We start from the raw sequence: 70,917 nt of genomic DNA, 5'->3' as shown, positions 1-70,917 counted from the left end.
TGGTTTTGAAATTGAAGCGGCATAAAATTACCAAGTTGACCCCACTTAATCTAACTTATTTGTTTTTGTAAAAACAATAAGTAGAAAATAATTGCTTATTATTTGTAGGATTTTTTTCTTCTTCTCTATAATCTCAACATCAAATGTGTATAGATACCCATGCTCTTACATTTGTCATGAAAAACTATTTAGATTCTTAGATATATATTTTTCCATCACTTTAGGACCTGGCAAATGGGATGGCAGTGTAAGATATGCAAATCTTTTTCAACAAACAAACAAACAACAAAAAACAAAACGACAACAACAAAAACTTGATAACATGTACATCTCCCAAGTATTTGTTATTTGCAACATTTGGTGTGTTGAAGTGTGCTTTTTGTTTTATAGTTTTATATCTCAACTATTGTATAAATGAAAAGTAATAACTAATTTTATTTAATTGAAGGGAAATTTAACTCTGCCCATTTACATTTTATTCTAGGTTGAACAAGATGGAGGCAAAGCTTCGTGTAATTATTGATGACCAAATCGAGAAGTTGGTTCTTCCACCAACATTGGAGGAGCTGCAGAGTGTTGTGAAGGATACTTTTGGGATTTCAAATGACTTCAGTCTTCAGTATTTTGACCCAGAATTCCAGGACTACTTCACTCTTCACAGAGCTGACCAGATAAAAGACAAAGACACTGTGAAGGTTGTTGGCATCACCCCAGTCATGCTAAGCTTGACTCCGGTTGATGACAGTTTTGGCGGCCCCTCTGGCCAACTGTCTGACTATGACTCCTCATATGCTGAGTCAGTTGTATCCAATGCAGACTCTGCTGCAACTACTTCTTCTCAGGACACCATTATTCTCAAAAGGCAGAAGACCACAGAACGTTGTGAGCCCTGGCCGAAACAGTTTCCCTTTCCACAGTTTGCATATGAAACTGAGATGTACCTGGAAAGAGCCACTGAGGAGTATAAAAAGAATGGAAATCTTCTGCCCACCTCCAAAGTAAAGACTGATATTCTTGAGAAGTTGGCTGAAACTATATTTACATTTACGGCCTATCCTTCAAGTGCACAGGTTAGTTATGTTGCTGAGGCACTTGTGACAAAATACCCTTGTCTCAAGGAACCTGGCTCTTTCTCAGGTTATTATGGTTGGCAACAAAGCATCAAATACAAGATGGCCAATTATCGTACAAAACTTAGAGGGTTTGGTGTTCCTGAGTTGACATGCAATGCCATGAAACACAAGAGTCCAGGTGACCAGAAGTCTGCAAATAAAGTGAAAAAGCCTCGGAAAGCAGAGGTAAATTACCTTCCGCCATATCCAGCAGGTGAAGATGAGGACAGTCAAGAAGAAGAGAGAATTCAGTTGCTTACTGAAGTCAAGAAAAGAGACAACAACAAAGTGATAAAAGAAAAAATGGCTAAAACATTTGCACATAGACGACATGAAATTGTCAACCTGTCCCCCAGCATTGAAGACATCAAAGCCAGATGGCCAGCTTTGTTTGAGGCATCTCATGTGAGTTCCAAATTCATTTTGGGTAGGCTTTTGGGTTTTTTTAATGTAATCTTTCAAACTTCAAATAATTTGAGGCCGCATCATGTTTTTTTTTGTCATTCAGCTGCAGGATGAGTTCTACAGGATCACCCTGGTACACCTTGAACCCAAATTCATGTCCATGCTGGATGAGTACACTCCCAAACTGTTGGCCCTTTTCCATTCCAAGGGGGGAGCCATGGGATTGAAGTTGCAGGCTATCATAGCCAAGGTATTTTCCACAGACATTTCAGCTTGGAATTTTATTTAAAGAATTTTTTTGTCAAATTTCATTTGCATGGTGCACAGCTCCACTAATTTGTTTGCATGTTTTTGTCAGTGCAAGAGGACGCCAGGACGTCACTGATATAATTAACAACACAATTATGGGTTTCATGTTTTAATTGTATTTTAAATACATGTCTATTCTTAGTAAAAACAAACAAACAAAAAACAAACAAAAAAACACAAGTACAGGTATCGCTGGGTTTTTGTTTTGTCCCAAGAAGGAAAAACCCTTTCTGACGAACATAAACTAAATTAGATAAAAAACTAAAAGAATAAATTAATGTAATTTACTAAAACGACACATTTAAAGATTGAAGCTTACAAGCATGTTGACAATACCTTTGTGTTGACTGTCAGCACCCAGGCATGTGCATTAACATCAGCTAATTATCGCACATAATGTTCCATGTGATGATAATTTGATATTTAACAGTTTTTTTTAATACTGCCAATTCTCACAGTTTTGTCTTAATAAATGGTCACTTATCTGATGGTAATTTTTGGAATTCTTGCTCATTTTCAGTCACCAAGCAATCCTAGCAATAACATAACCAGAAATCTGGTTATTCAGTGCTTGATGGTGTACCTTGGGGAGTCCATTGATCAACTGATCAAAGAGTACAGTGTAAGTGTTGAAGTAGAAACATTATTCTGTTTTTGTTATTCATATGTGTTTGTCAAGTTTCAAATAATTTGAGGCATTATCATGTTCTATTTGTCATTCAGCTACAGGATGTGTCCAGGAAATATTTCATGTGTGCAACTACAGTCAGAAAACTCATGTGTTTGTTGTTTCAGGATGCTGATGAGGATGGTGTGTCACAAGATCTTTCTGAACAGAGGATGAAAATCTACAAAATCAAGGCTGTTGGATCTGGATGACATTGGCATTGTGCTGGAGGGTGTGAGAGTTATGCCTGCTCTGGGCAATTTTCCTTTTTTTTTTTTTGCCTGTCCCGTTTGGCTCTTTTGCCATCAGAATTGTTGTCTAAAGGCAAAGAAAGATGCCCAACGGATTTACTTTACCAAACTGACCATCCCAGCCTTGCCGTAATGGTCCATTTGATTCACCTTTTATTGTTTATTTTATTTTCACTTACTGAATACGGGACAGACTTGACTGGGGGAAAGAAGGGGAGAAAGAAAGAGGGAAAGAGAAACAGCTGAGAAGAGGGACGGGGGAGAAGGGCAAAAGACAAAAACCAACCGAACGGGCAGAGAAAAAAAAATGCATATATCAATCACCTGGATCACCTGCTGAGAAAGAAAAAAGAAAGCAAGCAGAAGAGAACAAGAGTAATAGAATAAACAACATCACAATGATATATGGGAATATGACAGTAAATACTAAATGTTAAACATTATTGTGCAGCACATAAGATCAACAGAACACAGTGTGCTTTGAGGTAGGAGCCAAAAAGGGTGTAGTTTGTGGGTGTGATCACCCGTGTGTACACCTGTGAGCATGGACGCGCTTGTTTTTTGTTTTTTTTAAAAGGTTCCTTCATGTAATAATCTGCTAGAGGGTGTGGGGGGGCCACAGCCCCGTCCTCCAGGGCATGAAGCAGGTGTGGAGGAGATCAAAACTCCAGACATCCAGAGGCCCCCAGAACACAAGAGACCAAGGAAGACCAACAGAGGGGCAGCTGCGCCACTGTCCCGGAAAGAGCTGAGGAGAGTCCCAGATGAGGGCTCACTCAGCAGCCGCGGAGCAGAAGCCAGGGGGAGTTGCAGTGACGCGCCCGTGAGCTCCGCCGGCAGCCAGCTGCGCCTGAGTGACCGAGCCCCAGGCCGAGAGGCCGGGGGCACCCCACCTCCGAAGTGGCCCGAGCGAGCCCCAGGCTCCAGGCCCCGATAAGCGGCCGCCAAGGAGTGAGCCGGTGTGTGGACGCCCATCCCCGGACACAAAGAACCACCAACGCACCGATGTCTGAGGGGGTCCACCACTGGCAGGGGAAGTGGTGGTAGGGGGAGATAGGCCTCCAAACCTTGGAGGGCCTGAGATGTCCCCAGAGAGGTGGCGCCTGACACCCAATCTGACATATAGACACAGACATACAGGCACACACAGATACAAACATCCATTCCCACCCTCATGCTCTCATATGCACTTACTCCACACTCAACCAACGTGGAGACAGACATAAAGAGACGTTGTACACACGATCACACTCCCCAAGCGTACTCTACAAACCGGGTCTAGGTGCCCTCGCCCCTGGAGGGGGGAACTGCACCCAGACCCAGGTGGTGTTTCCCTTTTCCCTGCGGTGGGGGGAGGCAGACCGCCCCGACTCCGCAGCAGCAGGAAGGCTCCACACTCCAGACCGCAGTCGGACGGCCAACTCCTCCTCCTAGCCCCCCCGCTCCAGCAGGTCGCAGAGAACGGGGGTGAGAGAAGACTCCAAACCTCCCTCCACCCGCTCATTGAAATGTTGATGCATGTGTGTTCTAAGGTGCATTTAAAACCCAGGAGGGCTTGGAGCTACCTGCCAGAGAGCAGCAGGTAAGCGCATGGTCCCTCCTGCTAGCCCTCAATGTCTACGTGTATTTAAAATTGAGAGGTGGGCAACGATGCCAGGGGTGGGGTGTACACCCTGATGGTACTTTGGACTCCGTGTATCGTGCCCACCCCCAAGATCCTATATGTATGTGTAATGAGAGTGTGAGTAATGTGAATGTCTAAGTTGTGGGATAAAATTGAGGCAGAGGCAGCCAGAAGGGGACAGGGGGGGGGGGGGGGGGGGGGGGGTTGTGGTGGAGCGGGAAGAGGGAAAAAGCAATTTTCCAAGAGCATGCACAATGCTGGTTGAATTGACATATGCAGTCAATCTTGCCTATCCCAAAGAGCTAAAATACACCTTGGAAGTATTCCAGAAAACTTTCCTTGAACTGGATTGTGCTAAGCTCTCACCAAAAGTGAACAGCCTCAAGAACAAGTTATTGGCTTAAGTGAGGACTCTGAAAGAATGAAAGGGAAATAAGCTCACTGAAAACCTTTGGTTTGTCTTTGTTAGATGCAGCTATCTTTTCAGTTTTCAAAATAATTTCAACTTATTCATGTCTTTCCCAAATGACCTGCAATGTGTCAGGCTGTATTTGTGCTCTTCATTTTAATGTTTGTTTTTTATTACCTACAAGTTTCTTAGGAATATTCTGTTTGAAAGGCAACAAATTGGAGGAATCACTAGTGAAGCTTTTCTTTGTTTATAGTGTATGTTACTATAAAACATTAGTTTAAAACAACTTTAAAATTTAACAGAAGTGCAGTCCTGTAGCTGTAGAAATGTTACTTCCTCTTACATGTGTCTTAGATTTTCTCAGGTTAAACATCCAAATTGGGATAAAAGGTTGATTTACATTATTGATATTCCATGTACATGAGTTAAAAAACCTTTGTTCTACAGTTATATTGAGTGATTCAATTTAACAAAAGATTGACTAACTAAAGTTTTTGTTAGTCAATCATAAATAAGTAACAGAGATAAAGGAAACGGTAAAGGATATTCAAATTTCAGGTTCATGTTGATATTACAGTCTAATCTAAAGATTAATTTCTTTTTTACAAAACTGGTTTACATTCATGCAGTTTATGTTGCTGTTGCTCTGTACACAAAGCTGTGTGATAAACTGTTTATGACACTAAAACAAATTTACAGCAGAGGAATGTATTTAGGAGATCAGGAGATTGTTGATGAGAATTCAGTGTATACGAGCAGAAAAATGTTATATTATAAATTACTGTGTTTTATTTTCCACAATAAAACAAATTACTGTGTTGATGTTTTCTTTGTGAAATTGATTCATTTTACTCAGAAAATAAGTTAAATTCATTTCATTTTCTCTTATTATTCAGTCATTATTTTTAAGGTTTATTTGGAAAATTATTGAATCCAATTTGAGTTTTACTGAAAAAACAAGAAGATTTCATTTCTTTGTAATGGATATTTTAGGAAGTTTTTACTAAACATTTGCCAGATAGTAAATTCAAAGTAATTTTTCTCAGAGACTTATTTCATATCAATTATTTTTTTTGGTAAAGTTGGGCAATTTCAACCTTCAGTTTGAGATTTTGACCCTAAATCCAACACATATTTACAGTTTAATTCTATTAATATCTACTTTTGTTTTCTATTTGAATTTAATTAACATTTTCTCTACATTTTACATAAATCTTTTGAAATTAAAATCTACTTAATTATTTCAAGTGTCACTTTGTTGCCATAACTTTTTTAAGTAACCTCTAGTCACAGTTTTTACAGTGTATAAGCTTATTTAATCCACCGCTTTTCCCCACCTAGTAATCAATAGTCTACAATGTGTCTTCCTGTTTATGCCGTCCATCAGAAATACCTCATTACAATTACATTACATGTTACCTATATTTTACATACATACACATATACACTTATATTTGATAACCCCAGTAACATGTCAAGGATACACAACCTACAGATATATATACCCATACAAACATGCCCGTGCACCTGCACACACATAAACACACATCACCATTATGAAAATATTAGACGAGAACACCCAGTCAGAGCCCCACCTCCTCCCTGTACCTTTGTACCGCTTTTTAAACTGACTCATTGCTTAATTTCTTTACTTAGTCTATTCGACAGCTTCACTCCACAAAGAGATGCAAAAACATTTTAGTGTTGTACAGATACAGGGATGTTTTAAATTTAATTCCCCCCTCAAATTGTATCCCTGTTCCCTTTTAGAGAACAATTTAAGAATATTGTCAGGAAGTGGGTTGTTTTTTGCTTTATACATAAGTATTTTTCTAAGATTGTGTCCAATAATCATCACAAACCTCGTATTTTATTTGGCATTATAAATATAATCACAGCATCGGTGAAGTATTCCAGTCTGGTTTTAAAACACATCATAGCACTGAAACTGCTCTTTTAAAAGTTTCCAGTGACCTTTTAACTTTTACTGACTCGGGAGATTCCGCCATTTTAATATTACTAGATCTCAGTGTTGGTTTTGATACAGTGGATCATAGCATTCTTATCTCACAGCTGGAACAATATGCTGATATTAAAGAGACTGCACTGGATTTGTTGGTTTAAATCTTACCTATCTAATCGATCCCCAAGGACCTCGCTCTTTGGTGGGGTTCCACAGGGATCTATTCTTGGCCCGGTTCTCTTCTCAATTTACATGCTTCCTATGGGCCCTATTTTTAAAAAATATGGTGTCTCCTTTCACTCTTATGCAGATGATTCACAGATCTATCTCCCACTGAAATGCAAATCTATGAACCCTCTGAAGCAACTGTTCGATTGTCTTGGCTTTAAGTTTTCTCAATCTAAATAAACAGAAAACTGAGATCATTGTCTTCGGCCCTAGTGACCATTACGACCTTGGCGCCTTAGAAAATTATAAAAAATCATTTGCGAGAAATTTAGGTGTGATTTTTTATAGTAATTTAACATTCGATAAACAGAAAAATAATGTGATCAAGACCAGCTTCTTTCACCTCCGCCTACTTGCAAAGGTGAAGCCATTTCTCTGTTTCAGAGACTTTGAGAAAGCAATCTATGACATTATTGCATCTCGCCTCGACTTCTGCAACAGCCTCTACTCTGGTGTAACTTCGTCATCAATTGGTCGACTACAGCTGGTTCAAAATGCTGCAGGAAGGCTTGTGACTTGCATGCGCAAGTGAGAGCACATATCCCCTATACTTGCCTCGCTACACCGGCTGCCAGTTGGTTTTCAAATTGATTTTAAAATCTTGACACTTGTTTTTAAAAAATTGCATGGACTAGCTCCTATATATCTCTCTGATCTTCTAAATCAGTATACTCCGGCGAAATCTTTGAGGTCTGCAGACCAAATGCTTCTAGTTGTCCCTAAGTCTAGATTAAAACACAGAGGAGATGTGGCTTTTGCTGTGGCTGCTCTGAAACTGTGGAATAAACTGCCTTTATATATCAGGACCTCTCCAACACTGGATACTTTTAAAACTCATCTAAAGACCCATTTTTACTCCTTGGCTTTTAAGTCGGTATGAGTCTGTCATTATTTTTATTCTTATTATTTTCTTATCCTTGATTTTACTTTCCTTTTAAATTTTATCTGATTATTCTATTGTACAGCACTTTAGTCAACAGTTGTTGTCTTTAAAAGTGCTATCCAAATAAAATTGATTTGATTTGATAATTTGTGCAGTGAGAAAATGAACCTGTGAATTTTAGTATTTTTGATTTAAAGAATAGTGGATCTGTATGATCTCTGTAACCAGTTTTATGGATTATCCTTATGGCCCTTTTTTTTTTCAATATGTGTCATGATTCGGCTGCGTAACAGAGGCAGGTGAGGACCCAAATGCAAACTCACGGAGACACGAGGAATAAACTCAAAAGCACTGCTTTATTGCAGAAGTACAGGGAAAACAGAGAACTAAACTAAACTGAGAAATGATTAACTGAAACACGAGGAAACACCGCCATGAGGGAGGACGCGACACGGAATGGAGGGAGACGCGGACATAAATACACAGAAGGATAACGAGGGACTTGGGAACACACAGCTGACACAGATAATCCTAACGAGACAGGGCAGGAGCAAACACAGCATGATGCATACTGATGGGAGACTGTCAAAGTAAAACAGGAAGTACACAGAGGCGCAGACATAACAGGCTGGGGAAAACATGGAATAAAACACAAGGAGGAGAAACGAGGCATGGGGACTCACAGATACGTGGAGGGGGACACGGGGTAAAATCGCGAGGGGAAATCTTATAAACTAAACTGAACAACCTAGGAACCATGGAATAAATAAAGAACAAAATACAAAAACACGAGAAAACTAAGAACGCTGGGTCAAAATGACCCAGGACCATGACAATATGAAGCCCCAATTTGTGGTCCAGAATGTGTCTTACTTTACTCGAAATTGAAATACTTCTTGAAATTTTGTTATGTATATGATTTATATGAGACTCCCAGTGTATTTTATCATCTATTATCACACCAAATAACTTGTGTTCAAGAACTCTTTCAATTTCCACAACATCTATATGAATATGCACTTGTGCGTTTCTTTGGGAATTCCCAAATAAGACGATTTTAGTTTTACTTAGATTTAGTGATAGTGTGTTCCTGTCAAACCATTTTTTAATTTTGCACATTTCTGATGTAATTTTATCAAGCAGCTCCTTTAGATTACCCCCAGAACAAAAAATATTTGTGTCGTCTGCAAATACTAATTTTAACATATCAGCCTTACAAATATCATTTAAATAAATAATAAATAATTCTGGACCCGGTACAGAGCCTTGTGGAGCAACATGTGCAATGTCTAAGTATGATGAGAAAAAGTCACCCAGGTTTGCAAATTGTTTCCTGTCACTTAAATAATTCCCCCCCCCCCCCCCCCCCCCCCCAGTGCAATACAACCCTACGGAGCCCCGCAAGGGACACGTGAAAAGAAGAAAATAAGATGAACTTTTGCGAGATTTCGCAAAAGTTTTGCGAGCGCTCGCAAAAGACCCCGCTACTTTTTGATAGTGGTTCTGTTGAAGGGTGCGGTCCGGTACAGAGCAGACATGGAGGAGGATTTAGAACATTTCCTGCGGTCAAGAGAGGTCCCACAAGAGGACATCATACACATGCAACAAGACAAAGTACGTATAAAATTCAGTAAATGAAAGAACAAGATAGCATAAAACACCGGGGTTGAGAAGGTGAGCGACTTGTTGAAAAACAGAAGTTGTATATGCAAGCCTTTAATGTTAACTCTTATAAATATGTTCAGGTTAACTAAACATAACTCGTGAAGGGCACGTATGTTTTAAAATTTCATATTGTTATCTGGCTGTGCCGTTACCATGGTAACATGGACGCCATGGCACAAATTACTTGGTGGAACTTATCTTACTTATACCTTACTTCACGAAATAGTTTTTAGTAACGTGGTATATAAATATCTACTACTACTACTATACTAATACTACTACAGCAACAGTAAATTAATAAGAAAGAAACTGACAAAGTAGCTTTTGACAGTGATCATGAACAGTGATTAAGAACTCTCTTTCTAATACATTTGCAAACTGTTTAATTACCAATTGTTGGCTAGGCTTAAATAATACTAAATCTATAACCAAAATAACTAAAGATACTTTGAATCTACCAACACAACACTGACCGAACCCTATCTTTTGCTGAAGCATTAGCATGAATTCCTTCCTGCTGCAGAGTACAAATAAATAATATATTTATAAATGTGCGGTAGTGTGGCTTCCTAGAATAAAACTAGAAACTCGATTTCATTAATAGCATTTCTCTAATGTTTTATGTCTGCAGGTGGATAAGGCAGTGCTGTCCATCTGTGAGGCGTAGGAGGAACTTCATCAGGCCAAAATGGTAATGTTATATATAAATTGTCAGTGCAACCATGGTTTGGGAACAGAGAGACAACTAAAATTAGACAATAAATTTCAAACATATTCAGAACATTGATATTTTGGAATCTATAATTCATTTACATTTCTTATGGAATATGCGTGTTTGGTCTTGTCTTGTTTGCCTTTAGAGTCAAGCAACCAACTTTCCCCATCAAATTCAGGAAATCCACAGAACCCCCGACATGTGTGAATTTGCAGGATGAAGGTTGTTGATGATCTTTTGGCTGTATTTATGGACAGTAACATAATGAAGGTGACTTTAAAGATGAACTTTGTAAATGAAAATCCTGTTGATGATGCTGGGGTGTCAAGGGAGGTTTACACTGCATTTTGGGAGCAATTTTTGGAAGGTGTGAAGGTGAAAATGAACTGAGGCCAGACTTTTGTGAGGCAGGATGGCAAGCATGGATGGGGTCCCACTTCCTACCACCGACGAACAACATGCAGCCTGCCATTGAAACAATGGTTCATAAGGCCATTCTCCAAGAGCCAAAGTATATAATGGATTGCTTCTCCACACCCATGGCACGTCTGCAGCTGAAACTGTCTGGCAAGGAAAATTTGTTGTCTCTGTTTGAGACAAAGAAGGCCACAGGCAAAAGAGTAGTGCAGCTATTTAAAACAGCAAAATTGATGCTGTCTCAGGCAGAACAGACAACCTTTAACCATCTTCAGCGTTATGTCAAAAACGCTGATGAAACAAAAGCTGAAAAAATCCTGCGCTTCTGCACTGGATCTTCTGTCATCTGTGTTGACAAAATTTTGGTGTGCTTTAATGCTGAAACTGGGCTCAACAGAAGGCCTGTTGCTCATACCTGTGGAGCCACCCTTGAAGCTCCATGCACTTACAGTTCTTATCCTGAATTTCTTTACTTTTTTTTCCGCCCTCACCCAACATGGAGACAGACATAAATAGACACTGTACCCACAATCACACTCCCCAAGCGTACTCTATACCCCAGGTCTAGGTACCCTTGCTCCTGGAGGGGGAAACTGCACCCAGACCCAGGCAGTGTTACCCTCTTCCCTGGGGTGGAGAGAAGCAGACCGTCCCGAGGAGGCCCCACATTCCAGACCCCAGTCGGACGGCCAACTCCTCTGTTTAAACTTGTTATCGGATTTAATATTTCTTGAACAATCAAGATTGTAGCCCAGGATTTCACACTGGATTAAATAATATATGTAGTTAATTAGAAAATATTGCTACATTTTTTGTTACAGATTATGCATTTCTACTGTCTATGCTTCTCTGTAATTAAAGTGCTTGGGAACACAGGCAGTCTATACACAGATATTGTCACTATGCTTTTCTGTCAGTTCCAGTTTTGTTGTCTGTGCTACATAGTCAGAAAAAAAAATAAATTGAAAACATTTCACAGTTTGTCTTGTACTTCAAAAACGCATATCATTCTTACAGAAGTGGTGAGTGTTGCCAAAACAGCATTTGAATGAACTTGCTCTTCATCAACAGGACAGGTGGGTACAGAGAATTTAACATCCAGCTGATAAAATCAGCTTCAGGTAGATTAATTATCTGAAATAATAATATTTTTAGACTGAGAAACTTGAGTTTACAAAAATGTCAAAGTGGCCCGGGCCCCCCTCAGGTTCTGATGCCCCTTAGTACAATTTTGTGTAGCCTGCCAGTGTGACAGTTCACGTTATAGTATATATAAAGCAACAAAGCAAAACAGAACTTCTCTTCAATTTTAACCTATATTCTAGCCAACATAGATAACTAAATATTTCAGTCATTAACAGCTGGTGTCAATAAATGCTAACTCAGTTTAAAAATATTGATTATTACAAAATACTCAACATAAACCACCTTTATCTGAGTAAATACTGTACATTAAAACTCCTAATACATTAAATAAAATAACAATAATAAAAATTTCGACATCAGTTTTTCCTCTTAAAAATATAAGGCAGAAACTGGCCTTCTCTTTCAGCCAGTTACTTAGACAAACTAGCCTGTTCACATTTTCAGAGCTCAAGGCAGCTCTCTTTTTTGTTACTATGTGACATGTGATGTCTGCAGGACAGACAACTGTGGGTGGGTCCCTGCTCGATTGGACCACCACTGCAGCGGACAGTCTTTCTCGCTGTTGGTGGATTCTGTTCTGTACAAACTCAGGGCCCTGTTACACAGGGCTTCCTCGTCTGAATCAGAGTCTGAAGACAATGAAGAGAGGAGGAGGCTCTTTGTCTTTGCTGGCTCCTTTGTGGTGGCATCTTTACACTGTTCCTGCAGCAGGGCCTCAAAGCTGGTCCAAAACTCTTCTTGCTCTCCCCTTAAAAGACACTTTATATCCTTAAAGCGTGGGTCAAGCACAGTATCTATCTTGAAACACTGATGGTTGAGTGTACATTGGGATAGGTCCTTTGTGAAGACAGTCTTAAATTTCACCATGTAGTTTGAGTCATCACCTCCATGGTGTCATGCAGGTGGCAGAAAGCAGGTAAAACCACTGAACATGAGACGTATGTCTCACCTCCAAGAAGCTCAGTCACAAACCTGTAGTAGACAGTTCAAGAAAGGAATTATTAATCTATACAATAACTATCAACTGTAGAGCTTTTTGAAGAAACAGGAACAATAAGTTAAAAAATTGTTTTATGTACCTGCATGGCTGAAGGACGATCGCCACCTTTTGGAGTTTTATCAGCTCTGATGGAGTTAAAATGACTAGCTTGTGCCTTTGTTTGTCTAAAGCAGCAAAAACTTCTTCAGTAGAAAAGAAACCATATGCAGCGTTGAATTCCAAGGTGTGGAAACATCCTGTATGAGTAGCTCTGTTGGCCCAGTCTTGTTTGCTCCTGGTGTAGTTCCTCCATATTAGCAGGGCTGTGTTTAAACTGACCCACTATCTTGTGACATTTTGCTAATCCATCACTAAACACTATCAGCAACAGTGACAGTGATGGTTCTTTACAAGATGTGAGAAACACAAGGCATGTGTTGAAATGGGAGGTGTCTTACTGCAGCCACCATGGTTCGTGCACTGTCTGTTCCAATTGTGGTGACCTTATGTTGAATTCTCCATTCCACTGCCACAGAGAGAAACTGGTCAGAGCAGTTTTCGCCATAGTTTCTGGTGTTTGTCTTCTGCACAGTCAGGACTGTAGATTCCATGTCCCATCAGTGACATCAACAATATGTGCAGTGACTCCCATGTAATTAGAATTACTAATTGAGTCCAATGATTGCCAGTAAGAGCCACAAAGTCTGCTTTCTGTAATGCATCTAATTTTGCTTTCTTTTCGGTGTCATAAAGCTGTTGAATATTGCTTGAAATAGTCTTTTGGCACAGTAGTTGGAAAGTTGGATCACCTGACGCTAACTGTAGTACATTTTCTAACCCCCATCTTCTACCACTGATAGTGGTCTACAGTCCAGAGCAATCCATTTGGCCAGAGAATTTGTGAGTTTGCCCGATGTTGATTTACTAATTTTGGTCCTAAAGTCAGTCGTGCCATCAAGATTGGGCTGCTGACACCTTTTTTTGATACTCAAACTGTGACTGCTAGCACTAACAGCTCCCACAGTTTCTGTGCTCGCTGCAACATGTTTTGCATTTACATGGTACCCTAACGCTGAAGTGCTTCGGTGGTATGCAAACTCCTTTTTGTACAGTTTGCACAAAACCACGCTTTTATCAAGGCTTCTGTCAGGTAGTCTTTTGAAATGAAATTTGCCTCCAATCAAACCTAGCATCGTGCTTTCTTCTGATTCTTCCATTTTTGTAACACTGATGTGTGCATCAGTGTGATCGCTGTATTGACAAAAGTTCCCCTTTGCTTGGAATGCAAAGAGTGATTAAATGTGTTATTATTATTTTTTGCGTTATTTTTTTCAGATTACTGAATCGCAATTAATCCGTGGGAGTGTCATACATATGAACAGTATTAACAGAGAAAAATATATAAAATGTACAAATATACAAACCAGTGTAAAAAAGTTAATATGTAATAAATAGTGTTATGTATGTACAGTTGGGTTGTTGCACATAGAATTTGGTATTGCACAGTGGTGGTTCATAGAGAAAATGGGAAAAACTGGGTGGGGGGTCTGTGTTATCGGTGCATGTGTGAGTTCAGGGTGGTTATGGCCTTTGGGAAGAAACTGTTTTTGGGTCTGTGGGGTTTTGTGCTGATGCACCTGTAGCGCTTCCCTGAGGGAAGCAGGCTGAACATGTTGAAACCAGGGTGGGAACTGTTATTGATGATGTTTGCTGCTCTGCTGAGGCAGCGGGAGGAATAAATGTCCATCGGGGGGGAGAGGGCAGCCGATGATCTTTTACGACCGCTGAGATGTTCTCTGTCCAGGAGATGTCAGCAGAGATGAGGACACCAAGGAACCAGAATGAGAGAAACCATCTGTCCCACTTTAGATGGAACAGCTGTCATAGAAATCTGGCCAAATTCATTAAAGCACCCAAAATGTGACTATCCAGAGTTGAGATCAGGAGGCAGAGTTGCTGCCTTACACACCTATCTGCATCTTCTCTCCTCTCTCCATCACCCCAAAACCTCACCCGCCTAGTGATGGTGTCTGCTCCCAGAGCATCAAAAAACAAGCTAAAATGAGGCTTCCACTTTGGTGGTTTCATCTCAGCTTTTTGCAGATGATGTGATTCTGTTGGCTTCATCAGGTGGTGGCCTCCAGCTCACACTGGAGTAGTGAACAGCTGAATGTGAAGCAGCACCTATGAGAATTACCACTGAAGCTAAGCTTATATATATATATATATATATATATATATATATATATATATATATATATATATATATATATATATCTTCCCGTCTTTCAATGGCTGCTTCAATTTCAGCTTGAACCTCCAAACCGCAAGTAAGTAATCATTTTTTGTCATCTTTTCTTGCTGTCCCACTGGACTGGACATTAGTTTAGTTTTTTTAGCTACATCTGGTGAAGTTGTGGTAAAATGCTGGTATTAGCCTATTCGTCGTAGCAAGCTAGCCTGAAGCTAATATTTTCTAGATTTAGGGACACCCGCGTCTCTTCAGGAGTTGGAGGCCGGTGTTCTAGGAGCGGATCTCAGGATCTCAACAGGCAGTGTTGGGCAGTAGCATAATACATGCACTGGCGTTACGTATTTAAAATACAAAATATGAGTAAATGTATCCGTTACAGTTACTGTTCAATAGGTGATATTGAGAATACAGTTAGTTTGTTGAAATAAATGGATTACATGGCGGTATTTTCCTATTTCATATGTTAGGCTATGGTCTCTCTATTTTTGGTAATTCCACGCCGGTGGAAACCCAAACAAAACACGCAATAAGAGCCTCTAAAAATTATTATACAAAAATTATTTAATATGAAGGCAATAGCAGAGTGTTACAGGCATCGCCCTAAACAATGTAGCCTCATGGGCAGTGTAGTCTGTGCTGCAGGGAGAATGGACTGCCATACCCGTTATGTGTCTGTGAGCGAGGGAGGGAGAAAAAGGAAAAGTACGAGCTGTCACGGAGCAGAAACGGGAGCTGGAAGCATGTAAATATAATAATAACCACTAAAGCCAAAAAGAGTGCCTGACGAGCCCAGCTGTAAGTAAGCTGTTAAGACTCGACTGTACATCGTGTTCGTGTTTTCCTCCGAAACATTAAGCAGCCTTTCAACGCCTCTCTCTGTCTCTCGCTAGCAAACTTTTTTCTTTTCAATATATACATGTCGACATACACATTTGAACTTGAAACTTGCCAGTTACCTCTTCACCTTAACATATTATAGTTTATTTCACCACAAAATCACGAAACCTCTCAGGTATCTTTTTAGCCCTCTGTGATCTACTTGATCTCTCTGGCCTCTAGGAGCCCTCTTGTGGTATTGGAGTGAAGGTGTCAGTCTTTGTGGGTGTTTCACCTTCCTCCCTTTCAGGTATTGTATTTTGTTCGTAGTGTCCTTCTCTGGTCTCATTTGTCTCGTATTTCTTCACGTGTTGTATTCCGGTGATAGCGAGCTCCTGTTGGTGATTCAATAATGACTTGGTTTCCAGTTCTGCTTGCAACTTTGTGTGGTGTTGCGTTGAATGGTGTTGTAAACTTGTCTACTTTGTCTTGTTGAACCAGCACTGTGTCTCCCGTGTCAACTTTCGAATACTCAGCTCCCCTTCGTTCATCAGCAGAAATCTTTGATTTTCCTTTCTGTTCAGCGTCTCTGTCACGCACATCCAACTCCATTGTTTTTGCCTCACTGATGTTCGGTAACTTTCCTCTCATTTTGCGGTTGAACAGGAGTTCTGCTGGACTTTTGCCCATGGTTGGATGCTCAATGCTGCGATACACTGTTACATATTTTCTTAGCTCTCGCTTCCAGTCAAGTCCTTCGGCTTGTGCAAGCCTGATTCTTTTCATCAATGATGCATTTTGACGTTCCGCTTCTCCATTTGCTTGAGCCCATTTTGGTGTAGTTCTTATATGTTTGATTCCATTAGTTTCACAATATTCTCTGAACAGCTCAGATTTGAACTGTGGGCCGTTATCAGATTTGATGGTAACTGGTAGCCCATGTCTGCTAAATATACAGTCAATAGAGTCAATGACTTTTTCAGCAGTTGTAGATAACATTACATCATACTCATAGTACCGACTGTAGTAATCTATCAGTACAAGTATTGAGTAATTCGAAGGTAGTGGTCCCAGTAAGTCTACCGCCACATCTCGCCATGGTCCATCCGGTAAAAGTGTGTTTCTCAGTGGTTCAGGTGGATCTGGTCTGGCTACTATTTGACATCCGTGACAAGCTTTATAAAAATTTTCTGCAGCTTTGTCCATCCCTGGTCACCAAACTTTTGTTCTGAGATGCTGTTTGGTTCCAACAATTCCTAAATGTCCTTCATGAGCTAGGGAAAGTGCTTGAGCTCTGAGTCTGTGAAGGTTCTCAGTCATCCAGGTCATCGTAGTCAAAGGAGCTTGCAAAGAAAAGCGTCTGGACTTCTTTAAGTTACTTGAAGACGTTTCACCTCTCATCCGAGAAGCTTCTTCAGTTCTAAGGTCAAATGGTGGAGAGTCCCAGATATAAACCTAGTGGGAGTATCCCTCCACAGAGGGGCAAAAGGACCGCCTGATGATCCTCTAATCGCCTGAGCCAAGGTGTGAAACTGGGTGTGGGTCCCAATCAGCCAGAGTTTCGGGTGAGTTCATTGTGAAACCTGGCCCCACCTTATCATGCGAATTCCTGGGATCAGATGGCCCAGGATGTGAGTGGGCGTTAAGGCGTCTGGGAAGGGATCTCAAAACTGGATTATAGATGGCAGAGAGTTGGTGTCGTAAACCACCGCCTCTGTTCAAAGATGGTCGCTCACAGTGGACATAGATGGCTTCTTTCACTCCTCTTTCAAACCATCTGTCCTCTCTGTCCAAAATGTGAACATTGGCATCCTCGAAAGAGTGTCCTTTATCCTTAAGATGCAGATGGACTGCTGAGTCTTGTCCTGTGGAGGTGGCTCTTCTGTGTTGTGCCATGCGCTTGTGAAGTGGCTGTTTGGTCTCTCCAATGTAGAGGTCTGGGCATTCCTCGCTGCACTGTACAGCATACACCACATTGTTAAGTTTGTGTTTTGGCGTTTTGTCTTTCGGGTGAACCAGTTTTTGTCTGAGCGTGTTGCTGGGTCTGAAATACACTGGGATGTCGTGCTTGGAGAAAACTCTCCTGAGTTTTTCTGATACACCGGCTACATAGGGGATGACAATGTTGTTGCGTCTGTCTTTCTTATCCTCCCTCACTGGTGTCTGATCTTCTTTTCTGTGCCTCTTTGCTGACTTTAAGAACGCCCATTTAGGATAGCCGCACGTTTTGAGTGCTTCCTTTACATGTGTGTGTTCCTTCTTTTTTCCTTCAGGCTTAGAGGGAACATGTTCTGCCCGGTGGTGTAGGGTCCTGATTACTCCAAGTTTGTGTTCCAGAGGGTGATGGGAGTCGAACAGGAGGTACTGGTCCGTGTGTGTGGGCTTCCGGTAAACTTCGATGTTGAGGTTGCCATTCTCTTCAATGTGCACAGCGCAGTCCAGGAAAGGCAAACAGTTATCCTTTGTGTTTTCCCTGGTGAACTTGATGTTTTTATCCACAGAGTTAATGTGCGCAGTGAAGGATTCCACTTTTTGTGTCTTGATTTTGACCCAGGTGTCGTCTACAAATCTGTACCAGTGGCTCGGTACTCTTACTTTGAAAGAGCCAAGAGCCTCCCATTCCACTTCCTCCATGTAAAGGTTGGCTACAATAGGTGACACGGGGAGACCCCGTGTCCGGCGACGCTTATCACCACCATCTGCTCCTCCACGTGTTCACAATGTGAAGCCACCTCCAACGTGCGAGTTAGGGTTAAGCCTGGACCCTCCTCAAGCAGCTTTCTCCGTACGTATTCAGAAGTGCATTTACTCAGGATAGCGTCCCGTATCTGGTTATCATTGTCACCTTGAAAGTCACAGTCTTTTGCAGCTCGCCTTAAACGTGTACAAAATTGTTGCACAGTCTCACCTGGTGTTTGGGACAATTTGTGGAAAAGTTTGGCGTGCGTATGCTGCATTCACTTGAGGAACAAAATAAGTGTTGAGAGCAGTCACCGCAGCGGTGTAATCCTTCGCCTCTCCCATCTGTGGTAGAGTGGAGAAGACGTCCTGCACGTCCTGTCCGGCCAAGTGCAGTAGAAGAGCGCGTTTCCGCTGTCTGATCGCGTCTGTAGCATTATCCGTCAAAATAAGACCTTTCCCATCAGCAAACAACTCGAAGGATGTTAACCACCGTGTCTCGGTCCAAGCGTAGCTGGATCAGTGTAGCAGGCGAACGGTTGAATACCCGACTTTTCCATGTTAGCCCACAAGTTTTCGCTAACACCGTGCCGCCGCTGGGTCTACTTCTCACAAAAACAAATCCAGGTCCATGTCATCCTCGTCGCCATTGTTGTGTGCCCACCTTATTACTAAATTAGGCTGAGCACTCTGAATTAAATCAGGACATAAAGCATGGTCTTTATCTTGCTTTATTGAATACTGTTGATCTGACAACTAGCCACTTAACGGGGCCTCCTTCGGACAACCACAATCCGGTTCAAAAGTCATCCCATTAAGACATAGCCATATCTCAGTACATGACAGCATCAAATAATGCAAAGCGCAGCGGTGGAATGACATCAGTCTTAGATGTAGCACAGCAGAATGGATTCAGTCTAAAAATGGCAATCAAAGAAACGGGCAGCAGTATTGACCGTAAGGAGGTTTACGATCTACTTTGTCAGCAGTATCCGCGTCTGAAACGATGGATGGAGAGTAGATTCCCTAAAAATTCTTTTCAGGAAGCACTGAAATACAGGAAGGAGACCTTTGGAAAGAGCCGACAGTCTTTTACTGAAATTCGCAGTGTTATGTTGCTGCTTGAACTGAGCGAGTCAGTTTGTCTCATAACTGGTTCCTTCATAAAGCAAGGCACAGGCTTTGTGCTATTTGACAACTTTGTCTTGACCAACGCCCACTTATTCGACTACTGGGTTAAATCAAACACACCTAACTGGCGTGAATTTGTAAACCTTAATAATTCTTGTATTTTTGAGAAGTTATCATGTTTCTGGTAAGTTACAATATTTCTGCTAAGTTCTGCTATGCTATTGTATTTCTGCCAAGTATTGTGTTTCCTCTAAGATATTGCAGTTCTGCTAAGTTATTACATTTTAGCAAAGTTCCTTTGCTTCTGCAAAGTTTGTACAATTTCTGCAACTTTTCAGCTTTTTCGGCTAGTTTTAGCAGACAGCTTCCGCTTTAGAGCATCCACACAGCATTTTCGCAGGAAATGCAAATTTTTCTAGTTGCATTTCTGCTAAGTTATTAAATTTTTGTTAACTTGATATGGTTCTGCAAAGTTATTAAAATTTCAACACCTTTTCAAATACAGACTTTGATTTCTTCAGCTTCTTTAGCTATTTTCAGCTGTTTTCAGCAGACAGCTTCAGTGTGTTACAGCATTCACACAGCATTTTCGCAGGTAATGCAGATTTTTCCAGTTATTATTTTTCTTCCACCTGAAATTATGAACCGAAGCTTTCCGACAACCCTCACATATGTTACACCATTTCGTGCAGCTCAATCGGGAATGGTGTGCTATGACTTTTGGTAGGGATTCGTCGCTCGGCTTACCCAAAATTCCCCAAAAAAGACCCCATTTTTCCCCATTCATTTCGATGGGAAAGGCCCGAAAAAAGGCGCCAACTCAGGCCACTTTGAATGCCTACCGCTCGGCCATACTTTGTCGCAGAAATATCATTTAAACTTTATACTGGTCACAAGACTTTGGACTTTTATTGACCGAATCCATGTTGCGATATATTTTATGGTTGTTTCACAAGAACAGTTTAAGTTTTAGGAAAATTGAGATTTTTCACAGAATGTTCGCGCCACTGTCAACTGCCATAAAACCAGATTGTGGAGAATAATTAGAAAAATTTGTCTTTCCCTTCCTGTCCCACCCAAACCGTTTGCCCTAAATCTATAATTTATACATCAAAACGTAGCTATCGTTGTCTTCTTTCATCCAGAGGCTTCCTCATTGAGATCAGATTCACGGTTTTCTCACAAATGCCATCAAAGTACAGCCTCCTCCTCTCTGTCCCCCATAGATAACCATTCTAAAACTGCTCTCAATTTTCAGCTCAAATTTAACATCGCAAGGTGTCTTTACACTGTCACCACATCAGTATAATACACTCTACAGGCATGAAAACTTAATATGTTGTAGTCTGGAAGTTTCTGCCACTCATGGTGAAAGAATTTTTGTGATCGGACCTACAGTTTTCTCTTGGGAAGCATTTGTTTCAGAGTCTAATTCCTGTTTGCCTTTCTCTGTGTGTGTCCCATCCCCTCCTGCCACTCACAGGAGTTACTATCCGGTTGTTCAGTGATGACGCGACAAATCCTACTTCCGGATCTAAAGTAGTCTGCGTTTAATATGGCTTTTGTGTTGTTAACATGTTTAATGTTATGTATTTTCTTCTATTTGATCTCAAAAAGCTCCTAAAACAGTCAGTGATCACTGTTGACCTCCCTCTGCTTTTATTACCGCTAATCATTTATTTAAGCTCAGTTTTTAAAACCTTGGGATGTAACTACAGCCCAGCCCATGCAGCAGTATATGAATGACTAACCTGGATTATCTCAGTTGTTCTCCTGGCTGAAGTTTGGTCCTTTTACAGCATCCTGCCATGCGATTACATTTGTTCCTGACCACCGAGAACACTCACGTTAACTTTTATCGAGTGGAAAAAAGTTAGCTTGTTCATATTATGCTAACATAGCTGTGTCGCTAGTGGTCACGTAGCACATCATTATATACCAGCTAGCCCGACTTCAGTAACCCTACAAACGTCACTGCTGTTTAGTTTTCTGTCTTCATTTATGCTGGAAGTGATAGCAGAGCTGTACGTTTTAATTTGTTTCCAAAACCCCGCAGTCAGGACATGCTATATTGTATTTAGATAGAAGCTAGCGAGCTAACTTCCTGCTAACTTCTAACTCCGTTAAATGTCATAAATTCCATTTTCATGGATGCCTGGATGTTAAACTCAATTGTTACACCTGGTAGAGCAGAACGCTGATCATTTTATTAAAGATGAAAGACTTTAGACAGCTTTTCAACTCTCAGTAATGCCATAGTGATCGTTTGATATATGGACCTGCAGCGGAGTTTAGACCCAGACACGGCCAGTGACGTCAGACTGAACAATCGGATAGCAACCAGCCCTGTCAGCTGAGTACTGATGACTCTCTACTTAAAACTAAAAAAAAAACTAAAAAAAAACATCCCCATTCTGTCATGTGACAATCTAATTGATCTTATTGGCTTACTGAGTGATGATGTCACAAGGACATCTTTAATACTAGAGCAGGGCGATATGACCAAAAATATTTATCACGATATACATTTGAAAATTTGCGATAACGATATAACTGACGATATAATTGACACTAGACAAAATACTTTACAACTCCTCAACTTTATTAGTGCAAAAAAAAACCCCATCAATGTATTTTCACTTAAACAAGCAGCTTTTTTATGTGCATTAAAGTTATGTAAAAAATTAACAGTGCAAATGCAAATTCCTTGCTGACAGTTTAACCAAAAGGCATTTCCAGTGGAAATTAGCCGACATATCCTCAGCATAACCATGTATAATATCCACAAAACTTAAAAAGAGATTATACACACACAATACAGTAATATTATGTTGAAGCACAGTACGTATCACTCCGCGAGGCGCCTGCCTAATATAGCCATAATGCTACTACAATCCATCAAGCGGTGCGGCTTCGTATCTTAGCAAAGTCGTACTGAAACATTTGACAGATTTTCGAGCGCCGTGTACCACATAAAATCATTTCGAGGTCAGTAAACACAAACAGAATTCATACATAAGGCACACGGGATTATAAGGGGCACTGTCGATTGTCAGAAAAATCTGCATGTCTTTGGACGGTGGGAGGAAGCCGGAGTACCCGGAGGGAACCCACGCAAACACGGGGAGAACATGCAAACTCCACACAGAAAGACCCCGGCCTGATGATGGAATTGAACTCGGGACCTTCTTGCTGTGCGGCAACAGTGCTAACCACTGTGCCACCGTGTCGTTAAGCTACTGAAACAGTCTTCTTGGATCTCTAATTCACCGCACATGAGAGATGCTTGAAGAAGAACCCAATTGGCCACCGTCATACTTTTTCCTATCGTTGCCCAACATTACACCCGTATTACCGTGAACGGTATGATATAGCCCATCCCTATTTAATACCTTTGATCTTTTGAAGTTCTGAAGTCCTTAAATAGGGATCAGAAGCAGCAATTTTAAAGCAGTTTGTTCGCAGCCTTCAAACGTTCGACCAGAGATACATTTGGAAATATTTCCAAGCCTTTTCAGAGTCACTGTGCACAGGCTCCAACATGCGTCCACGAAAACGCCGACAAAGAAAAAAAGATAATGCTGCCTCTCCTTCGTGGTCTGGCAACCCGTTCTCACTCCCAAAGCGTAACATTTTACGCTAGGTGACAAATCGTCACCATATTACGTTTTCGGCTACCCACCACGTTCCTAAATGACGACCTCGGAAAAAGAGGAAATATGAGAACCGTCTGGACTGAACCTACACATGTTCGCTCTTTTTCTTCAAATCGCTTAGAAACACGCTATTTAACATCATTAAAGTCCTGGTTAAGGTCAGGAATAAGCAACATAAAAGATTATGGTCAGGGCTAGGGATAAGGTTAGGTTTAGGGCTGGAATACAGGGCTGGAACGTCTATTACCGCGGGAGCGTCATTGCACTGGATTCCAGCCATAACCCGCCGCGTACCATAAGAACGCCGAAGGTCTCCTTTCGCGTTCCTCAGGAACGCCGCGGGACGTGACAAAACGTCGACATGTTACGCCTCGGGAGTGAGAACGCTCTGGGTCTGGCCAGCTAATCTCTCCAGGAGAAATGACCATGGATGGTGTCTTATCAGTCCAAAGGGCATTACAGGAAAGTCAGAAGGAAAACTTCGACCTACATTACAAAGTTAAACAAATTGAAGAAGAGAAGCTTCAACTAGAGGAGAAGTGCAGACAATTGGAAGCACGAAATAAAGACCTGGAAGGAAAACAGCAACGCCAGCCTGATATAAAAATTATCAATGAGGGCTGGGGAATGAAGTTTCGTCAAGGACGAAAGAAGCTTTTTTCCTGTTTTCTTTCATCGGGAACACAGAGTGCTGAATTAAAAGAAACATCTGCCCAGCTTCAAGGAAAGAAAGCTACTATTGAGGAGATACAATGGGATCTCCAAAACAAGGAGCAAAAGAATCAGGTGCTTCAAGGAAAGCTCAATGAAGCTGAGAAAACAATTGAAAAAATCCGCCAACAGAAGACTGAACAGGAAATACAAATGGAGCACAAACTGAAAAGCATGAAGGAAACTTACGAAGATCTGATAGTCAGGTTTAATGAAACAGAGTGCAAAATAAAGAGCTTCTTGAAGAAAAAAAGCAACAGGAAGAAGAAAAATGTATTCTCCAGGACTTTGAGAGAAGGAATCTAGAACTGCAAGAATTTTGTAATAAAATGAAGGACAAAACATCTGAACTGGAAAGAGAAAAGAAAATACAAATGCAGCACAAACTCAAAGCCATGAGGGAAATGTACATAGATCTGAAAGTCAGGTTTGATGAAACAGTGCAAAAATAAAGAGCTTCTTGAAGAAAAAAAAGCAACAGGAAGAAGAAAAACGTATTCTCCTGGACTTTGAGAGAAGGAATCTAGAACTGCAAGAATTTTGTAATGAAATGAAGGACAAAACACCTGAACTGGAAAGAGAAAAGGAAATACTGGAAAAAACAATGTTCAGAGATGCAGTGTACGATCGATGGAATAAGGAAAAAACACTCAGAGCTCATGAATGAGATGTTGTTGAGGGTCAGTGACTTGAAGAGCCAAATAACTGAAATGGAGGCACAAAAGCAACAACAAGAGAAAAAATGTGAAAACCTGCTGCGTATGCATCAAGAATTCAAGAGAAAAATTGACCTGATAGAAGAGATGCACAACAAAAAACAAGAGAGAAATACAGACATGTGCAAGGCAAATCGAATGGAGGAGGCAACATACAAAGATCCGAAAGAAAAGCCTAGAAAAAAACAAAAGCAGAATTAAAAGAAATGGAGCAAAGATGCAAGCAACTCGAGAAGCAAAATGCAGAAACAAACGATCAGTTGAGAACCCTTATCCTGGAGAAAAAAGCGCCCATGGAAAAATACCTGGAAACGAAGAAAAGAGGCTTCTGCTGGTTATTCAGATGATTTAGCCTCGTCCTCCTCCACCTGTGATCCATCTTAATTTTCACCTCTCCTGTCCCCCCTCTCCCTTTCTCTCTTAACACATATTCCCTACCTTCTTAATCTTTCTTCTTTTTTTCACCCTCACCCCCCAACCAGTCCCAGCATCTGTCCCCTCTTGAGCCTGGTTCTGCTGGAGGCTTCTGCCTGTTAAAAGGCAGTTTTTCCTCCCCACTGTCGCCTAGTGGTTGCTCAGAGGGGATTGTTGGGGTTTTGTCTCCTTCTCTCTCTCCCCCCCCCCCGCTTCATTTACTTATTTGATTGTTTAACTTTTCTTTTATGTTGCTTCTGTAGTTACTTGTTTTACTTTTTTCAACTTATGTAACAAAATAATAAACCAATTGAATTTATCCTTTGAGTATTTTTCATCTAATCTTTACAGAATTAAGCTCTGTCTTTTTCATTTTCTTGTTAAAACTAGGGGTGGGTTTTTATAATCGATTTATCGATTAAAATCGATTCTGGCTTGGATAACGTAAAATCGATTCATTAAAATCCTGAATCGATTTTTTAATATTAATTTCTTTTGCCCGAAATGCCAGAATCTCAGGTGAAAGATCACAAAATTTCAACAACCACCAAACAGCTAAGACAGTAAATGAGAGCAGGTACATGGCTTCTGCACAAAGACGTAAACACACAGTGCGGACCCGCGGATCAGAATCAGTGAGATGTCGCCTTTCTCAGCTGACGGTCGGGGCTGAAAGCCGACAGCTTGCTGATTCTGATCCGCGGGTCCGCGCTGTGTGTTTACGCCCTTTTTGCGCTGATCATATGGCTGTTAGTTTTATCTCTCTTCATTGACCGAACCAGCAGCAAAAGAAGATCCAAACTACGCTTCACATAAACATCGTCATGAATTCCCTCTGACTTTTGCTGACTTTTCAGGATAAAAATCACACTTCATGCACAGCTCTCTCTCTCTTTTCTGCATTATTCGCTTGCTTGTTACGCACAAGTCTACCGTTGTTTACAGCGCTGTCGGCCGACGTTTTTTTTTCCCTTTTACTTACTTCCGAAAAGTAAACCTAATTTCTGCCGTTCAATATTGAACAAATTTAAACTTTTTAAAATTAAGCAAAATGCAAAACGCTTAGCCGTGTCTCTAATAAAACCGCTGTAACTTCAGAGGTAATGTTCATGTGTTGATTAATGGTTTTCTTTCGTTTTTGATGTACTGCAGAATATTTTTTATAAAATCCCAGGCCAGGAAAATCACCTTCATGTTTTTCTGTGTTTTATCTTCAGCTACTTTGACACAAAGGCCTCTGCTGTGATGCTCACACCTTTGATAAAGTCTTGCGTGTGTCAGCTTCCTTTTAATAGATACAAAAATATGTAAATGTACTGATCTGAATTATAATATTTCTGACTGTCAAAATTTCCCAGATTCAAATCAAATCGAATTAAATCGAATCGTGGATCGAATCGATTCGGGACCTTGTGAATCGGAATTGAATCGATTCTAGAAATCAGTGACGATACCCAGCCCTAGTTAAAACTCCATAAATGGTGAAGTAAAAACCCTGGGATATGGTTTAAAACATTGAAATAGACTAACCAACTAGTCTAAAACTAAGAAGCACTTAAATATTACGTTAAATTGAAAACAGTTAAAAAGAAATATCCCCATTCAAAAATGTCATGTGATAATCTCATTGGCTTGTGGAGTGATGATGACATCATCACTCCAGCCGTTCAATAAGGCTGATAGAAGGGTACAAAGAAAGGGGCAAGGCAAACTGATGCAAAACTAAACTTTAACCTAAACTGGGTGAAAAAATACAACATGAAGAACCCTAACATGAACATGAACAAACCTGGACATGAATACATGAGACCTGGAAACATGGTGTGAAACAACAGACGACCTGATAAGGAACGAATGAAAACAGATTAAAAGCACACAGGAGGTGATCAGGGGTAGTGGAAAATGTTGGAGTCAAATTGTTAAATGTTGCCATTATTGTACTTAAATGTGTAAGTCTTGGTTCAAACCAGGGGTGATTCTAGGATCAGAGCTTTGGGGGTGCTGAGCACCCAGAGAGCTGCCCAGCCAGGCAAAATAAACTTTACTCGTCAAGATGAGACTTCTTCTCTGTCAGTCCCTGCATCCTTAAATGTCTCCAGTTGTCCCGAGTTCTCTATGACTGTCTCCTTGGTGCATTTAAACCCCTGTACCTCCCTGTCCTCGTCCTCTGTTGTCTTCGTCTCCGTTATCAGTCATCATAATTTTACCATCTCTGTGCAAGTCTGCAAATTTCTTTATTAAATCCTAAGATTCTTAAATTCATCAAGTCTCTCTGTGCCTGGTCCTCGTCACAAAACATGACATCACTGTTTTTTTAACACAATTTAATCCCCACATATGTGAAAGAAAAACACTTTTTTGAAAAGTCTGTAACAAAACCATCAAATCTGATAAAGTTTATTTAAATGCTGCAAAAGAAGAATGGATTGGAATAGAAAAAATACATATCCTAACCTTAATTACTGGGGGAGAATAATGAATGATGCTCATAGCGAGTAAAAAGTAAACTGAGTGCATTTTTTGGACAGAGATTCACTTTTAACGAGTATGTATAATATAATACAGATACATAAAACAATACTCCCAAAACCGAATAAATTATTACAAATAAATTATTACAAAATATTAATTAAAAAAATATAAAAATGGAGGCAACTTTGCCTGTGGTAGAACGTATACAATGCATGAAAAAATCTTTACTGCAGATACTAATTTTACTAATTTAATAATACTAATTTTGTGTTGTAAGATTGATGAGTTTCATGCTTTCATTGTGGTACTTGGGAGAGCTTGACATTTTATCAGGTGGTACACACTGTAAAAAGTTTGAGAAACACTGATAAGTGTGTGTGTGCTTTTGGAAAACATTTAAAGCTGCTGTACAGAATCTTTGAAACAAGCTTAAAACATGTTTAGAATATAAACAGAGCATCTGCTTCTCTTTACAGCTCCTCACTCCACCAGGGCTGTTTGGCACTTTCTGATAGTGTGCAAATGTGATGTACGTACTGCAGCAGTCATACAGACAACTGGACGGTCCAAAAGTTGGCCTATCTATTACTGGTTGAGGTTTTAGTAGAGTTGTGGCTGAACCACATAAAAATATATCATTAATTTTAATCTCCCCAATCAATTATAATGTTATGTTGAAATGTTGTTAGAGGGTCAAAAATGTTTCAACCCAGTTTGTTTTGCAGATTCTGTATAGCAGCTTTAATATAGGGAGAACACAACTTCCAGATTGTGTGATTAAAATCAGGTTTTTTCTCTTTGTCAGTTTAACAGTTTCTGTTTTGCCCGTCTTCCTGTCTTCCTGACCTTGTACTTTCTCCTCACATTCCCCTATTTCCTCTCTCCCTCTTTGGACTGACAATCATACACAAATAGATTGTATTCAATTAGATGAAAAATTACATTAATATGAAAAACGTACTATTAAGATCACTAACAAAAAGTCCTCTTTGTCACGGGCTGAAAGCAGGGACTCAAGCGCAGAGTAGGTTGATGTCTGAAAACACAATTTATTTACACACCTGTGCAATAATATATACAGTGACGGGAAATTCAGGGTTCCAGGGGATTAGGGGAAGGCTCTCTCTCTCTCACGCTCGCTCACGTCCTCACACACGTTCGTACCGCGGGGAGGTCACAGGTCCGGGAAGATAAGCTGGAACAGGGAAAGGGAGATATCACTCACAAATCACGAAGGCATAAAGGTGTAAGACCACGGGAGCTGGATCTGTGACCCAGCCTCAAATAGAAGACGGATAATCAGCTGATCGCCAACAGCTGTGAGAGCCAAGGGCGGGAGCCAGCTGTGAGCTCCGCCCAGGCAGAGAGATAGGGGGAGAAAGAGAAAAAAAAAAACACAAGTGTAGCCTTGTGAGGCCGGCTGGGCAGGCACGGGGACCATGACACTCTTTCAACCAAAAGGCAAATAACCAAACCACATGAACATCTAATAAAAGATATAAACATTGAAACACTGATCCAACATTATTCTTGATTGACGGATCCTTTGATTTTACACTTTTACCTGAATGTGGCTCCTTTTTTTGAAAAAACTACCTTATATCCGTTATGAACCTGGCTGTCTCTCTGTACACACACACAGACAGCAGGAGTTATAAGGTTAATGAGCATTCAATCAGTTAGCTAGTTAGTATTCATTACAAACAGGACAGTGGTAACAACAGTAAGCTACGGACAATTTTAAGTTTTAGATTTTAAATAAGCTATATACATTTCAATGGGAGCAACAGGACGGTCAAATGTCGCTGATGTTACTACAGAGCAGGATGGATTGTAGGGCAGCAAACATAATCGGAAAACACGTTTTCAACACTGCAGGTTACCTGGTGTAATGTTTTTCAGCTAAAAAGAATCATGTTCTGACTCTTACCTAACATAAAGAGTAAGTGAAGGTTAAATGCAGCTAATATATCCTGTTTTAAACCAGGCACTAACACCTCCGCTCCGCTGTGTCTCAGCCACCATCACTCTGGCAGCAAGAGCACTAGAGCCAGAGTAGAGGAGAGGCGAGCTGGAACAAACCATTTTGGGAGGGGAGGGGTATCTATACTTTTGTTGTTGAAATGTTACGTCTCAACCAAGTACTGTATACTTTTTATATTTTTAGTAGTGTTTCACAAAAGCAGCAAATATTGTCCAAAAAAAAGTAAGAAATCTTTGGGGGTGCTTTGAGTCATTGATTCATGAATCAAAAACTCTACTTAGAGTTAATTTTACTCTAAGTAGAGTCACATTCTTTTAATGTAACTCTGAGGTGTAAAATGATAGTAGTTAAAATCGAGTGTTAAAAATGAGTGTTTCTATGTCAAATCTGGAGGTGTTACAATGGAAACATTAACTCTTGACCTCTTAACTCTGAACTCCTACAGGGGCTATGACACACATAGTTCTGCAAAATCACTCAGTAGGATGTTTGTTCTAATTTGCTATGAGCTCAGAGTGCATCGAAAATAAAACTAATAGGCTATAAAGAGTGATATGAACATATTTAGAACTTACCGGAATTAAACTGTCTGGAGCACCAACAGATATTTGGAGATGGAAGAGAACTGGATATCAGCTTGTCTCACAGCTGCTATCCAGGCTAGACGCCTTCGTTTGGTAACATCCGATACACGAGCTGCCTCATGTTGCTTCCAGGTTGGGAAAGAATGAAAAGATAAACCATTTTCAACCTTATTCTCTTGCTGGTCGTGCGATCGAACATTGCAGCAGACCACACAGCAAGAACGAACCATGGCTGTTGTGTGTGCCTTCGCTCCTTTTTCGCTTGCGCTCTTTTAGACCCCCAAAATGGCGGATCGGGCCAAAATCCTTTCCACGCCCACCCCCGTGGCATCACGCTTCAAAACCCTATAGCAGGGGTGTCAAACTCAAATACACAGTGGGCCAAAATTCAAAACTGGAACAAAGTCGCGGGCTAACATTAATATTTATTGAAAAAAAAAATCTTCTTCCAGATATAAGAATGAATCTTTTCTTATGGACTCAAACAAGTTTTGCTGAAAAACTGAATATGGAACAAGCAAAGCTTAATACTAAACAATATATATATTAGCTGTATAATACCAGTAGGCCAGCTCTAATAGTAATTTGGTATGGCTTCGCGGGCCAAATGTAATTAGGCTGCGGGCCAAATTTGGCCCGCGGGCCAGAGTTTGACACCTATGCCCTATCCGGTCATAAAGTCTGACGTCACTAGCCGTGTCTGGACCTAAACTCTGCTGCAGGTCCACATATCAAACGATCACTATGGCATTACTGAGAGTTGAAAAACTGTCTAAAGTCATTCATCTTTAATAAAATGATCAGCGTTCTGCTCTACCAGATGTAACAATTGAGTTTAACATCCAGGCATCCATGACAACGGAATTTATGACATTTAACGGAGTTAGAAGTTAGCTTGCTAGCTTCTATCTAAATACAATATAGCATGTCCTGACTGCGGGGATTTGAAAACAAATTAAAACGTACAGCTCTGTTATCACTTCCAGCATAAATGAAGACAGAAAACTAAAAAGCAGTGACGTTTGTAGGGTTACTGAAGTCGGGCTAGCTGGTATATAATGATGTGCTATGTGACCGCTAGCGACACAGCTATGTTAGCATAATATAAACAAGCTAACTTTTTTTCCACTCGATAAAAGTTAACATGAGTGTTCTCGGTGGTCCGGAACAAATGTAATCGCATGGCAGGATGCTGTAAAAGGACCAAACTTCAGCCAGGAGAACAACTGAGATAATCCATCCACAATACGAGGTTAGTCATTCATATACTGCTGCATGGGCTGAGCTGTAGTTACATCCTAAGGTTTTAAAAACTGAGCTTAAATAAATGATTAGCGGTAATAAAAGCCGAGGGAGGTCAACAGTGATCACTGACTGTTTTAGGAGCTTTTTGAGATCAAATAGAAGAAAATACATAACATTAAACATGTTAACAACACAAAAGCCATATTAAACGCAGACTACTTTAGGCCCGGAAGTAGGATTCGTCACGTCATCACTGAACAACCGAATCCGGTTGTTCAGTTTAATGCTATGTATTTTCTTCTATTTGATCTCAAAAAGCTCCTAAAACAGTCAGCTAACTCCCTGCTAACTTCTAACTCCGTTAAATGTCATAAATTCCGTTTTCATGGATGCCTGGATGTTAAACTCAATTGTTACACCTGGTAGAGCAGAACACTGATCATTTTATTAAAGATGAAAGACTTTAGACAGTTTTTCAACTCTCAGTAATGCCACAGTGATCGTTTGATATATGGACCTGCAGCGGAGTTTAGACCCAGACACGGCTAGTGACGTCAGACTGAACAACCGGATAGAGTAAATTCACAGACTCCGCCCCCAGCACCATAGGCTCCAATCAAAGCTGAAGTGAAGCCGTTTCAGAACATTTTGCTCTACATATTTGAGTTGCTTGCCATGCTTGGTAAGTCATTTTTTCAAAGATTGTTTCAATTATTATTAGCTTTTACTTCTGTGGCTCTTTGGAGTGGAGACAAAGCTGTGTGAAAGGCATTAGCCATGTTGCTCGGTGATAGCATAATATTCTGTTTTAGCTAGCTGAAAGGTATTGTTTGCGGGCAAATACCACAGCCTTGAAAAAAAAAGCTTGCATGTGAATTTTCAGTCAAATTTTTGCCCCATTAATGCGGCTATGGCGTTAACGTCATTTTAACAAGATGAACACTGACGGCACTAATCCTAACCCTATATCTGTAGAAAAGCAAAAGTGACTTTTCTGGAAAAGGTAAATATTTTCAGGGTTACATTTATTTTTAGTAGTAATTACAGGAAAAACAACCAAAGAAAGCTAAGCGTGAAGCTTAGTAAACTCTTCTTTCACTATCACTTAACATCATAAACGTATAAATGTAAGACGCATTTGTGGCTTTAGACAGTTAACTAGAAACTACAAGTTTCTATTAATGTGTACAGACACATCAGTAAAAATATTCTGAAATTATCCATTCATCTACCTGAATAACAGATTATAGACAGGTTGGTCCAAATCCAGAAAAAAGACCAGAGAAAAGAGTCTTTGTACAGATGAATTTCAAAATAAGAGCTTCCCTGTTACCCATCTCTGTTAAAATGCATCGCTGTTAATATGTTAAAAGTTCACAGAGACTTTTCCAGCACAGACAAACTTCCACATTTTGTTTTTGCATATGTTGCGTATACATGAAGTCGCAGAGCTTTATCAACTTTTGAGAGAAAAGTTTTCTTCCTTAAGCCGTCTCTAATCTCAGATGACTAATTTAACAGTAAGCGAACAGGCAGAATGTGACTGCCAGCGTTGAAAAGAGGATAAAGAAAGTTGAATTCTGCCTCGGCCATCAGCGCCGCTCCTCCTGACCTGCACATGTTTGCGCTCGCAGGGCATTTGTTCTGCTTGTCAAAGTCGCCATCCAATTGGGCGCCGCTCGTATTAGAGAGATCAGTGTATTTGCATGTCTCCACGATGGCTGCCTCGCTCGTTTCTCTTTGTGAATATAAAGCAGACAGAACTTAAAGCTGAGAGGTTTCATTACCGAGTCTATCGCAGCCGTGCAGTTTTGCCACACAAATTAAATTGTGCCACTTTGTTGAGCACCGACCTCGTCTTCATAACTGCAGCTTCATCTAAGCAGCCGTCAGCCTGCAGGGAAACTTTCCACCAAACGGACGTTGTGAGATTCACCTTTTTACATTTACTGTTAACCTGCAGCTCAAGCAAACCTAAAAGCGTCTGTTAGCTTTCATTAAAAGGTTTCAGGTCTCACTCAGGAAGCAAAACGTGACAAAATCTTAATAAGACACAGCTTAACGACAGAGATTTTCAGTTATTGTGAGAAATGTTGCTAATTGGGAAAAATGAAATAAAAGCATAACACAGCAAGGAGGTTTAAATGGGACGCAAAACCTGAAATATTCTCCTGCAGTGTTGTACATACAGGATGGAAAGTGAAACGTGGGTGAGTCAGGAGATAAACTGACAGCTTACAGGTGACGTGATGAGAGCGAAGGATATCAGCGTACATATGAGGCAACCTCAGCTAACTGGAGTCCTGGGGCCGTTTTTGTGCTGTTGGAGTCTTTTGGAGCATTTTTAATGACATCATCTGACCAGTTATTATTTTTATTAACATTTACAGTGGGGCAAAAAAGTATTTAGTCAGCCACCGATTGTGCAAGTTCCCCCACTTAAAATGATGACAGAGGTCAGTAATTTGCACCAGAGGTACACTTCAACTGTGAGAGACAGAATGTGAAAAAAAAAAAAAATCCATGAATCCACATGGTAGGATTTGTAAAGAATTTATTCGTAAATTAGGGTGGAAAATAAGTATTTGGTCAATAACAAAAATACAACTCAATACCTTTGTTGGCAATAACAGAGGTCAAACGTTTACTATAGGTCTTTACCAGGTTTGCACACACAGTAGCTGGTATTTTGGCCCATTCCTCCATGCAGATCTTCTCGAGAGCAGTGATGTTTTGGGGCTGTCGCCGAGCAACACGGACTTTCAACTCCCGCCACAGATTTTCTATGGGGTTGAGGTCTGGAGACTGGCTAGGCCACTCCAGGACTTTCAAATGCTTCTTACGGAGCCACTCCTTTGTTGCCCGGGCGGTGTGTTTTGGATCATTGTCATGTTGGAAGACCCAGCCTCGTTTCATCTTCAAAGTTCTCACTGATGGAAGGAGGTTTTGGCTCAAAATCTCACGATACATGGCCCCATTCATTCTGTCCTTAACACGGATCAGTCGTCCTGTCCCCTTGGCAGAAAAACAGCCCCATAGCATGATGTTTCCACCCCCATGCTTCACAGTAGGTATGGTGTTCTTGGGATGCAACTCAGTATTCTTCTTCCTCCAAACACGACGAGTTGAGTTTATACCAAAAAGTTCTACTTTGGTTTCATCTGACCAGGGGCGGAGCGTGGGGGTGGCTTACGGGGCTTAAGCCCGGGTTGTTTTGTCAGAAGCCCGGGGTATTTTGGAGTGTAATTTTTTCATAGTTAGATGCCTGGCTGACAACTGTATAAAACAAAAAGTACACACAATATTCGAAGCACATAGTGCACACTGTGGGAATTTACGACTGTGCGTGAATCCCCCCCTGATATTGGTATGATCCAAGCTCAGGCACTAAGCGACTGAGCGAGGGGGCGGGGGGAGCTGCTGCCCGTGAGTGCACTGTTGGAGAGACGGAGCCAGCCATACTAAGGAGAGCTTAAGTTTGAGCAGGTACCAAAGCAAATCATTCGTACCGTACAAATAATGTAAATATGACGGTGCATCACGAAAGATTGATATGAAACTGATCACTTGACCAATATTACGTTACTTGCTCTTCAAGTGAATCAACAAATGGCGAAATGAAAAGCCGAACAAATGCTATTTTTTAGAGAGTCTTAGCTTACGTGTGTTTATTTCATATTTTCAGTTCTTACCCTCCCCGACTAATTCGGTTTCAGTTATGTACTGAAATATAAGAATGGACATTAGAGGCTTCTTTCAAAGAAAAAACTCAGGTAAATGTTATTTTATATATTATGCTTTGTATGTTGTTCAGTATATTTCTATGCAAAACAAGAGGGATTTCAGTACACAGCAGGATATTCACATTTGTAACCAGATATTTACATACACTTTAGGGAGAAAACATAAAACATTTTTACTGTACAACATCAATTTAGAGTAAACTTTTGTTTTAGATAAATATTGAAATATATTTTGAATTAGTTAAATGTCAGAATAAAGAGAGACAGAGCTTTCTGTTTTTTATCACTTTCATTAAATTTAGGAGTACATATACACTAAGTTTATTGTTAATTAATAAGAAAACTCCAGACGATTCCATTCTGAGCTGAAGAAGCTTCTGATAGGTTAGTAGAGTCCATGTGAGTAAATTGGTGGCACAGCTGTGGATGCATATAAGGCAAAACACAGAGCCTGTTTCTTTGACATGGGAAAATCAAGAGATGTCAACCAAAACACCAGGAAAAGAATCGTGGAGCTCCATAAGTGTGGCTCAGTTTGAATACAATTTGGTGCCATTTGCAATTAAAAAACACAGTTTCTCTCTTTACTCTTAAAGTTAACAAATATGTTTTTATATTTATCAATCTAAAAAAAATAAACATTTAGTCTGATTTGATGTTACAATTAAAAAAGTGTTTGTGTTTTGATCTGAAGAGTTTGTAAATATCTGGTTTCAACTGTATATTTGATGATTGTCAGCACAAAGAGGGAGAGAGAGGAACAGAGATGGAACAAGAGCAGGTGAGACACACATGTTAGTCAAATGGTTGTTTACCAAAAGTATCACCGTATCATAGGTACTCATGTATCTCATACCTAGTGTTTCTTTTTAGGTTTGCTATTTTTCAAATTCTATATTTATTAAGTTCTGCAGGCTTGTTTGCACAACAAGGCTAAATAATTATATAAACTTTTCTCAATCTAAATATTGTACTTTGGTAGAATTAAATAAATAAGTGTAGTGCAGGTCTATGATGATTTTTAGTGCTACTATCATCTAGTTCTGATTGTGGTTATGTCTTGGTTAAGTCCTCAGTAATCCTGCTTTTGAACTGTTGTAGTCCTGTTTTAATTCTGGATCAGTTCTGGGTCTGGTTGAATTGGGGTTTAGTCCTCGTGTCTTGATACAGCCCCGACTTCGTTCTGTCTTGCTGCTCAATTAAAAAACTAGTTTAAGGTGTCCTGCATGTGTGATATATATATTTCCCTATATGAAGTCATTCTTTTTTGAACAAAACTCAAAACAGAGCCTATTAATCTTTCAGTCATTTCTACACCCCCCTCAAAAAAAAAAAAAAATCCCACATGCATACTACCCTTTAGGGCTAAGCCCCGGGTGTTTCAAATGTCTGGCTCCTCCTCTGCATCTGACCACATGACATTCTCCCAATCCTCTGCTGTATCATCCATGTGCTCTCTGGCAAACTTCAGACGGGCCTGGACATGCACTGGCTTCAGCAGCGGAACACGTCTGGCACTGCGGGATTTGATTCCCTGCCGTTGTAGTGTGTTACTGATGGTGACCTTTGTTACTTTGGTCCCAGCTCTCTGCAGGTCATTCACCAGGTCCCCCCGTGTGGTTCTGGGATCTTTGCTCACCGTTCTCATGATCATTTTGACCCCACGGGATGAGATCTTGCGTGGAGCCCCAGATCGAGGGAGATTATCAGTGGTCTTGTATGTCTTCCATTTTCTGATGATTGCTCCCACAGTTGATTTTTTCACACCAAGCTGCTTGCCTATTGTAGATTCACTCTTCCCAGTCTGGTGCAGGTCTACAATACTTTTCCTGGTGTCCTTCGAAAGCTCTTTGGTCTTGGCCATGGCAGCGTTTGGAGTCTGACTGTTTGAGGCTGTGGACAGGTGTCTTTTATACAGATGATGAGTTCAAACAGGTGCCATTCATACAGGTAACGAGTGGGGACAGAAAAGCTTCTTACAGAAGACGTTACAGGTCTGTGAGAGCCAGAGATTTTCCTTGTTTGAGGTGACCAAATACTTATTTTCCACCCTGATTTACGAATAAATTCTTTACAAATCCTACCATGTGAATTCATGGATTTTTTTTTTTCACATTCTGTCTCTCACAGTTGAAGTGTACCTCTGGTGCAAATTACTGACCTCTGTCATCATTTTAAGTGGGGGAACTTGCACAATCGGTGGCTGACTAAATACTTTTTTGCCCCACTGTATTTAACCAGGAAAAAATAAACTCTCAAGATAAAAAATCTCACAAGAGTGTCCTGGTCAAGAAGGACAGCAGTACGATCATAGGTTTTATACATTAATGGCACATAAACATACAAATCCATAAACCGTAAGTGCAGTGAAAGAGTAAAAAATGAACCAAGACTTAAATGTCAGCATTAATAAAGAATATATATCAAAGGTATTTGTCTAATGTCAGAAACAAAAGGAAGGCAAAACATTTTGGTGCCTGAATCGACTCCATTCAAGTGGTTTAAAATTGCCTTCAATTCATTGGCATCAGTTCCTTCAGTTTTAGTTTATTCTGCAGCTGATTCCAGGAGGATGGAGCAGCAGATTCGAATGATCTTTTTCCAAATTCAGTGTGAACCTTTGAGACAGATTTAAGGAATAACTCTTGGGACCAATGACAATGACTCCCCAGACTTTTTTGATTATTGTATGTCTGTAAATAAGATGGGAGCAAACCTAGAATAGCCTTACAGATAAAGAAAATACCAGTGGTGGAGTCTACGACATGACAGAGCAGACAACGTACAGTGGTGAGTAAGAGCTTTAGAATTTATAATGGATCTCAGTGCTCCATGACAGACAGGATCCTGCACATGTAATCATTCACATGATGCATGCATATAAACAGGGGTGCACATAAGTGGTCCACAGGTGTGCATTCACTGTCAAAATAAAAGACGCGCGCCAGATATGAAGTTGCAACGCGTGTTTGCATACATAAGATTTTCTGGAGGAGGACAGACATTTGTTTAGAACTCTTAAAGATGTTGAAGAAGCAAGCTCCTTTAAGCAATTGCTTTGCTGTTCCTCCACCTCCAAAGAAATGTCAGAAGGAGTCTGAACCGCAAAAGAAGCGCATATTCTTGGAAAAATGGTTGCAGGAGGTGAGCTGGCTTCAAACAAATGATGAACGCACAGAGATGTGATGCAAAATATGCCGTCAAAATCCCACTCTAGCAGACAAAATTATTATTTTTGACAGCAAATACGCACCTGCGGACCACTTATGTGCAGCCCTGCATAAATCACATTGCCATAATCAAGTATGGACATAAATGTCCAAACAACTCTCTTTCTTTCCTTTAAGGACAAGCTGGACTTTACTATAAAATAAAAACCAACATGGGTGATGTCATGAGGGATACTCCCATCTTTTATATACAGTCTATAATGTTCTTTCTTTAAGTTTCTTCTTCACTGAAATAACAGTAAAGTTTAAAAAAATAAAATAAAACAAAGTATGTAATTCGTTTAAAAAGATGCTGTTTATCGCGTTATGGCTGAAAAAAACTACAACTAGAATGCTCCAGCTCTGCGCAGCCTCAGTAGCATCTTTGAAGAAGGCAGCAGGCAGGATGCTCCGGTGTGGGTTTGCCCTGCTTTGACGTCTTCTGCACGCTGTCCTGGTAGAGAGAGGGTGGAGGTGTTTCATAGAGGAGAGCCCTGCCGCCCTCTGAAGGCTTTATTACTGCACCGCATCACACAGAGAAAAAAAATATTAATACATTATATAGAATTAATTAAAAATGATAAACAGAAAGAATTTTATAGGAAAAAATGAATAAAGACAAAAATAATGTCAGAAAGGGAAACAAATGTCCATTTAAAAAAGAGATACCTCTAAATTATTAATAATAAATGCTTGAACTCTGAATACCATATGTCATAATGGTAATATAAATTAGAATGAAAAATTTCACATATTAATAATGTGTAAAAAGAATGAAAATAAATAGAATGTCTGCAAATAATAATCAAAGGTCTGTAAAATACTGTTAAATAATCCCAAAACATTTTTAAATTAATACAATTTACCAAAATAAATAAATAAATATCTGAATAATTTAAAAAACATAATTTCATAGTTTTGAGGCAAAAACAAAAAAACCCAAACTGATTAACTGATGATTAATGTTGTATGAAAAGTTATTTTTAATAATTACGTGCGGAGTGCATGTGCATAAAAAATTTATGAAAATACATAAAATGTGTGAAAAACATTAACAAAATTCCTGCAAAGTAGAAATGAAGTAGAGGTCATTTATTTTCCAGCTGCCTCGCTTTGAATTCCCGCCTTTGGAGCCGTTTTTCTTTCTTTGAACTCATCATGATAACAAGCGCTGATATGTCAGTGCAGCTAATCTCAGGCTTTAATCCCAGTAACACATCGCCTCCGTGCTGCATCACCTGCTCCTCCTCGGTCTGATCTCTATTCGATCGATCTGTGACAGCTCTTCCTTAGTTGATCACTTCATTCACTGACACCTCGACTTCTGTGAGGTAGCTGATGCGTGGCTGACCTCAGCAGACCTGTGCGAGAGTTCAGTTCATCTGTTTTCAACTTTTTGAATTCTTCTTTGCTCATTTTAATATTTTTACTGCATTTAAACTTCTTAAACTTGGATTAGAGATGTGTTTTAATTCATAGACAAACAATATATTAACAACTTGAACATACTGATAAGATGCCTTTGTTTTTTCCCACCTTTTATTATTGCACTGCTCTAAAGAGCGCACCAGGACTTTTAACCTGTAAATGGAGCTTATGTAGGTGAGAGCGGTGTGTCATGTATCATTCTGGTGTTTATCATTTTAATGACCACAAATTTACTGTGGTTCCTCCACAACAATAAGTTAACACAACAAAACACACCTGTCAGCTTTTCTTGTCTTCTGAAACTGGAATGAAATGTTCCCATCTTTAAAGCATCATTGGTCAGCTTCTGTTTTAACTGTGTAAAATATATCAAAAGACTTGAAGAGTATAAAATGCTAAAAAGCTTTAAAGGTGGGGTGGGTTTTGATTATCGATTTATCGATTAAAATCGATTCTAACTTGGATAACGTGATATTGATTCATTAAAATCATGAATCGATTTTTTAATATTAATTTATTTTGCCCGAAATGCCAGAATCTCAGGTTAAACCTCACAAAATTTAAACCACCAAACAACTAAAACAGTAAATGAGAGCAGTAACACAGATTCTTCACAAAGATGTAAACACAAAGCGCGGACCCGCCGACGCATCAGAATCAGTGAGATGTCGCCTTTCTTACCCGATGGCACGGACACGGTCGGGGCTGAAAGCCGACAGCTCGCTGATACTGATGTTTCGGCGATGCCGTTCAATAAACTACTGAACAAATTTTAACTTTTTAAAATTATGCGCAATTGCAAAACGCTTAGCTGTGTCTCTAATAAAACCTCTGTAACTTTGCTCTCAGCAGCATCAGGTAATGTTCATATGTTGAGTTATAAAAACCCAGGCCAGGAAAATCTCCTTCATGTTTTTCTGTGTTTTATCTTCAGCTACTTTGACACAAAGGAATCTGCTGTGACGTTCACACCTTTGATAAAGTCTCACAAGTGTCAGCTTTCTTTTTATAGATACAAAAATATGGAAATGTACTGATGCATGATCTGAATTATAATATTTCGGACTGTCTGAGGCAAAATTTCCCCGATTCAAATCGAATCGAGTCGTGGATCAAATCAATTCTAGAAATCAGTGACGATACCCAGCCCTACTTTAAAGACCGCCCAGATGGCGTGTTTTACTTAACACATTCATGAGCATCTCAGTAAGAAGCTGAGCAATGCTTCGACTTCCTGTTGCAGACAGTTCATGCGGACATCCACGCGGCCACCGGGAGCTGCGGAGGTGGTGCGGGAGATCCAGAGGGATCACAAGGACCAGAGGATCGGTGTGTCGGTGGAGCGTGATGAAGACACCAGCTGGCTAACTACACCTTTGTTGTAAAGGCTAATAGTTTATAGTCTGTATATAAAAGATATAAGGAGCCGACCTTCAGTTTAAACTTCATTCTGATTGAAAAACTTTTAAAAGGAAACACTGGAGATGAATTAATTGTGACGTAGAAATCAGAAAGTTTATTTACAGAAACAGTTTCATGAAGGTAAAAAACTTGATCAAACATGGCAGATATTTACAGAAACCTCTGCTGACTCATCCTGTGGCGTTTGCTCCTCAGTACACTTTGGCCCTGCGGAAGAAGACGTAAAGTATGAACTTTAGTATTTAAAGAAACGACTAAGATTTGTACCGACCCAAAAAGCTCACACGAGGACGCCGTCACCTGGAGAAGGCAGATATGGAGATGAGCCCGAGCAGGAACTCGAGGCCGTAGAAGCAGAGCAGCACGGCGTTGAGCAGGAACTCGAGGCGCAGGATGAAGGTCTGCAGCAGAAGGTAGTACACGGCGAGCGCGGTGCAGGGAAGCAGGACAAAGAGCGACACACAGGAAGCCAGAGAGCGCTCGCACAGGTTTCCCTTCCAGCCTGGATGGAGACGCAGTTTGACACTCAGTTTGTGACGTGCATGTTGTGTGTGTGTGTACGACATGTTCTTGTGAAGCACTTTGTTGTCAGACACATAAATGTCTGAGGCGACTGTTGTTGTGATTTGGCGCTATATAAATAAAATTGAATTGAATTAAGTAGGAGATGGTAGGAGCAGCAGAGCATGAACTCAAGACAGATAAAAATCATCTTATCTGACTTCTTAAAGGACATGAAAGACCGTTCCTGTTATGAATAAAGATTTATTCAAAATGAGACGTGACTTTGCTCACCATAAAAGATCCGCAGAATCTCAAGAGCGAGGAAAAGCAGCAGCAACACGACGTCCAGAACCAGGTTATCTGACGGGTACGGCAACAAAACTCCTGCAGAGAGCAGACATCAGAACGCCATCAACATCAATATGACCCCATCATCATCAGCCTCTCCATCTAACAAACACCATCATCTTCATCACCATCATAATCCTCTCCTCCGGTTTAAACTGTGGAGGCTGTTAATTGGAATTAACCTGTTTAGATAAAGTTCCACAGCTACAGTGGACCCACGTATGACTTCTTAACAAAGTGAGTTTCAGGCTGCAGCTGAACAAAAGCAGGATATTAAGCTTTTTTTAATGTAAAAATAAAATCTTAAGTTAAATGTGTCTCGATCTTAAAAAATAAAAGCACTTTGGACTGAGTTCAGACTTTTGTGGGTTAGGCGTACATCAGCAGACCTCCTGAAGGACCCAGATTTCGTGGTTTATTACACGCCGGGCTACAACTGTGCACTTTCTGAGCTTGGAAGCTTCGACGGTAAATCAAGTGCACCTCAAACTCAGTCCCAGTTCAGCTCGAGCTCACAGCGGTCGGTCAAAAAACCTAATTCTCTGTCTTATGTAATCGTCTGTGTGAACGGCACCACCACCATCTCAAACTCTGTCTCTGAGTTCTGCGCTGCAGGAGAAAGAGGAGGTAGAGGAGGATGCTCTCACACACCTTTATAGATGAACATGAGGACCTCGGCCAGGTAGAAGGCAGCAAAGTACCAGCTGTTCAGGTAGAACAGCACCTGCAGAGGAGCGGACGAGAGCTAATGAAGAGGAGGTCAAGGAGAAACAACAGCAGACACAAAGTCACATGACCTGCAGCTCTCCGTTAGAGTCAGGTGAAGGATACGATTGGTTGGCTCTCTGCAGGAAAAAAAGTGGAAACAAGAAGCAGAGGAGTGAGTTACAGACCACAAACAGGACAGATCAGATTATTGATTAACCTGCTGATTGTATTGGTGATCTTGATAATATTATTAATGATATAAAATATTTAAATATTTATTTAAGTGATTTTGTTGTACACACAGATTTGCAGGTGTGCTTTCTTTCTTCTGTCTCTTTTGTCATATCTTTGACATTTCTAATGTCTGTGATTACTTTTACTGCATTTAGTAATTTATTTATATTCTTGTATTATTCTATTCTTTATAAAGCAGCTTTGAGGTCCAGGATGTCTGAACTGAGGATTGTCGTTCATGCATCTATGTCATCACTTCCGAATTATTGCAATTTTCAAATTTCTTTGTTCTCTTGTCTTAACAAAGCTCCGCGAGAACGTCTGCAGGTCATTCACAGTGCCACTGTGAGGGTTCAGACTGAGTCACTGCTGATTCAGCTGCTTCAGAGTGCACTTCCCCTTGTGGGACTAATAAAGGTATATCATATCATATCATATCACTTTAAGAGTATGGTTTTGACTTTTAGAGCTTTGCAGGGACCGGAACCTACGTACATCTGTGAATTTTAACATCCATGCACTGCCAGTAGCTTCAGGTGGTCATGTTGTCAGGCTCTGAGTGTCTGAGATCTGTGGAGTCTTTCAAAAGTCAGACTAAAACTGACATTTTTAAACTTCCCGTTTAATGTGTTATTTTGTGTTGTTTTTTAGGCTTTAGTATCCTTTTTTCAGTGTTTTCCATGTGGCTAACTGAACTGAAGAGACTAAATAAGGAACCACAGCTGCTATTTCTGTGTAAAAACATGTGCTGCGGTTCTTTATTAGTAACGTTAGCGTCTCTGACTCTGCTGAGGTTTGATGAACTGACAGAAACCTGACGTGTTCGCTGCGCTGATCACGCTCAGCCTGCTCAAAAATAAATAACCATATGCCGTTTTATTCGACCAGTACACTCTCCTGTAAATTCTCCACTGACTTTAACCTATGAAATATTTCACACTTTAACCCTGCACCATCACCGATTTATCAACAACAAAAACCTCACACTCACCGGGCGCCATGTCCGCTTCGGCCCTGTTGCCGTGGATACCGTTTGATTTGTTCTACGCATGTGTGAAAAAGGCTTTTTCCCGCTTTGGTCTTTCACAGTAAAAGACCACAAGATTATTTTGGTCTAACAGTAATGCAAAATAATAATAACAGGTATAACAACCCAGTTTTACTCATGAAATGAAATATTTGTTTTCCTTTGCTAAATTAAATCAATAAATATATATTATTTAATTAAACAATGTTTCGTAAAGGCACATTTTGATTATTTTTTTAAGTACAAAACCTAAAAATAAAAGATTAATCATGATAACATTATTTATCATTCATTTTAGAAGCCCAGAGCGTTTAGAACTACGACACCCAGTACCCTCCTGCGGTTAGCCGATTGGCCAGAGTGCCGCAAGGGTTTACGTGGCACTGCTGTGACAGGCGCATGCTCAGTTTGAGTTCCGTGTGTCCCGGCAGGAAGATGGCGTCGCTCCGGATCAGGATGCAGCCGTGTCTGTTTTCAGTTTTACTCCTGAACGTTTTGTGCAGCTTCGTCTCCGCGCTGTACTTTCACATCGGAGAGACCGAGAAGAAATGCTTCATCGAGGAGATTCCGGACGAGACCATGATTATCGGTGAGAGGGGGGTGGGGGATCTGTAGGATAATGCTAGCAGCTAGTTAGCCGAGCAGCTAAAGTTTAGTGTGTCGTGTCTTCAAATGTGTGTGTACTTTTTGGAAAGAAATTAAACTTAATTAAAATAAATATTCTAAATAATAGTTCACGATAGCATGATTTATTTTTATAGGAAGGGGAAAAAATCGAAACTTTAAAGTGTGATTAAAGTTTTCATAAAGGTATTTTTCCATTAAAGAAAGCTGTTGAAATAATAATCCATCAACACTAAGTTTAAAGTGGATCCTTTGGTCCGTTGAATCCTCCTCTATAATTTAATCCAGGTTATATTAAAGGCAAGTTTATCTCAAAGTTAATCAGCCCTCCTCTGTTTGAATGAGAGAAACTACCACATGGTACACACCATCAGCCGGCAGGAAATCTGTCCGTTCAAAAAAGCTTTTCTTTCAGCATCTTAATCTGCACAATTTTCATCAGGTTAAAGGTTAATTCGGAATCATTTCAGGTGCACCTCCTTTACTAATGCATCTGCAGATAAAGTAAAGCAGTGAACTGAGAGTTAACTTCAGATTGTGATAGTGAAGGAGTTTTCTAAAGAAAACAAAGAAAATTCTGTTGCTGTTGCATTTACTGAAACATAAAGTTTAAAACATAAAGAAAAAAGTCGACATATTCAACTGGAAGTTGATAAACTGATGTTGGTTTCAGGTCCAAACCATATTCATTCAAACTGCTCACTAATCAAGCCGTGTGTCTGTGCAGGTAACTATCGGACTCAGCTGTATGATAAGCAAAGGGAGGAGTACCTGCCGGCCACTCAGGGTCTTGGCATGTTTGTGGAAGTCAAAGATCCTGATGACAAGGTGAGCATAAAGTTCATGTACTTAAAGAGTCTATGTGGCGTCATGCTGTCGTGGTTAACGCTCAACTGTACAGCCACATATGCCTCATATGTGAAAGGTCCTCAGATGAAGACCAGGAGGAGACAAAAACCCAGACTCAGGAAGTCACAAGCTCCGTGTCAGTCCCAAGCCCGGATAAATGGGGGGATTTCGTCAGCAAGGGTACCTGGAACAAAATAAATCAAACGTGTGGATCCATCCTCTGTGGGGATCAGCTCAGAGTAGCTTATATATTTTGATATGTGCAGTATTTTTACGCCTGGACTGTGCTCGAGGAGCTCGGCAGGATTCACAGTAGTTCAGTTTAAAATGTTCCTCCTTCAGCTCATACTCTGAATCAACATGTATTAGCTCCTCTGCCTTTAAGCCAACTTGTTCTGATTGGCTGCCAAAGCTTTGAGCAACAGGTGGGTGGGGCTTCCTTGCTTTGCGAGATTACAGCGATGCAGGAGAAGGAAAAAAGTGTAATAAACTGAGTTTTCAGAGCAGTCTGCAGCTTTCAGCTCTCAGGAGTTACAGTACAAATGCTGAGACTTCTGCTTGATGTGGAAGATGTTTTGTTTTTTCCCTGCAGGTGATTCTGTCTCGACAGTACGGCTCAGAAGGACGCTTTACCTTCACGTCGCACACACCTGGAGAACATCAGATCTGCCTTCACTCCAACTCCTCCAAGTTCTCGCTGTTTGCCGGCGGCATGCTGGTGAGGAGACGCTCAGACATACAAACGAGAGCTTCAGCAGTTTATTCCTTTCTGTTCTGATCCGTGATGTTCATAACCGCGGTTTGTGATTTTTGTGATGTGTTGCAGCGCGTTCACCTGGACATCCAGGTGGGCGAACACGCCAACAACTACGCTGAGATCGCTGCCAAGGACAAACTGACGGAGCTGCAGCTGAGAGTCCGACAGCTGGTGGAGCAGGTGGACCAGATCCAGAAGGAGCAGAACTACCAGCGGGTCAGTCAGAAACGCCTTGGCGCTTTTTTGTTTTTGTCAGAAACGCATGAAGACCCTGAACATGAATCAAAGCTGCTCGTCTCTCAGGCTCTTTGATTTTATGTACACGCCCCAAAAAAATCAGTTTAACAGAACATTTTTACCACTTTGCCGGCTGTCAGCACCAGTTTCCTGACAACATGAAGCCTGTACTCTCCACCAGACTCCATTCATTAAAACAGATGTTTTACCTCCTGATGTATTCCTGCCTCAGCTGGTCATTAAATTTATTATGACTTAAAGCACAAAAAGTCACCAAAGTAGAAAAGCAGGAACCCATTTTCTGTTTCTGTCAGTGGAGTCTACATTTATTTAATTCAAATTAGGGCTTTCAGTATTTTATTTGTTCCTGAGTAAATCGGTTTGGCTGAGATTAAATCATCTTGTCTTTATTTTTAGTTAGCACATACCTTAAACACTTAAAGCTGGAAGTTAATGATAGTTATATAAGAGCAGATGCGTGCTGGTGCAATAAGTTGTACGTTTTACGTCCAGTGGATGCATGATCTGATTAGTCGACTAATCGCAAAAATAATCGGTGACTAGTCGACTATCAAAATAATCGTTTTTGGCAGCCCTAGTTCAAATATAAGGTTTATGTTTAAACGTTTAGTTATTTTTATTTTTTTTGCAACTGTAAATGTTCAGACACTGTGTATTGTCATAGCTGTCAAAAATGACAGCGTTAAGGCAAGGCAAGGCAAATTTATTTGTATAGCACAATTCAACAACAAGGTGATTCAAAGTGCTTTACAGAGACATTAGAAACAAAAACAAAGGTTTAACAAAGGTTAAGGTTTAACGGGCGCCCCCTGCTGTCTGTTTTTCCCTCAGTATCGTGAGGAGCGTTTCCGTCAGACCAGCGAGAGCACCAACCAGCGGGTCCTCTGGTGGTCCATCGTCCAGACCCTGATCCTGGTGGCCATCGGTATCTGGCAGATGAGACACCTGAAGAGCTTCTTCGAGGCCAAGAAGCTGGTGTAATCTGGAGTCAGAGGGTGTGCGTGCATGCGTGTGTGTGTGTGTGTGTGCGTGCGTGCGTGTGTGAGTGTGTGTGTGGTGTCTACTGATGGATGCAGTACTTAGTGGCGGGCGGCAGAAAAGACCCAGCTGCAGGATTTGGCTTGAAAAACATGTTTAAGATTTTTGTTGTTACTGTTTTCGTCACCAGCCGTGATCGTGACGAGCGTTTAACCTGACCAATCAGGGAATGTGTGACCCACCCTCTCCTCCATATTTATTACAGCGCCCGGCGGCGGAGCAGTTTTAGATTTTCTCCCCCTCGCTCGCAGCATGTGTTACTGGCCTATAGCGATGCAAGTCTGCGGGACATGATAGTCACGTATACGTGTGATCTGAGCTCAGAAATGATCATCCAGATTCATTCATTAATCCACAGATCTGATGGTTACTGAGACGACGTGTGATCTCGGCGTTTGCATACTCGTTACCAGGGACGGGAAAGGTTTCTCTTTTTTGCAACGCTGACTAAAAGTGGGGCGTGATTTTAACGCTGCCGCTCACGTTATTAAAGATCTGAAACGGTCTTATTTTATTTTACTGAAACACAGAGTTGTTTCGATGTTTCACTTCATCACATTACTTTCAGGTTCTGGATGTTTGTACGCGTTTTTTGTGCTGGTCGGCGTCGCTGCAGCTGTCCTCTGTGTTTCGAGTCTGCTGCTTTTGAGAACATCTGAAGCAGGCTTTGCTCACTGTAATCAGTCGCAGAACTGATTTACTGAAAGACTCCTGGAGCTACTTCAGTTCAGGGGCTCGTTCGAGGCTTAAGACGATTTTCAAGGAAATGTGATATCTTTGGTCGACCGTTCAGGGTGATGGTCGCTGATCTCAGTTCAAATTTTTTCTGTTTTCAGATGAGATTTAGTTTCTTTTTAACAATAAAGGATGGATGGTCGTGTTTTCATTTTTTAGAAATGTTCCTGTAGGCGGGCTTTAAATCAGATGGTGAAATATTTTGGGGTCGGGAGAGGGGCTTTTTATTATTTAGCGTCCATGTGAAACTCTGTGATTGCACTCAGAATAAAGTTCAGTTGGTTTGAAGGATGGCGTGGTTAAATGACATTCTTGTAATATTCCCGCCAAAACACAGCTCATAAAGTCACAAAAGAGTTTTTATACACAGTAATTGTTTTCTTTTAAGGGCAAAGATATTTTAAAAGAAACCTGAGTATTGTGACTGCAAAATATAATAAAATTAAAACAAATCAAAGTGTTTGTGTGGTTGATGAAGTCAAATTTAAACTGCTGTTATAAACCTTCAAGAATCACCGTCTAAGGTGTAAAACTCGGAAGTGTTATTGTATATTTGGGACGTTTAATCCAAACATTTTCAAGTATTTAATATAAAATCTACTGCTTTAATTAAAGTGATCAGGGATTTCTTTGTTGGTGGAGAATAAAAACTTTTGTGTTGAAGCAAATTTTCTGCTTAAATTCTGATTTGATGTGTTTGTACTTGAGAATAAATTTGAGATTCTGATTGGAATTAAAAACGATGGTGGAAATAAAATAAGATCAAAGCTGCTGCTATTAACAAAATACGGTATTAAACATCTCAAACAGCTTAAATGAAAACAGAAAAAGGATCAGTGTGTTTCAGTACTGTGCACAAGTTTTGAGCCGCCCCGCATTTCTTTGTTTTCCATCCAAAGAGCCAAGCTTTGTTTTTCAGCACATCTCCGGGCTTCCTGAAGGTCTTTATAAGTTTTTCTTTCTTCGTTATGTTACTGAAAAGTTGTTGAAATGAAAACAACAAGAATAATGTCTGTTTTTAGACATCTGATGCTTTACACTGAGTTTCTTTTTCTTCCTTTTTTTTTTTTAACACCTAACCCAACAGTAGAATTAAACCGTACACAGGATCTTGCTGATGTTATACAGTCCGGTCCAGAGATTAGACTTATGCAGGGGGAAACTGTTAAAGACATTTTAAGCTATAACCAGAATATGTGATTTTTGTGAATTTTAATCTATATTTATTTGCATTCTTTGCTGTATTACTGTTAAAATTGATTTAATAAATCAAGAAGTTGAAGATGAGCCTCTTCATCAGAGGTTTGGGCTGATGAGGTTTTGGTTGTCTGCAAACAGCTGAGGCAGCACATCCAGAACAGACCTGACAAATTGGGGTTTCTGAGGATGGCTTCATTCTTGACTTGCTGCTGTACCAGAGTGACACTCAACTGCAGTGTCCCCCCCATCAGCACATATAAGAGCTACAGGTACACGGACACAGACAGGCGAGTAAACAAGGCTCCTCTGAAGTCCACCGAAGAGATGGAGAAGAAAGCGGCTCCTCACTGTACGTGGCACTTCGTCACCAGTGATGATGCATCTCATTCTCAATAGGAACAAAAACAAGTTAGCCGCTGTTTTGTCAACAGAGGTGAAGGTGGAGGCGTGTCCTCAGTGTCCAGGTGCTACAGTGACACCAAGAGGAAGGAGCAGGTGAGCTGCTCTGATGTCATCAATGTCAGATCGACATGCTGGTCCACCTCCAACATTGCCCCACACAAAGAGGTGGTGCATCCAGATGTTTGCATATGCAACGGATGTCGGCCTCATCCACGGATCATCTCCTGGTGGGACTGCAGGTGACCTGTTACTTACTTTTTCAGGATTCAGGTGTTCTTAAAACTAACAGAGCACTAAGTAGGGTAAAGGATCATTTATGTTATAGATGTGCGGTTAAACTGAAATCTTTGGTACTGAATGAGAACTGCTCTCATAAAAATAACAGGTTAACATCTGTGCAGGTTTGTCCAACAGGATTGAAACATCTGAAGAACATCTGTTGTTACTTTACAGCAAAACAGCGTGTCATATTCTGTGTTAACAACAGCAATATTAATAATCTGTGGCACAGGTGGCAGTAAAACAGGGATATGTTTTTGTTCAGTCACTAAACTCACAGCAGGTCTCCCTGCGGATGTGCTGCTCCTTTAATGAGACAAAAACCATAGGAACCTTTGCTTATACTCGCCGCTGTTCCCCATCGGACTCGTATAGAGGTTGGACCACAGTACAGTCAGCTTGGTGTTCTTTCAGCGGGTAAAAACGCTGAAATATGCTTCCAATCGGAGCCTGTCGTGTTACATTTTTGTTTTAACAGAAATAAAAATTTAGCAAACACTCGCATAGGCTCGGTGACCGTCGATAAAGCCCAGGTTATAGCCGGGAGGAGCTGAGTTTGGACCCGGAGCGGCGATGTGAGCGAACCGCTGATGCTACGTGTACAGTTAGCTGCGGAAGCTAACAGACCGGAGGAGGATTTAAATCTGAGCAGATGTTAAGCAGCTGTACGGCGGCAGCAGACCGGGGCACAGAGCCGAGGGCCGGCATGGAGCACAGTCTGGTTTCCGTCAACACTTACAAATGAGGAAAGATGGAGGAGAAAAGCCTGAAATAACCAAGCTATAATTTATAACAACAAGAAGGAGAGGAGAGAAGCTGGTCCGACTTTACAGCGAGTCCGGCAACATGATGTATTCATCCAGGAGGAAACCCGTGCTCTACTTCAAAGAGGACAGGAGGTGAGAGGAGAGCATGAAGTTTGTTTTTCCTTTCTCTTTCTTATTTTCATGCTTTGATTTAGTTTCAGTAAGTTTGCTACAGCCGAATATCAGACTCACTGAAGGTTCAAATATATCACAGAGGTTAAAATCACTGAAATAATCTAAGCCGTAAAAAGTAACTATACAGAAGAACAGATTTCAGAGGGAAAACTAGAGAAACTGTCAAATTTACAAGGAAACCTTGCCCATACGGAAACAAATTGCATATATTCAAGAAAAGATAAATAATTTTTTTCAACAAATGTCAGATTTACTCGTAAAAAAATATACAGCAGAAAATACAGCACATTTACGGGGGAAAACTGGCAAATTGACAAGAGAAAAGACCGCCAACTTTCCAGTAAAAATGGGGACATATGCAGGGGGAAATGCCTCAATAAAAGTCATGCTGTTTAAAAAAAATGTTGTTGGTTTTGTTTTTTATAAAAAAACAAACAAACGTGGCTCTTTCAGTTTAACAGCCTGCTTTATGGGTTTTATTTCTGGGTGTTACTGTTACACTGAAGGGAGGAACTCATGTGAATTCATTGATTTTAAATTTCTTCTTTGAAAAATGTCTTTAGCTTGTTTGTGTGGTATTAAAATTAAATGTAAAAGAAGTGATGGGAAATCACCAGAAACCTCATTAATATTCTTTCTCGGCTTTGAAGAAGTGATCCATCTAAAGCTCCTGGGCAGCAGGAGAAGTGAGTAAAACTTCAGCCTTGTTGTTTCCACCAGCGGTTCCCAAACTGTGGTTCAGGGACATCCAGAGGTGCTTAAAGTGATTCTGTCAGGGAGTCTTTCTTCCTTTATCTTTCTCCAGTTTGTCATCCTCACATCTTAAACTTAATTTGTAGCCCAGAGTTACTCTAGTTTTCAAATTTTCGGATTAGTTTTCATTATTATTGTATGGAGAGCGTAGGACAGAGGTGGTGGACTTTTTGACTCTTTGTCTTTTAGAGGGTAAACACATCCATCAGAGATTGGTCAGAATTAAAATTAAGACTAAGGAATAAGGAGATTTCCTCTGTGTTCATTTTAGTATTCACAAAATCATTTAAGAGGCTGCCCCTCAGGACTCAACCCAAATCATCATCATCATCATCTCCTTTATGGCGACAGATTTGTCACAGCAGCTTTAAGTCTTTGCACTTTTCTTCTCCATTAATGACTTTTGCATCACACCAGGTTATCTTTAAGGAAATTCCCCATGCATTGGTGAAGCATGTTAACTGTTTTTGTCCGATTCACTGTAAAAATGTCCAAAGTTGCCACCCTAGAGTGTCAACATGCACAGCAGCATGGTGAGTTTTCTGCTTGAGACACAGTTTGGGAACTCATGCTGTTGCCTCCTTGTTTCTTCGTTTTACTGATTTCTCTGCATGCTTTGAATATTTGAGTCACAGCTTTTATGTTCAGCAGCTTGTCGACTAATCGTGATTTAAAGAAATGTTCTTCGAAACAAAAAGTGCAGCATGTGTGCATTCAGGTCTGAAACAGAAAATCGGGTGCTTTTCTGCAGTGTTAACACATTTTCAGTACCTTAAATAAAGCCAATTTCTTTCAGACTAACAGATTCAGAGATATTTGGGTGTGGCATGGTAGTCTTTACTGAGCCCAGAGAGCTGTGAAAAGTGGTGACAGTAGTAACAGTAACTTTATTTTTATATTTAAGAAAGAAGCACAAAGACAGGAACGTTTTCACCAACAGAAGATATAAACTTTAGATGAAAGGGGAAGTATAAAGTGTTTTGTTGGAGCGCTGATATCGATGTGAGCACACAGACATGATGTAACAGCAAGAAAATGCTGATATCACCACAGACGGGAAGTAATAGAGGGTGGGATTCAAACCATCAGGGCCAAAAACAGAACAGGATCAAATAAACCCAAAGAAAACATTTTAAATTTACTTTCACTTCAGTTTCTTCTTTTTCTTTTCTTCTTGTTTTTGTTGCCTCAGTGATTTAATTTCTTAGCTTCCTCCTCGAGGTCCCTGGAGGTAAACCGGTTTACTTAAACGAGTCCCGCAGGAATGTAGCGTGTGCTGCAGGGTCAAAAAACATTTCTACACACAGATTAGTGAACAAGGCTGAATTCTACTTCATGACTCCACCCATTCCTCCAAATATGGTCACTTCAAGAAAACAAGATGGTGGCGATGAAAAACGCCAACGCTGAGGCTTCAGAAATTGTCCGCGAGGAAATGTGAAGAGTGCATGACAAAATAAACAATAATAGATTAGCTCAATGTTCATCACCTGGTGATGGTTTGTTGCTTGTGGACTTTTCTGACTACAGTTGCCTAGGTAACCCTCTGACACTGCACAGTCATCTCAGTCAGCGGTGTCCTTCGCTCTGCCTGGTTGTCACTTGGCCTCCTACTTTGTGCCACCAGTAGTCGCTTTATTTCATCACCTAAAATTATTGACTTTCTACAGTCGCTGGTAGCCACGCCCCTGCTGGGATGCTGCTGGTCATTTCATGTGTTCGCCCTCTAATATTAGTGTACTGGTTTGTTGTGTTCACTGACCACAGGCAGTAGGATTCTCAGGTTTTAAAACCTTTTCAGACGTGTTTAACAGCTCATGTCGAGGCCTGAGTCAGTGGTTTCCAGAGTTGCAATTTTATGTTGTTAAATAAAGTGAAATCATTTCTTTGCACCTGTAAATGAGCCTTAATCTGAACCCAGCCAATCTCTGACCACTCCACTTCTTCTGTGCATCAGGTACCTGTCCGGTAAATGCACCGTCTACAAGCTGTTCGGGCTGTGCATGGTGCTGGTCCTCGTCTCTCTGCTCTGGCTGCAGCTCAGCTGTTCAGGCGACATGTCTGCGACGCACGGAGAACGATGCATGCCCCAACAGCCGGCGCCACCCTGCCCGGCCAGCGGTCAGGCGTCCGTGGTGGACGACCCGTCTTGGGGGCCTCACAAACTGGCCGTCGTAGTTCCCTTCAGAGAGCGCTTTGAGGAGCTACTGGTGTTCGTTCCCTTCATTCATGCGTTCCTCAACAAGAATAAGATTCGCCACAAGATCCTCATCATCAACCAGGTGGATCACTACAGGTGAGGCATCCTCTCCAACCACAGAAGAAAATATGTCAAACAGGTGGCCCAGGGATCAGAACCGGTTTGCTGTTGCTCACTTTGATGGCCACTTTTCAAGAAAATGCTGCATTTACAGAGATGGGAAAATGTGGGAAATGAGAAATATTTCTGGATCTGTGTGATTGTTTAAGTCAGAAAGATGAAACATACATTCAGTTAGAGAAAGTCAACACCCGAAGGTTTTAGCCACGCTGCTATAATCTGTACTTTGTAATAGGGCTGGGCGATATGACCCAAAATTCATATCTCGATATTTTTTAGCTGGATGGCGATATAAGATATATATCTCTATATTTTTTTTAAAGCCATAAGTTAAGAACAAAAAGAGAGTTCTTAGTCACACTGTGTCCCAGATGTCACACGGGCACTTTTATTTACATACAGCGTAGATGTACATGAAGAAATTACTCAAAAATTAATTATCAGCATTTATTAAATAATCATGGTCCATAAATAAAAGAAAACAACGTTGTTTTTGTGCATAACAAAAAGCTCACAATTGTGCAGTCAAAATGTAAACTAATAGACGCTGAGCTTAATAACAAAGAGACAGATTTCACAGCTGCACCACGTCTCTGAACAGGTGCCATTTGTGGTCCTTATACACACACAGTACGTATCACTCCGCGAGGCTCCTCCTCGGTAGCCGTAATCCTCCGACAATCCATCAAGCGGTGCAGCTCCGTAGCTTAGCAAAGTTATATTAAAACATTTGACAGATTGCTGAGCGCTGTGTACCACATAAAATCGGTTCGCGGTCAGTAAGCAGAATTCATACATAAGGTGCACTGTCGATTTTTGAGAAAATGAAAGGATTTTAGGCCGTGCAGCCCCTCCTGGCTGCATGTCGTTAGCGCGGTTAGCTCGTTAGCGCGGTTAGCTCGCTAACACGTTGACGCCGTCCAGCCCCACGCACGGTAACTCGCTAACGGAGATTTTCCGCTTTCATCTTGTCATTGCCTGCAGGTGAAGCTATGGGGGAGGCGGAGTTGTGTTCAGTGAAGGAGAGGCGAGGCCGAGTAACGTTGCGTAGAGACAAAAGTGGACGAAAGAGAGGCAAACCTGCGGCTCCACAAGTATAATTATAACGTAACATAGACTATATCGATATAAACGATATTGTCACATCTTATATCTCGTATGAAAATATATCGATATTTTTAAAAAACTCGATATATCGCCCAGCCCTACTTTGTAATGTAGTGAATGTAGTGACAGGAAACTGCAATGCAAATGACTGTTTATCATCTTTTTAATAAATATCACTTCCTGTGATCAGTTAAATCTCAGAGGAGACGATGGTTTCAGCTTTGTTAACACGTTAGTTCTCAACTTGGCACAGTGGCTAAAAGCAGTTTTTACATCCCACTTTAATCTGTTCATGTACAGATGGATTATTAAATAATAAGAAGTGAGGAGACAGTTACTTAAAACTAGTTTTACATTTGTAATAATTTCTAAAACATTCAAACTTTAACGTTCAGAAGTAACTATGATGACAACAAACAGCCAAGTAATTAATGTGTGTGTGTGTGTGTGTGTGTGTACTCTGTTGTCATTTACTGATAATTTACACACATGTCCTGAAGACACCCTTCAGCAGTAGGTAGCAGATCTTTAGGACGAGAGCTTGGAGCTTGGTGGGTCACATGATCATCCGCTTCAATCCAGCATGTTGTTAAAGCGAATGGTCGCCTGTTTGTTCCAGATCGGGTCGAATATTGTCAGCGTTTCGCTGAGCACATTTTTTTTCACACTCTGAAACAAGAGTGGGTTGTCTCACCTTCCTTTAGCTTACCTGTATGTATTTACCTGTGCTCTGTCGCTCTGCGTTACCTCTGTGGCCTGCAGTGCAGCTGGATGTTCATGTATGATGTCACCAGGTGGGTGTTTGTGGTTAAAGGATGTAAAGAAGTCCACCTCGACAGCTGTGCTGGTTTAAACGCTGATTAACTCCAGTTTTGTTGTCATTTTGTTGAAAAAAAGGTTTCATCATCAAGGGTCAGAGTTCATCTGACCGATATCAGAGGTTTGCAGGTCTAGCAGCTGGTAGATAAAATGGAGTATCGACTGCATAAAAAGTTAGAATTCAAGTTGTTTTTGTGAAAGACCTGGAGCCGAGGGTTAACGATGGTGAAAATAAAAGGACCTAAAATGGATCCATTTGGGACGCCACATTTAGGAAAAACAAAAAACAAAGAGAATTTTCCTGCTCAGGCAGAGATTTTAAATAGAAGGATAATTTAAAACTTGCCATTGCAACAAACAGAGAAATTACGATAATGTGGATTTCTTACCTGTTCTTTCAGATTTAATCGGGCATCTCTGATCAACGTGGGCTACACGGAGAGCGGTAACGACACAGACTACCTGGCCATGCACGATGTGGACCTGCTGCCCCTGAACGACGCTCTAGATTACGGCTTCCCAGAGAAAGGGCCGTTCCACGTGGCCTCGCCAGAGCTCCACCCCCTCTACCATTACAAAACCTACGTAGGAGGAATCCTGCTGCTTACCAAGAAGCATTACCACATGGTACTGAGCCTCGCCACGCCGGCTTTCACACATTTTCAAAGGATCTCCCAGGGCTGCGAGGGTCACTGTGGCACATTAAGAAGAGTGTCTGGAGAGACACTGACCTGCATTTTAGTATTGTTTAAGACAATAAAGCCAATATAAGTGTCAGAGCATTGAGCTATATGAGATACCTCTGCTGAACGTCTCTCTTTACTGCTCTTTGCATTGGGGGAAATCTGAGGAGGGAATACATTTTGTCCCTGTGAGGTTAAAAAGATTTGTGCATAGATGGATGGATGAATATAGACCCTGAAAAGTATAAGCGGCAGTGGATGGATAGACCAGAGTGGGGGGTGCAGTTACTCAAATTGTCCACCAGGTGGAGTCATTTAACTGTCTGTGATCTTGGCTATGGTTATATCAGCAGATTTATGTTCTGTAGTTTAAAATAACATCATCGATGGTGTTTTTATTGTTGCTCTGCAGCTTTCAAATTTTAAATGAAGCTAATTCTTTGGCTCTGATGCAGAACATGAACTTTTACCCCCGTGTTTCCCTGCAGTGTAACGGGATGTCAAACCGGTTCTGGGGTTGGGGCAGAGAGGACGACGAGTTCTACAGACGGTTGAGAAAAGCAGAGTTACAGGTAACAAAACCAAAAAGAAAACCGCCGGAACAAAAAGACAACAAACAGCCTGGTCCTCATATCCGCCACATGGCGTTCATCATTGTTTTTAAAAAAAGAAGTTCACAGATGTTGCAAAAAGGCTTCCTGTTGGATCCAACAGGAAGTTCCACCAATTTGAATTTAAGAGGTGCTTTTTGTTGTGATTTTGCCATTTCCAGGCGGTTTTACTGTAGTCTGACGATGATGATGTGTGAGGAAGCAAGTTCTTGTTAAAGGGCATGGCTGTGGTGAACTCGGGAATACAACTTGTAATACATCAAAGTGAATCTTTGTGATGAAAGTCCAGAGGGTGTACTGTTACGGGCTCCTGCTGTTTTTTTTTCTCTGCAGCTGTTCAGACCGAGCGGCATCACCACAGGATATAAAACCTTCCTGCACGTCCACGACCCAGCCTGGAGGAAGAGGGACCAGAAACGAGTCGCTGCTCAGAAGCAGGTACGAGAATCCACCTGCTGCAGAAAAGCACGAGTGGGCGATTTTTAAAAATCCAGCTTGTTTTCATCGAGGCAGCAGAAACTAAAATTCATCAAATAATTTCACGTCAGCTTGTAAAGTGATAAAGTCGCATCTCTTTACCTTCACTCGTCTGCATGACTTGTCAGCTGCGGGTCATTGATTCCCTGCGATGAACTCCAGAAAACAAAAATACTCTTTGACTTTATTTTAGTCAATAACTTAACTGGACCTGTTGTACTTTTTCTTAGTACCTGTCACACATCGTGGTGGAGGTTTATAATAAACATGAAGTCTGTAATAATGAGCTAAGTGTGTGAACGGTAACCCCCGAGAGCCAAAAGCTCAGACTGCAGATGCTCCTTACACTCAGTTTACTCTTTTTTTTTTTGTTGTTGTTTTTTTTTTCAACAGTTGGGTCTGTATGATGTTACAGAGAGGGGATATCCCTAATACGGTCGTCTCAGGAGCCTAAACTCCTCCCACCTACTTTTCAGACTCAGAAGCTTGAAAGAAATATCAGATAAAGAAGGATTAGGATTATTCTGAACTGTGAATCATGCAAAGCTCCTTTAAAAGAGTCTAAGACTAAAAAATGAGGAGCTGAAAGAGAGAAGGGTGACAGAAAACGCTGTCGTAAAAATGTTTCAGCAGTGTAATTTTAATCTAAAACCATAAAATGTTAGCATTACACTAATGCGTGCTGATTGGCTAGTTAAGGATTTAGGTGGCTCCAGCAGACGTTGGAGCCAGCTGGAGGTGGTTGAAGGTGATGCAGGAGGCTTCATGCCCCCTTTTGCCTTCCTTTTTACATCCCGCCACCTCCTCGGTTCTCTTCGTGCTCCCTTGTCGAACGCCAACATGTTCACAGATCGTTTCATGTCGCTGCTGCACCCCTCAACTGCTGTCTCGTGTACCTGAGCAATTATGTGATTTGTGACAAAGTTAATTTTTTAGATTTTGTTGTAAACCTGAGGTTTTGGACTTTTTTAAACTCAAAACAATCTCCTCCCCCTCCTCCTCCTCTTGTTCCTTCTCCCTGTAGGAGCAGTTTAAGGTGGATCCGGAGGGGGGTCTGACTAACCTCCGTTATGAGGTGGAGTCCCGACAGGAGCTGACCATCAGCGGCGCCCCCTGCACTGTCATCAACACCAAACTGGAATGCGACCAGAACCAGACGCCCTGGTGTCTTCTGGGATAGCGGGCAGCCGGTTTGAGGACAGTGGTTCCTGTTTCTGACTCTTTTACGGATAAATCTGCAGCTGGAGCATCCAAACAAATGTTTAATTTACTCTTTGAGGTACATCTCCACATGAAAACTGCTGTTTTAGTAACAATAATTAATAATGAACGATGCGAAGATGGTTTGTCGGCATTTGACCTCTGACCTCAGCAGTCTGGACGGAGACAGATCCAGTTCAGGACTCGTGTTTTTCTGCTCTTCCTGGTACCTGCTGGCACGGCGTGAACGCAGACCTGCAGCCTGTTTTTTAGCTTTTAGACTCAGCTCGGGGCCGTGCAAATACATGCAGAGAGCGCCGCACGCTTCTCCGGGCGTCATGAGTGTCCGTTACTCCTGTGAGCGTCACAGGACTGATTTTTAGCTTTTTACCCACGATGGAGGTAAAGATGGAATAAAAACTCATCAGTCAGTGAAGTGAAAGTGTTTTTATTGTCCTGCTGAAATTGAGTCATTCCTTCATGTATTTTGTTTTTTTGTTTTCTTTTTAGGGAAGACTTTGGTCAAAATGGACGCTTGTAGGAGTGTTAGGGTCACTGTATGCTGATTTTACATTTCAGAAATAAACTTTCTGTTTCAACCCATCTATTTGTCTTCTGGCTGGTATTAAGCCACCGCTCAGTCATATTCACAGTGTAAACTTTTGTTTTTCTTTTTTTTTTCAGCAGTAAAAGTCACTTCCGGGTTACGGCACTTGTGTCCAATGGACAAAACAAAAAATCTTAATGGGATGTGTGTGTTATTCTTTTTGACTGTTTTATTTTGAAAAATGAATGAATTAATGATACATTGAGTCATTAACTTTGGTGCCTTTTTGGTGGTGTAAGAAACCAACGCTCCCGGAAAAATCCTGTACAAGCACAGAAGTGCCCGCAGTGTTAAATTAAGGAAATTTACTTAAGTACTATTCTGTAATTTTGATCATTTCCAGTTTAGCTCACTGGATTTAAAACTGCTTTTGCTGCAGTTCTCTGATTTGAAAATAAGAGCCAACCCGCTGGAGTGGAAAGGTCTACGAGGGATTTCTGACCTGCAGCTAACAAACAGTTCCTGCAAAATCCAATACTTACATTATGGTTTAAATATATTGTTATCTGATGGATCGGATACCTGAGGGAAGTGATTGGTGATGTTGCAGAGCTCTGTGTGTGCAATGCAAAGTAAAGATCTCTCTGTATGACATCATAAAGAGCCAGCAGCAGAAAAAAGGCACATGACACTGAGTGTATATCAGAGTTTGAATAACTTACACTGATTATTTATTATTTATCATGTTTCATATTGACCTCCAGCACTGGAACAGTAGCCACACAACAGCAAATGGACACAAACACTTCCTAAAGAAGCCTTTAGACTCACAGTTTGTCTTCTCGTTTCTTGTCTAACAGCAGCGTTAACACATGTTGATTAGCTCGGCTTTGTTTCACTGCTGGATATCAGCCACTCATGGCTCCCTGGAGGCCTCTGAGGGCCCCTGAAACCCCCCCATCATTTCTAGCAAACAGAAACCAGCTCAGATGGTACAGCTGTGGATTGTAGGGGATGAGCCAAATCCGGCAGTGGAGACAAAGAGAAGAGGATGGGGTGAATCTACACCTTCACCCCCCTCTGAGCTGTTCCCCACTCTGGGTGCAATTTTCACCTTTTGTTGGAGGTGACTGCGATGGGGAAAAAAACACCTCCACGCTGCTACAAATAGACCCGAGCAGCACTCCTGCTCTGCAGTTCTGTGCTAATTTTTTTAATTCCCCACTCAGTGATTATAGTGCTTTATCGGAGCAGTAATATCAGATAATGGAAATTGTATAGTAATAACTGAGAGAGCTGGGCGCCGCGGTTCACACGTATTTATAGACACCGAGGGCTCGGGAGCAGATGTGACGCCGACACTTAATTTTCAGCCTTAGTTAATGAATGTAGGGCATTATGCTTCTATTATGAAGCAATTAGCAAAAAATAAAATATAAACTTGAGGGATGAGAGGCTGTAATCATGTTTACTCCACGGCTAATAAAACACAGAGGGACCAGACAGAGGCAAAACAACCAAACGGCTCATCTGGAGGTTTTTCTCCTGGAACAAACGCAGCTTTTACACGCATGTGCAGAGCTGCTCAGCACTGCTTTCTCTGTTTGAACCATGTTTGTTTGGTGTTCAGTTTTCATCCTCAAAAACACCTGTGAGACGCTCAAAAACGCATTGTTCCCATTCAGCCGTCGCCGTGTCCACCTCTTTAGTAAATCTGCTGCAGATCTCTGAGGAGCCGATCCATGAATTTAAAGTTTAATCAGACATTAAAACACACCACAAAGTTTTACAGTGCTCATGAAGGAAAATAACCTCATTTTATTCCCCATCTATTTTCTTTCTCCTTTATACTCTTTTTATAAATCTGTCTAAACTCCACATTTCCAGCTCAAAATAATCTCAGTTTGTTCTTTCTATGAAACAACGACTTTTAGCTCCTCCTTCAAGACAGCTTTGTTCCGATTGGCTGCCTCAAAGTTTGACCATAAGGTGGGTGGAGTTTCTGCCTCTGAGCTGACTATATTAGGTGTATCCTCTTTTTATGACATCATACGGATCCAACAGTAGAAAAAACTACTAAACTGAGTGTTTAGAGTATCTGCAGCCTGAGCTTTGTCTCACATGGATTAGTGTTCATATGCTGACATCATTATATATGAATGTCCACTGTAGCAGGAGACCAATGAGAGGAAATAAGGGTCCACTTTAATTTATTTTTTGCATCTGAAAGTAAACTCCAAAAACAGACTTCATCCATTATCCCTGTCAGGGCATCGTCTTCTTCACAGTCAGTGTTACAGTCTCACAGAGCTGAAAGTGAGGCCGCAGACTCACATAATGTCACGCCATTTTCACCCACAGCACTCCTGTTATTGTGGGGAAGAAACAGTCACCAAAAAAGGGGAGAGGACATTGTAAAAGTGCTGCTTTTCTGCATTGTCTGTGCATGTTGATGCTTGGAAACAGGACAGAGGTGCAGAGTGATCTTCAGTCCAGCTACACTGGTGTGGAGATTATTTTTAGCAACAGGAACTTGGCTTTTTAAGAACTCCGGTCCAGCAGTTAAACTTCCTGCCCACAGTTTTTAACAGGATCGAAACCTCGACAAGTTTTAGTTTATTTACAGTGTCGCCGTCTGGTAAATATCCCAATCCTGAAACCCAGCTACGAGTTTTAATTTTTGGATGTGGAGGGATGTGGCTCTCCTGGAAGACACTTTCAAGAGAAATCCAGTCCTTCCTGAAAAATCTGTGTGCTGCATTTCCATAATACATCGGGATCCTTTGAACGGGCAAAGTTGGGCTCTTTTGTTGGCTAAATGTTTATAACGGTGATTCACACATAACATCTCATGTCAGTGCCAGCCAACCGCAGAAACCCAAGCTTTTGCTGAATAGGTAGCTCCTGTACTTCCTCAACCTTTTTGGTTGTTCCATTCAAACAGCATCAGTGGAGCGACCTTTATGAGCCATCTTCACCCATCAAGGGTTGTTGGCAGTATGAGTCGATGGGATGCAACAATCTGCAGACCTTACTTTGAGAGTCAGTTGTGAAAGGATCCCAGCGTGTTCATCAGCCATTGTGGGATGTGTTGAAAAGCCATGGGAACTTGTTCCGTTACATTTAGACAGAACCGGACAAAGTAGGACATGTCTGTTTTTAATATTTTAACCCATGCCGAAATCGGATGGAAAATAAGCAAACCGTGATTTACAAAGTTTCAGTCGGTGCATATTTATATGAATCATTATTTTCCGCATATTTTTATTGATTGATTTAATTTATAGTTTTTACGACTTTAACTCTAGTTGACTAGTTTGGGAATGCTGTACGTGTTTTTATCCTGGAGTCAGAAACGTCCCCAGTTCTAACCAGTAAACACGAGTACGTGACTTTGCTGACTGATCTGGGATCTGTCAGCGTTCTAGCTGCTTTGCTTCTCACGTTGCTGGGAATCATTTCATGCGTGTTTCTGTTTGTAGTTTACACTCTGACGAAGTTACAACAACACGTGACTCATCTCATTTTTTAGTCCACGGTTTAAAGACATGACACAGTCTGTGTTTTCTGTGTGTGTGTTTCGGCATCAGTCCACGTACAGATGGTCACGCTCACACTCGTCTGTCACACTCTGATTGGCTGCTTTGCTGCTGCTGCTGGAAGCTTCTGCAGGAAACCTGACAGAAATTTCACAAGACCACACACACACACACGTATGTGATGTTTGTATTCCTGCAATAATACCACGAGGAGATCCAAATAAAGTCAGTTATTACTTCTTACTTCTGTGGTTGAAAACTGCTCCACAATGCAAGATTTGCTAATAACAGAGACGTAACCTGACTGAAAGTCTGTGCTTAAAAATCATTTTACTTCCACCTTTTTAATGGTTAAGACACAATAATTATTCTTAATTATTCTTATCATTCTCTCATCTGTGACAAGAATGAGAAACTCAAACGACGACTTGAACCCGTGTGTCTCCCTCTCAGGTTTGTTTCTGCTGGTTTTGACGGCTCGAGGACGTTAAACGTTACACAGTGAGACAAAATCTACATAGAAATAGAAATTCTGTTTATATTTTTAATAACCCGACATCTGATAATATTAGCATTTGTGGAGTTGGCGTTGTCGGTTGACTGAGTTATGAAAGGTCTTATTAAAAAATAAATGTGCCTAATGTCAAACTTCTTGCTTTGTAAGCAGCGCTTCTGTTTCATCCATGTTTTCAGTACTTTTATTTTTTATTTTAGTTTTCAGTTCAATTTCATTGTCAGTTCTACTTATTATTATCCGGTTGTTCAGTCTGACGTCACTAGCCGTGTCTGGACCTAAACTCCACTGCAGGTCCATATATCAAACGATCACTATGGCATTACTGAGAGTTGAAAAACTGTCTAAAGTCTTTCATCTTTAATAAAATGATCAGCGTTCTGCTCTACCAGGTGTAACAATTGAGTTTAACATCCAGGCATCCATGAAAATGGAATTTATGACATTTAACGGAGTTAGAAGTTAGCAGGGAGTTAGCTCGCTAGCTTCTATCTAAATACAATATAGCATGTCCTGACTGCAGGGTTTTGGAAACAAATTAAAACGTACAGCTCTGCTATCACTTCCAACATAAATGAAGACAGAAAACTAAACAGCAGTGACGTTTGTAGGGTTACTGAAGTTGGGCTAGCTGGTATATAATGATGTGCTTCGTGACCGCTAGCGACACAGCTATGTTAGCACAATATAAACAAGCTAACTTTTTTTCCACTCGATAAAAGTTAACGTGAGTGTTCTCGGTGGTCAGGAACAAATGTAATCGCATGGCAGGATGCTGTAAAAGGACCAAACTTCAGCCAGGAGAACAACTGAGATAATCCATCCACAATACGAGGTTAGTCATTCGTATACTGCTGCATGGGCTGGGCTGTAGTTACTTCCTAAGGTTTTAAAAACTGAGCTTAAATAAATGATTAGCGGTAATAAAAGCAGAGGGAGGTCAACAGTGATCGCTGACTGTTTTAGGAGCTTTTTGAGATTAAATAGAAGAAAATACAAAACATTAAACATGTTAACAACACAAAAGCCATATTAAACGCAGACTACTTTAGGCCTGGAAGTAGGATTCGTCACGTCATCACTTAACGACCGGATTGTTAAGGAGGTATTTCCTTGTAGCTGTAGACTCCTCCCCAGTGCTTCCAGAGCCAAGATGTATTCTGTCATAGGTCAGAGGTCACGTGACACTATATGAGCTACCTGTGATGGAAAAATACCAGCTAACCCTAAACAGCAAGCTAGCAAGCCACCTCCATAATAACTGCTATTAAGTAGGATGCTAATTTAGCTTTAACCTGTGCATACCTGTAAACGCCCTGTGATTGTTGTAGTGTTGTAGCCATTTTCCTACCATCACAGTGAATTAAAATGATTTCTACCAGCTGATTTATTTTCACGTGAAATCTGCTTCAGTGGAAGGATAACAGGTCAGGTGTGAAGCCACATTTCTGACAGGTGGACTTTTCAGTTTCTGCTGAGTCAGTGAAATCTGTTTCAGAGGAAGGTCACTGATGATGACCTGAAACATTTCTTCTTTGTTTAATCTGAGAGTATCTGTGGTTTCTTAAATGGACCTCACTGTGTCTGTGTATGTAAATTATAATAATTTAACACTTAACAGCCATTCAGATGTATTTTGAAATATATTAAATATATAGTTAAAATAATCTGTCTCGTTTATAAATTAACACTTAATTTGAATAAAATATTGAGCCTTAAATCGCATCCTTATTAATGAATCAATAGCACGGCCCATTTTTCAAATTGTGCTTTTATTGATTTTCATGTTTTACGTACATCTTGCTCAGTTGTTGCTCAAACAGGACGGTTTTATTAAGCACTGATCTGTTGTGCCGGTGCAGATACAGGCCACTGGGAGGTGCTGTGCTGTTTGTTATGAAGTCCACTGCCTGTGAGTGCCACAGATCCAATTTCCTCTCACAGGTCTTTACTCAAACAGAAGAAGAGACTGTTCAGCGCCTCTGATTTCTTAATAACCCTCCAGGGAATAATAAATCAGGCAATAACAAGCTGATTTATTTCACTCTATACTAACAATTAGGATCAGCTGAATCCAAAGTATGTATGTATCGGTGAGTTCACAAACAGACGATAGACTTAGACTTTTTGTTTGCTTGGAATTAATTTTTCAAACTGTTGCTCCGTTTTTACATTTTTCTGTCAGTTTAGAGAAGCTCTTCATGTCTTAAAAAAATAAAATGTTATTTGTTAAAATTACGTTTAATCATCACTAAGAATTTGTCATTATGGTTTCATCTGTATTAATTTCTGCATTTTTTTTTTTACTTTACAACATTGAGTTTGAAATCATGGACATCACTTTTGGGTCTGAAACGTGAAGCCAATGACGAAGCGCCTTAAACCTGCATTCTTTCTAATGGCCAGCAGGGGGCGACGGCTGTTTATGGTCTCAGTTGCTCTTTTCGGGTCACACTGAGTAAAACGTGAAGTCGTTCATATACGTTTGGGTCGTCAGCTGACGCCACGGAGAAAGAAATAACTTCATAAGGAGTCCACAAAGGAAGAGATGGCGAGTGACGGGCAAAATAACCGCAGGGCGCGCCCCGAGTTCAGCTTCTCTCAACTTGGAAGCAATTGAAGCGACGACCAATGAACGCGAACGATACTGTTGACATATGAGAGGGCGTTAAATACATCACAGGGTACCTTGTGCAGTCGGAGCCTCAATGTCTGCTAGCGTCCTGTGCGGACGCTCCTGTTGGCATGGTTTTTTCTGACGCTCGTGTCGAGGCCAAAGCTCACTGCCTTCATCCACAAAAACGTAATAAACGTGTTTCAGCATAACTGACCCAGAGTACGCCGTGCGTCACGTCTGGGTTTCTTCTTCTCTTGCTTCTGATTAGTCAGAGTTTTGTTTAATTGTTTTCTGCAGGTTTTTCCCTCCGTTCCCGTTACGAATAAGTACTGAAAGGTACTTCCTGTGTGAAAACCTAAATACAAAGCTGTTTATCAGTGTGAGAGCTCGCGCAACTTATAATCCACGCTCGCCTCCTTCCGATAACGCCCGTGTCTGTGGCTGGCGGCGGCACGGCGCTGAGTTAAGACATTTTTGGCATAGCTGCGCTGCAGGTGAAAACACGTCGTGTGAATGCAGTTTAGCTAATGGTGCAGCTCCTGCAGCAATTTGTCCTCCACAACAGCGCGTAAATTACCGTTTAGGAGACGACCGCAGGAGGTTCCAGGCAATGAGTGACGGCCTGGGCGAGGATAACACCGGTTCTCTATCTGAGGCTGGTGACCCCCTCCGGGGTCCCTCGAGGGGGTTCCAGGGAGTCCCCGTTTACATCTCAGCTTTGATTTACAGGAATTTTCACAATTACAGACTGAAAAGGATCTTTATGTTTAAATCATAAAGCTTTCAGACGGCTGTCTCATCACGTCTGCGGTAACGCTGGTGTGCTGTATGCCGACCAGCCTGTCGTCTAGAATATCTCTGAAAATTTGCACAACTTCAACAAACGGTCTCGATTAATCATCTCACGATCTCTCATATTCAACCAGCGACACTTCAGAGGACCCAAGCCTCCACGAAGTGGCACAAAGGAACCACCGAGTCCTGTTTTTGTTCTCCTGACCCCTCACACAAACCTCTGATTGGCCCGGCTCCTCTTCAGTTTACAGAGAACATTAGAAAGCTGTTTTAATCCTTGGATAAAGGTTCAGGTCATAACTTTTCACACCGAGGAGATGGTTTTTTTTAACTATACAACAGTTTTAATGAAGCACTTTTGCTCTGTCATGCTCTCATCTGTTTAACTGTGAAGAATCACAAACTGCTCATTAGTGTCAGAAGATGTGGCGCTCCCCGTCGCTCGTCACCTGTGAGGAAGCGCAGAGCGACAGGAACTGCCGTGCGCTTTGTTTTAAGCTGCCGACAGACGACTTGACCCATCCGAGATGAAAGTGCCTGACAAGGCCCAACGTAACGTCTTAATGTACTTAAACAGGAATGTCGTCCAACCACGTCAGCAGGAGTCACAGGTAACAGGCCCAAACATTTATTCCACCTGGTCGCTCTGCCCCCGTTTTAGTGCCTTCGTCATTTTTAACCGAATTTATTTGTCCGCTGTTGTCACTGAAGTTCTTCTTCTCTCCTGCAAAAACCGTCTGGTTTCAAATCATAGATGTGACTCGATTATAAAGTAGCACCTCATATATTCATGTGAAAAATGCAGCGGGCGGATCAGAGGGCTCAGCGGGGTGTTTACGGGGACGCTGCCGGACGATGTGTCTCAGCACGACCTCGGCCCTCACCCTGCCCGCCGTGCAAATGGCCTGCACGCCTCGGTGTTACAAAAGGACGCTTCGATATGTAGCTGGCATCAGAGCGGACATGTCGGCATACGTCTGAGTGTTCGGTGGAATCAAAGATCTGAGAGATTTTCCTTTGTTGTCTCCTGCAGGCCGAATCCGGATCATCTCTTTCTCCGTGTCGCCAACCGCCGCTCACAGCCGTCACTGAAATATTAATAAACCTTTAATCTCTTCATCCATGCTGCTGGATTACAGATGTTTATTCATGCACTTGCAGCGGTGCTGCTGGTGCTAATGATTGAAGCTACACTTCAGAAGGTTGGTGTGTTCTTGTAGATTTTTGAAATTTCACATACTTGTTTTATTGAGCGAGCAGACCAGACAAACCGCACCAACGTTTTGTTCCGGGAACCGGGAAACTGCTTCCAAGCCAACAGACAAAAAAATAAATCTGCCCCAGCTGGGAGGGTTTCCAACATACCTACCTCATATTAGTCTGTTTCATTAACAGTCTGTCAATCAAACATGAAGCAAATGACTTTAACAGCAAGATAACTTAATTCAAGATAGCCAATCAGAGGCAGAGGAGAAAGGTGAGCTGGATGTGAGTTAACAGGATTAGTTTATCCTGATAATCTGCAGTTAATCTGGATGATTCGAGCCTCGGTTGTGTACTGGAGCTGATCTGAGAGCTGTCACAGTTTCTCTTTGATGTGCTGACATTACCTGCTGGACGAGCCCAGGATGTTTATTCCATCCACACCTCAAGTGATGACAGGTCGTGATGAGGGGGCCTGCTCAGGTGTGTGTGTGTGTGTGTGTGTGTGTGTGTAAGTGAGAAACACTCCCTTTGTCTCCAGGTGTGTGTGTGTGTTTCTAAGGGACATTCATCTGTTTCTTCTCATTTCTACATTTGTGTGTGTTCTCGCTCAGGTGTGTGCATCCAGGTGAGTCCTCCTCATTGCCCCTGGGCTCTTCCTGTAACAGCGTATGTTTCCAGCCCCTTAGGGTTGTGGGAGTTTACAGCTTTTAACTGAGGTCATAACAGCTCCCCAGTGAACACAATTAGCTGCTAAAGGCCTCCCTCCTTGCCGTGGTTTGTTTGCCAGCCCGCCGTGTTTCTTTTTGTCCGTGGACGTCTGGACAAAAACAGTAAGGTTTTTAGCTAACCCTGCCTGCTCTCACTGGTTATTTTTTTTCCTTTTATTTCAATTTATGACCTTTGACCCACAGCTCACATTGACCAACCCTTTAACTGAGCCGTAAACACCAAAAGGATCCCAGTTTCAGCCCAAATGTGAGAAAATCAGTTCAGTTCATCACACTAGTGAGAAAATATGCAGCGTATAAATACGTTTATTTTGTTTTTTATATCTCTGCGGTTTTCACATTCAGACACTTTTTAAAGATGTTAAAATTTTTGTTATGCTTTTTGTGTGTTAGTTAATGTCTGAACCAACTGGATTCAATATAAAATGACTTGAACAACATGATAAATCCCGTCACAGCGTCACAGAGTCCGGCTGAGGTCCGAACTTTGACACCCGGTAACTCCTGTGGAAGCCATAAAGGTGTGCAGTTTCTGCCCGTCTCTTTGGTTTTTGTTCAATAAATAACAGTATACTGATACATAAAACCTTAGTATTTTCAAAGTAATTAATAATAATTCTAATTTTTTTGCATAACATTTAAAAACATCCAGACAGAACAGGGCGATCAAAGACGTTTACACATGTATACGAGGTGCACGAGACAATGAGCTTGTGGGTTATATTCATTTGCACACTCTCCCCTCACATCAAGCTGTGAAACATCACATCAGAAACTGGCCCAGCTCTCCTCGGCCATCTCCTCCAGACATCTTCTAAACCTGAGCGTTTAAAGGAGGGTTACTTGCTTTTCACTGTGACACTCACTTTAATTCCCGTAACAGGTTTCTTTATCCTCTGAAACAACACCTCACGTTTGTGTCTTAAGTTACAGACTAAATCAGTGTCATAAACACTCAGTGACTCTTATGTTATTGCACCTGATTGAATTGTAACACTTCTCTAATGTGAATGTCTTTGAAGTACTCTTGATTTTGTTGCTTTCATTTAACTGTCTGTCCCGTATTGTGAATAAATGATGGATGGATTCAGCCATGAGACCGAGCGAGCTGATGGACGAGATTAGTCGCTGTCTTAATTAAATTTGAGTGGTTGTTTTTACTTCCTGTCATCCCATCATTCCTCGCTTTGAACCGGATCACCTTCGCCGTCTGGCACTCCTCCTCGTTAAACTCAGCGCTCCATAAATAAAAGACGTTCCCACCCGTCGTCTTCACTTCCTGCCTGCAGCTGTCTGACGACTCTGCCCACCTCCAGCACTGAACCTGAGGGGGAGGGTGGGGAGGTTGAAGCTACTTAGGTGGTAATATATCGTCCAGGATGCCACAGGTGTCTTCCTAAAGTGGTCTGGATCAGATAAGGACTGACCCCTCCTCCCCTTTCCCACCTCCCACACTTTAAACTTCTCTCCATCATCAGCCACTCAGAAAATCGGAGCACACCACAAACTTCAGGTGAGCGCTTTGTGCTGACTGACCTCACTAAACCAAACAGAAATGATAACAAAGGCCGCGATTACAGCTTAGATAAATTAAAGATGCCTCATTGAAGGTGTTCGTACTAGTCTCAACCGAGCCAAATACCTCTTCGGTTTTGTCCCGTACTCCGTTTAAGTGAAAGAAAAACATTCATGGTCCAACTCAGACTTACTGCTGTCACTCTCAGACATATTATGAGATAAAGTGAAGATTTGTAAGTTAATCCTTGAGCTTATAAAGTTACACTTTGTAAATTCTCACCACTAGATATCAGTAGATTGCAGAATGCAGTCAACTGAGTTTAGTTTTTTTGTTCCTCC

General features: G+C 41.1%; 4 protein-coding genes across 8 annotated transcripts; 3 read left to right on the top strand and 1 right to left on the bottom strand.

Annotated features, from left to right (window-relative positions):
- Positions 1-895: 895 nt before the first annotated feature.
- LOC113028879 (uncharacterized) lies at positions 896-2,721 on the top strand. Its single transcript, XM_026179316.1, has 4 exons — positions 896-1,517; positions 1,621-1,767; positions 2,347-2,448; positions 2,622-2,721. Exons 1-4 carry the CDS (start codon positions 936-938, stop codon positions 2,703-2,705), a joined length of 915 nt encoding a protein of 304 aa, XP_026035101.1. The 5' UTR covers positions 896-935; the 3' UTR covers positions 2,706-2,721.
- Positions 2,722-41,307: 38,586 nt separating this feature from the next.
- On the bottom strand, positions 41,308-44,198 carry tmem216 (transmembrane protein 216). 5 transcript variants are annotated; one of them, XM_026184705.1, is made up of 6 exons: positions 44,026-44,198; positions 42,890-42,937; positions 42,744-42,816; positions 42,036-42,128; positions 41,525-41,742; positions 41,308-41,447 (listed from the first exon to the last, which is right to left on the bottom strand). In XM_026184705.1, the coding sequence occupies exons 1-5, from the start codon at positions 44,083-44,085 to the stop codon at positions 41,537-41,539; spliced, it is 480 nt and encodes a 159-aa protein (XP_026040490.1). In that variant the 5' UTR covers positions 44,086-44,198; the 3' UTR covers positions 41,308-41,447; positions 41,525-41,536. The 5 variants fall into 5 exon arrangements, with proteins under 5 accessions (XP_026040490.1, XP_026040482.1, XP_026040509.1 ...); XM_026184697.1 differs by having other exon boundaries at positions 41,541-41,742; positions 44,026-44,194; XM_026184724.1 differs by having other exon boundaries at positions 42,744-42,837; positions 42,924-42,937; positions 44,026-44,087.
- A 247-nt stretch (positions 44,199-44,445) lies between these two features.
- On the top strand, positions 44,446-48,610 carry tmed9 (transmembrane p24 trafficking protein 9). Its single transcript, XM_026184687.1, has 5 exons — positions 44,446-44,650; positions 45,413-45,513; positions 46,127-46,252; positions 46,361-46,507; positions 47,381-48,610. The coding sequence occupies exons 1-5, from the start codon at positions 44,461-44,463 to the stop codon at positions 47,528-47,530; spliced, it is 714 nt and encodes a 237-aa protein (XP_026040472.1). The 5' UTR covers positions 44,446-44,460; the 3' UTR covers positions 47,531-48,610.
- Positions 48,611-50,562: 1,952 nt separating this feature from the next.
- On the top strand, positions 50,563-59,717 carry b4galt7 (xylosylprotein beta 1,4-galactosyltransferase, polypeptide 7 (galactosyltransferase I)). The gene is made up of 6 exons (XM_026184674.1): positions 50,563-51,102; positions 53,855-54,193; positions 56,545-56,770; positions 57,315-57,398; positions 57,771-57,875; positions 58,939-59,717. The coding sequence occupies exons 1-6, from the start codon at positions 51,050-51,052 to the stop codon at positions 59,092-59,094; spliced, it is 963 nt and encodes a 320-aa protein (XP_026040459.1). The 5' UTR covers positions 50,563-51,049; the 3' UTR covers positions 59,095-59,717.
- Positions 59,718-70,917: the final 11,200 nt, after the last annotated feature.

The sequence above is a fragment of the Astatotilapia calliptera genome, chromosome 2 (assembly GCF_900246225.1).
Source record: "Astatotilapia calliptera chromosome 2, fAstCal1.2, whole genome shotgun sequence".
Taxonomy (NCBI): Eukaryota; Metazoa; Chordata; class Actinopteri; order Cichliformes; family Cichlidae; genus Astatotilapia; species Astatotilapia calliptera.
This window is presented reverse-complemented; position numbering and strand designations above follow the sequence as displayed.

What these genes read in the sequence shown, in the direction of transcription:
- LOC113028879 (XM_026179316.1), top strand. Translation starts at nt 936, where the DNA reads ATGTACCTGGAAAGAGCCACTGAGGAGTATAAAAAGAATGGAAATCTT. An exon ending in CTTTGTTTGAGGCATCTCAT is followed by an intron (nt 1,518 to 1,620) that starts GTGAGTTCCAAA and finishes TTTGTCATTCAG; the next exon opens with CTGCAGGATGAGTTCTACAG. An exon ending in AACTGATCAAAGAGTACAGT is followed by an intron (nt 2,449 to 2,621) that starts GTAAGTGTTGAA and finishes TTGTTGTTTCAG; the next exon opens with GATGCTGATGAGGATGGTGT.
- tmem216 (XM_026184697.1), bottom strand. Translation starts at nt 44,085, where the DNA reads ATGCGTAGAACAAATCAAACGGTATCCACGGCAACAGGGCCGAAGCGG. An exon ending in ACTCTAACGGAGAGCTGCAG is followed by an intron (nt 42,817 to 42,889) that starts GTCATGTGACTT and finishes GCTCCTCTGCAG; the next exon opens with GTGCTGTTCTACCTGAACAG. An exon ending in GATTCTGCGGATCTTTTATG is followed by an intron (nt 41,743 to 42,035) that starts GTGAGCAAAGTC and finishes GTCTCCATCCAG; the next exon opens with GCTGGAAGGGAAACCTGTGC.
- tmed9 (XM_026184687.1), top strand. Translation starts at nt 44,461, where the DNA reads ATGCTCAGTTTGAGTTCCGTGTGTCCCGGCAGGAAGATGGCGTCGCTC. An exon ending in GGACGAGACCATGATTATCG is followed by an intron (nt 44,651 to 45,412) that starts GTGAGAGGGGGG and finishes GTGTCTGTGCAG; the next exon opens with GTAACTATCGGACTCAGCTG. An exon ending in TGTTTGCCGGCGGCATGCTG is followed by an intron (nt 46,253 to 46,360) that starts GTGAGGAGACGC and finishes GATGTGTTGCAG; the next exon opens with CGCGTTCACCTGGACATCCA.
- b4galt7 (XM_026184674.1), top strand. Translation starts at nt 51,050, where the DNA reads ATGATGTATTCATCCAGGAGGAAACCCGTGCTCTACTTCAAAGAGGAC. An exon ending in TACTTCAAAGAGGACAGGAG is followed by an intron (nt 51,103 to 53,854) that starts GTGAGAGGAGAG and finishes TCTGTGCATCAG; the next exon opens with GTACCTGTCCGGTAAATGCA. An exon ending in GAGTCGCTGCTCAGAAGCAG is followed by an intron (nt 57,876 to 58,938) that starts GTACGAGAATCC and finishes TTCTCCCTGTAG; the next exon opens with GAGCAGTTTAAGGTGGATCC.